The following is a 72,089-nucleotide window of genomic DNA, read 5'->3' on the forward strand; positions in this document are numbered from 1 at the left end:
AAGAGCGAGATCTCGAAACACCTAGTCTCGTGATCTAGTGAGATAAAGACTGTGCCCACTCATCTTTCTTATTCGCCTCGGAGATTACGTTTCGGAAGACTAAGGTGTCATCCTCGAGTCCTTCATCAAGACGACTCAAGACGAAGACGGATTGTGAAAGCTTTCAGTTCGTGAGCCAAAAACTGTAAGTATTCGTTTTTCGCTCTATATCGGTTGCTTGACTTATATGCTCTCGTGAATTAAATTAATTAAACATAACTAGATCTTGTTAATTATAACCATAATTTAATTACCTTATGATCAGCGTAATTAATTATTTTTCCGCATTAATATGGTTATATGGTGGAATCATCTCAAAAGAGGCGCGTCGGCGCGATCGTTCGTGTCCGATGCGCGCTCGATCCACCAACAAGTGGTATCAGAGCTAGATGTTATGATTAATTAATCGATTCTTTCTTGTAATTAATTTAAATATGGTTTGAATGAAATTATATTTGGATGTGAATTTCATGCAATTCAATATATGATATGTGGATTGTGATTCGTGGTTTGATCGTAGAATATGTGATTCTTGCTTTTCTAGATTTTTTTTGTAAACCCGAAATTCAAAGGGTATAGGTTTTATGTAATTATTATTATTATTGTTGTAATCCGATGGTGCGACGTTCTTGATCACGACGATCGGCGAGAGACGGATACAAAACGAAGAAGCATGACGGACGAAGAAAGCCTCCACGACTACGCCACAAGAAAACTTGTCACAAAATTTTGTGACAAGTTTCGGCCGTCCTCTTCGTGCCGGGCTGCGCCCTCGTGGCGGCGGCGGTCCGGTGCAGCCTCAAGTCTAATCTTGACCTAGGTCAAGATTAGAGGATTCGTCCGGGCCTCAGCCCGGAAACCCTAGTGGGCCCACGGGCCCACTCATTAAAAAAAAATTTACCGAAAAAAAAAAAAAAATTAAGTTTTTTAAATGTTTTATTTAAATAATTGTATGGGCTGAGCCCTAATGATTTTTTATTTAAAATATTACAAAATAAATGATTATGATATCGATTTTTTTTTAATGGGACATTGGAATGTGCCCTTACTTAATTAATTTTTTCGATAAAAAAATTAGAAAAATTAAATAATTTGATATTGATTTATTTTTCTAAGGGACATAAGAATGGGCCCAATTGAATCCATGGGCCAATATGATTGGGCTCATCTTGATTTACTTTATAGAATCAAATAGGAAACGATCAATCCGAATCAAACCATTCTTGCATGCTCTTGCTTGTTTATTTAATTACTATGTCATGCTTGTATGCTATAACTTAGATCATGTATCGTATGTTAATGGTTGTCATGGGCTTTCATTCATTAAAATTGTCTAATTGGATTAGGATAGTTAATTAATGAATGAGTTGAACGGATCGGAGAGCTCTGTCACCAAGCCGATAAGAGGCTAAGCTGAGAGGTATTTAAGAAGACCTAATGTCTCACCTTCTCTACTGGGAGCTTTTCCGTGATGGAATACTTCTAGGATAATCAAGACTAGATGTCATGAATTCCTAATCACTAAGCTATATCGAAACATCTATTTTTAAGGGTAGCTTAGAAACACTCGAGTTTTTAATATGACTTAGTTAACTCGAGTGGATCACCTAGATTAAAGTTAATGCTAGGAAAATTAAAATACTGAAAGTATATTGAGTCGTAGGTCTCCAACATTGACACAACACTGTGAGGATGAAAGATCCCCTCGTGACCGGCGGTTTTCTAAACATGGTGGTCAGTTCCATTCGGAAGGGCTTTTCTGATTCCAATACCAAGGTTGTGTCTCTGACGATAGGTGGGAGGGTTGATCTCTGCGTGTACTAGTTACGCTAGTGCGTATGAGCTAGATTTCTTTCACTGAAATGTTGGGTTGACTCATGCATGAACCAACCGGTGGTTGCTCATGTGGCCAAAGATTCCTATAAAATTGGTAGTTAGTGAGCATAGTTATGAAGGTGCATGTACTTGATTGCTCACTAATCTGAGATGATTCTCATTTTCACTAGGTGCACTCCGTTACGTCACCAGAGTGAAACGGACTGTGGCTATTAGTCGAATTACCTTGGAATATAAAAACTGGGTTCTTTTGTTTAGTATTTTATCCCGTGCATGTTTGCATTATAGTTTTTATTTCCTAAATTATATTGATAGTTGTTTCTTTTCATATTGCCAATAAATGTGATTTTTATGTTTTTAGTAATCATGTCGAACCCTATTATGGCCCTGTTGTCGAAAGACGTCCTGACTGGAGATAACTTCCCTAAGTGGAAGTCGAATCTCAACATTGTGCTTGTGAGTGAAAGCATTCGCTTTATCCTCACTGAAGACAGACCTCCTCTTCCTGCTCATGGTGCCTCCAAGAACTTGAGGGAGGACTATGACAAGTGGACTACTGCCAATAACAAGGCGGTGGCCTACATGCTCGCAAGCATATCTGATGCGTTGCGAACTAAGATGGAAGGGAAGGAGACCGCTGTGGAGATCCTTGACTCATTGCAACAAATGTTTGGGATGCAAAGCGAGCAAGCCCGCATTGAGCTCACCCGTAAGTGCACTAGCACTAGGATGATTGCAGGAACTCCGGTGAGGGATCATGTCATGAAGATGACTAACTACTTCACCGAAGCTGAACTCCATGGGGCACAGATGGATGAGGTTACTCAGGTGGGAATAATCCTGAATTCCCTTTCGAGTGACTTCATACAGTTTACGTCCAACTACATCATGAACAAGTTGACGTATGGACTGTCTCAACTGTTGAATGAACTACAGACTTTCGAGTCTATCACTCGACATGGGAAGAACAAAGGGTCAGCTCTCTATGCTGACAAGAGTTCTTCGCCTAAAACCAAGAAGATGTTGACTTCTGGTGCTGAGTCATCTAAGGCACGTTCGAATACTTCAAAGGGGAAAGGTCCCGCTAAGAAGGAAAGGAAGAACTTCAAGAGAAGTGGAAAAGGAAAAGAAAAGAAGCGAGAAAGCATTGGTAAATGCAACCACTGCAACACTGAAGGCCATTGGAAGAGGCATTGTCCTTTGTACTTGGCCGAGCTTGAGAAAAATAAGAAGAATGCTGGTATTGTACCTTAAAATTCATGATTAAAGATATCCTAAAAATGTTTTGAGGATAATTATTCATGAGCATACTTCTTTGCTTGTTGCAGAGCAGATCTGATGGAGCACACATGTGTAGACGAGCTTGCTGAGCAATGTCGGATTCAAGCCCGAATTGTAGAGAAGCTCATGCTCCGTTTGAAGATCTAATTTCCCGCTAGTTTTATTACTTTCATCTTTGGATTTATTTTTTAACATGGGATGTGTCATTTAATAATCCGAGGTTTTCTGGATTGTAGCCTTTATGGTTATTCCAGAAAGGATGAATCTTTCTTTCTTTATGTTTTATTACATTATTTATGAACACATGGTTGTGTCTTTAAATATTTCCTTCTATAATTGAATGCCTTGATTGCTTTTATGATATTTGAATATGCATGAATGCTTATGTCCTTATGAAAAAGATATAGAATATGAAGGTCACGTTTTTCCGTTCATATGCTATATAGAAGCACAATAAATAAATATAAATATTTTCTAAGTTATTATCTCTGTTAGAATTTAATTAGCTTTTATTGCTTCATTAAATTCTTATGTTGAATATGTTTTATTGTTTTAAGAATTATTTAGAGCTTTGAAAGCGTCTAAATAAATATTACCATTATTCGACAATGACTTGTGCGAATAATAAGTAATAAAGGAGACACAACTAAAAGTTAGTGTTGATGATGAATTAAATTAGTGGGAGCTTCCTTAATTGGAACCTAGTCACTAATATTCGTATTGATTGGGAGCATCCTTGAATGGAACCTAGCCACTCTAGATTTATTGATTGAGTGGGAGCATCCTTAATTGGAACCTAGCCAGTCTAAAATTCAATAATCGAGTAGGAGCATCCTTAGCTGGAACCTAGCTACTCTTATTCATTAACATAGTGGGAGCATCCATAAATGGAACCTAGCCACTAAATAACCAATATTATTGAGTGGGAGCATCCTTAATTGGATTCTAGTCACTATTGTTCAATAAAAGAGTGGGAGCTTTCTTTAATGAAATCTAGCCACTTGTTGTTCGATAAATAGCAACATCCTTCACAGGATTAAACCCATCATTGAAGATGGCATCCTTAACCGGAATGAATATGCTATTATTCAATAATTAAAGTGGAAGAGTAATCAATGATTACATTGCCACATAAATCAATGAATTGAAAGGAATGATAATTTTGAATTATCTTGTCGTTAAAATCAATAACCTAGTGGGAGCATCCTAGAATGGATCCTTGTCACTCTCATCAACAATTAACTTTCCTTAAATTGGAAAGACATGATCTTGAGATATCACTCTCGATCATACTAACTTGTCTGAAAGTTATTCGCCCATGTTTAATAGATCTACCTGTTAAGCTATTAGCTTAAAGGAATAGAGAGATCTATAAAAGGATTAATGAAATGGTTTAAGCTTTATAAGCTATAAGGTAAGGGATTGAGCCCTTAAGGAGAGACATTATCATCAATGATACTCTTCTTTCTGATACCACAAACCACTTCATTAGGGATCTTCAAAATTGAAGATGAACTGTCCTTTGAGGATGAAGTTCCAATAACATAAAGACATGGATCGAAGTAGTTATACTACTAAACCTTTTGAAATATGAAAGGTTGATCCTAAGTACTTAACAAACTAGTCATGATTGTACATGGATGTTTGTTATAATCGATATTTTGAGAATGATCGATAAGTATAGCTCCTAAACAAGTGTCATGAATAAAGTCATTACTATTTAAGTTCTAGACCTCATTATGACACAAGTAAATTGACTGAGCTAACTGTTTCTAAAATCAAATTTAGAAACGACATGCTCGTTCCATTATGTCTCAAACATACTTATTGATATAAGGTATGAGCTCAATGTTGAGGCTATTGACATTGTCTTTAAAAGGACTAATAATTAGACCTTAGACAATGTCGTATTTCCGAGAATAACTACATGTGTTGTAAACACTGTAATTTCTGGAAATAGTGAGATACTTAGTTATTTAAATATAGTAGATCCTTAAAGTCCTGTGTATATATTGAATATGAACACGACAAACAAGGATGAACTATAAATAACCAAGTAATGGAAATAGGTCAATAAAGTTCTTATTTAAACACGTTCAATAAATCACACTATCGTAAGTGGTGATGAGATCAAACCATGCAATGGTGCAACCTGTTTTGGCACCAAAGGGATGTACACCTTGATAGGGAGACTTGTTATCTTTAGATATAAAGTCTGGTGTATAATCTAAAGGTATGCGAAGTGTTAATTTGTTCTAAAGTAAATTTATTTACTATGAACAATTTGACTTGACCTTAAAAATGGTAAGTCAAAGATCACTTGCAAAAATGCATGAACTGGAATAATAAGAAAATGGGACATATGTCAGATCGACATAAATGATAGAGAATAGATAAAGTGGGAATCCATATGATGGGAATCTCAAACCTGGGTCAAAGTCTAAACCGTCTATAATGATGGCAAAGAATTAAATTGGCCGAAGGAAACTTATCTTCTCTGGTCAAAGTGGGAGATTGTTAGGAATATTTCCCACTTGAAGATAATGAATAAATGATTACTAAATTCGATAATAAGATTACTTTATTAGCATTATATGATTAGTGGGTTGAGTTCTAAACAATTAGAATCAATAACAACTATCTTCCATAGCCTCCGTATTAAACTGAGTCACGTGCTGGGCACCTGAGTTCGGGCGGTGTGCTAAAACATGGTCGATGACTGATATACGCCTGGAAAACTATATCTAAAGTCATATATGTGGAACACATGGGTGAAGGCTGATCACTATGTGGGAGCATTCTACACTTGTGGTAAGTGTACGACTTGGACAGGTCTTGGTTGTAGATGTGTCGTTTAAGGACCGTTACGACACACTAACCGAGGCCACTATGATGGTCACAGTGAGACTTGATCTAAATCCTGAAGTGATCATGGACACTGGGTTATGTTATTGAGCTCTTTGACTCATTCGCTAAAAGGCTATTCATGCTAATCACAGCTTATGTCTTGGGAGTTTTCTCAGAGCATGATTCGAGTGGGAAGTGATTTACAGATACGGAATCCAGCCTTCCTGAAAGAAGGTTAATGTTCACTCACCTAAGGGTTGATTCCAGAACCGATAGATTGCTAGCACTTTCGAAGTAAGTAACGTTCGAAAGAATCTTTCGTTGGGGAAGCAACAATGCTTAGGGCTGATATGTATCAAGAGAAGTATAACGGATAAATTGACTTCTCTTGACACGGGTTGAACCTGGAGGATCTTGATCACGAACTGACTATATCAGTGGACACTCGTCACGATGAGTAAATATAATTCTAGTATAAAGGAGAGTTCAGTCTTGGCTTACAAGGTGGAGTATTTGACCAAGATTAGACGAATCGATGGACAAAAGAGAAATGACTATTTCGTCTTTTTCATCGGATTTGTTAAGCTTCTATTACTAGGTCCATAGTCCCCGATTCGGCTCTGATAAAGGCGGATAAGAACTTTCTTATAATAATGATTATCATTATTAATCTCGCTTGCTGTAATTGTGATTGACAGCATTAATTCTGGAAAACGGGGTATTCGCAGAATTAAATAAATATTTATGGTAGAATTGTTTATTTATTGTTTGATCAAGTAAATAAACAATTATTAATTATTTGTTTATTGTTGGACCAAGTAAATAAATAATTAATTGGGTTTTAAGCAATTGGGCCTTGCACAAAATATGAAAGTCGGATTTAGGGTTTTGGCACTAGGGTTTGCGCAAATCCCCTTGGCCGTGTGCCTAAAACCCGATTTTTATAATATTGGTATTTACCAATATTTTCTCTTTAGTTGTTTAAATAAAGGAGAGAGAATAATATAAGATATTTTCCTATATTTTCTCCTTATTTAAAGGAGAGTATTTAGGAGAATATTTAGGAGAAAATTTAGGAGAATAATATATTCTCCTTTATTATCTCACTAAATAAATTATTCTCTATTTAAATATCCCATAGATATTGATCTGATGGATGAGAGAAAAAGTAGGATTCACTTGTTGAGATCCAAGGGCCTAGATTAAATCCTCTAGTGTGAACACAATAAAAGGAAATAAAATATTCTGGAAGATTCCATGAATATCTCCTTTTACTACTATAAATAGGGGTTCATGAGAAGGCAAAAATAAGCAATTAATTTGTGGAAAATTTCGTGGCTCTCCCTCTAGGGTGTGCGAAATTTTTAGCCTCTCCCTCCCCTCGGAAATTCGTTTCCATTCTTAGTAAAATAAGAGCGAGATCTCGAAACACCTAGTCTCGTGATCTAGTGAGATAAAGACTGTGTCCACTCATCTTTCTTATTCGCCTCGGAGATTACGTTTCGGAAGACTAAGGTGTCATCCTCGAGTCCTTCATCAAGACGACTCAAGACGAAGACGGATTGTGAAAGCTTTCAGTTCGTGAGCCAAAAACTGTAAGTATTCGTTTTTCGCTCTATATCGGTTGCTTGACTTATATGCTCTCGTGAATTAAATTAATTAAACATAACTAGATCTTGTTAATTATAACCATAATTTAATTAGCTTATGATCGGCGTAATTAATTATTTTTCCGCATTAATATGGTTATATGGTGGAATCATCTCAAAAGAGGCGCGTCGGAGCGATCGTTCGTGTCCGATGCGCGCTCGATCCACCAACAGCAGTAGCAAATTTCATGGCTTCATTCAAACTTTACGATTCTTTCATCGATGACGACGTGTGATAGGAGTTTGTTCAGTATATTATATGCTTAATATAAAAAGAGTAAGTAGATAGAAAAATTATGAAGAAAATGTTGGTGATTAGTTCACCTTAATAACCGTGCGGAAAAAATAATTACGCTACTCGAAAGCTAATTAAGGTGGTTATTAAACAAGAATCTAGATTTACTTGTGTGTACTATAAAAGTATGAGAGCGAGCAAGCAACCGATAAAAAATTAGATTAAGTTCTAGTGACACTTACTCGTTGAGCTCACAAACTGAATCTTCAAGCTTTGACAAATCCGTCTTCGGTCTTTATAAGACTACTCCTTCGTGTTGTTTCTGAAACTTCGGGATCAGCTTCAAGCCGTCGTTGATGACACCGCAGTCTTCCGAAACATAATCTCTGAGACGAATAAGAAATATGAGTGGGCACAATCTTTATCTCACTACGACCTCGAACAATGAATTCAGGTCACTCCGTGTTTATGGGATTGGAATCACGGGGTTCCGAGGGCAAGGGAGAGAGAGAAATTTTCGTCCACCACAGAGAGGGAATGGACGAAAATTCTAGAGCAATTAGGTACCTCCATTTTCGCTTCCCTTGAACCCCTATTTATAGTAGTGGAATTGAGAGGTTTTAGGAAAACCCTAGTCTCCAATTAAAGATCAATCGTTAGATCTTTATTTAAATTCCTACTTTCTCTCTTAATCCTTAGATCATAATCTAGGATATATTATTCCATAATATCTTCCTTTAAATAAGGAATCTATTTAAAAAGGAAATATCTAATTCCCTTTTAAATAGTGAGATAATATCAAATCTAATATTATCTCCTAGATATTAGGAATTTAAATATAGAGATAATAAAGGCAAATATCTTACTTCCTTTTAAATATTATTCTCTATTTATTTAAATCATGAAAAAGAAAAGTTTGGCGTTTTCCCAATATACCCACTATGGGTATTTCAAATTTCATGTGCCCATGAGCAAAGGATTTCGTTTTTGGACGTTTTCCCAATATACCCACTGTGGGTATGGACAAATTAATTGCTTCTCCATGGGCCAAGGAATTTCAAATTTTGCAATGCACATAAGGCCCAATTCAAATTCAATTAATTATTTACTTGATCTAACAACAAATAATTAATTCCATTATAAATAGTTAATTAGACAAATAAACAAATTTTCGAATGTATGCTGCTAATCATATTACAACATGTGAGATTATAAAAAAAAAAACATTATTATTAGAAAGTTCTTATTCGTCATTATCGAAGCCGAATCGGGGACTATGGACCGAATAGTTGAAGCTTGACGAATCCGATCAAAAAGACGAAATAGTCCTTTCTCTTTTTCGATCGATTCGTCTAATCTTAGTCAATACTCCACCGTGTAAGCTAAGACTGAACTCTCCTTTAATACTGGAATTATATTTACTCATCGTGGCAAGTGTCCATTGATATAGTCAGTACGTGATCAAGATCCTCCGGGTTCAACCCGTATCGAGAAGAGGTCAATTATTCTGTTATACCTTTCTCATACATATGAGCCCTAAGCATTGTTGCTTCCCCAGCGAAAGATTCTCTCGAACGTTAATTACTTCGAGAGTGCGCGCAATCTATCGATTCTGGAATCAACTCTTAGGTGAGAGAACGTTTACCTTCTTTCAGGAAGGCTGGATTTCGTATCTGTGAAACACTTCCCTTCTCCGATCAAGTCCCGAGTTCCCAAAACATCTGGTTATGCAACCTCAATTGGCCTTTAACGTGATGAATCAAAGAACTAAGTAACAAGATCTAGAAGTCCATGAACACTTCAGGATTTAGATCAAGTCTCACTGTGACCATCATAGGGATCCTGGTTGGTGCGTCGTAACGGTCCTTACACGACACATCTATAACCAAAGTCTGTCCGGATCATACACTTACCACAAGTGTAGAATGCTCTCACTAAGTGATCAACTTTCACTTGTGTTCCACATATGTGACTTCGGATACAGCTACCCAGGCTTGTATCAGTCACCGACCTTGTTTTAGTTCACCGCCCGAACTCAGGTGCCCAGCACGTGACTCAGTTTAATACAAAGACTAAGGATTGATGAACGTTTGTTGTAACTATTTGCAATAGTAGATAACGCTTTCAATTCAAATAGATTATAAATGTCAAACTTTATTTTATTAATATTTCAGCGAAAGTTACAAATAAATCTTCTCGTGGGCAAGAATTCCTAACAGAAAAAATATAACCTCTATGAGATAATCACTTAGAACTTAGTTAGAATATTGTTAAACATCTAATGCCTAAGAGGATAATAATAAATTAGGGTATTGTGCCACAAATTTTATTGATAAGTATTTCTTCGTATCCTTAGTTTTCGTAAATCGCCGTATATGCACCACGCAAGTATTAGTGCTATTTTTGTATGCTTTTAAATTTTCACAATAACTTTAGATGATGCGTTAGTCACAAGGTTCAAAATATCGATACCAATATCGATCCCGAAGTTTTGATTTTACTAATATATCGAGTATCGATGAATATCGACGTGTATCTTATAATAATTTTAATACTAACTACCGATGATATAACAATTATATATCGACTACCGACAGATAAATCGACAAAAATCCTATAACAAATAAATATTATGTATATATCATTTAATGATACATATAACAATTATATTTTAAATAGATATATCCATATATATTTATGTCTATAAATATACTTAATGAATGAATATATAATATTTATTTGAATTTTGAACCACTTGATTTTAACTTGAAGCAAGGGAATGCAAAAAAAAAAAAACAAAAACCAAAACAAAAACAAAAAAAAAAACAAAAACAAAAACAAAAACAAAAACAAAAGAAAACAAAAAAAAAACATTTTTTATGTTATTTAGCTAACAAATAGAGTTCACCTTATTGTAAAACTAAAAAATTGAAAGAAAATACTTCATATAAATATATGTTAATGTACGAATTTTCAAAAGCAACAATGGGTCTTCGTTGGCTCATAAACTCAACTTTAAATTTTTGGCACGTAAAGGGCCACAACAATCGGTATTTGAGAAATTCAAAGAAAATACTCCATATAAATCTAAGTTAATGTATGAATTTTTAAAAGCAACAATGGACCTTCGTCGGCTCAGAAACTCAAGTTTAAATTTTAGGTCTGCTTAGGGCCATAACAATCGGTATTTAAGGAATAATTTTTCTATTTTGGCTGTTATAGTCATTTTTTCATAAAAATCGGTATTTGATGAATAAAATTGATATTTAAGATGTTATAGTAATTTTTATACCGAACTTCCCATTTTTCTTTGATATCGACGTATACGTCAATATTTTGAACTTTGGTTAGAATGTATATTCTTACTGGCCTCTGATATAAAGTTTTAAATAAAACTTAGAGCAACCCAGTTTACATCAAATATACTTACATTTCTAAAACTAAAGAATGTTTATCATATATCATTCAAATATGTAGCAATATAAGCCACGCAAACCTAATTATTTGTATTTTAACCAACGTTTTGTAATTTTTTCTTAAATAGCCATAATTGTTTCGTAAATAGCCAAAAATATGATGTAATCAATGTTATCTATACATATTTACTAGAAATTCTTTACGTGGCTAGTTACCAAAAATTAACGAAACGTTGCAATTTATAAATTTCCAACATTGTATGTAATTAGATAGCCGCTGGACCCTATATCATTACATTTGGCCATTTGTAAGTCAAAAAAAAAAAAATAACTTAATCTTTTCTTTTATAATTTAGAAGGAAAAAAATAATTTTGTCAACAAATTTGCTACCTTCCTAAAGCATATATGAAATTCCACTTACAACATTGGCATCAAGAGTTGTGATTAAGATTTTTTAAATACCCCGGGTTTATAAATAAAATAGGGGTCCATTAGAAAAATAACAAATTTAAACGTTTGACATTGGTAAATAGCCAACGTTTGGTAAATTTTAGGTAAATAGCCACTTTCATATGTAAATCTTAGGTAAATAGTCGGCTTTCATATACCAAACATTAGCTATTTACTTAAGATTTACGTCTGAAAGTGGCTATTTACCAAAAATTTACCGAACGTTGGCTATTTAGCCATGTCAAACGTTTAAGTTGGCTATTTTACTGATTTTCTGATAAAATATTTTGTAGAGCGACTTAATCATCATTAAGTGTATACTCTCCAAATCATCATCTTGCATTACATCAGTCAAACAGAGTTGACAAGTTTGAAGACGTCGATGCCATCTCAACCATTCTCGATGGATTTCTACTCACCGACTTCCTCAACTCCTTGACAAAGAAAGAGCCAAAGACAATGATCGAGCTCACGGCGCGAGCCGCGAAATACATCACTCTAGAAGAGTTTGTCCAGATTTGAAGGACAAGCGACTAAGGAAACCGCCGAAGCGAGGACGATGAGTCTAACGACTAGTAAAGGAAAAAGGTGCGTTCCGACACCCTTCGGACGATCCCATACAGACTCGAAGCGTATGGTGGTGAAAAAATTTCGAGACCACTAGAACTTCACCCCGCTGAACGCCCCGCCTGAGAGGATCCTTGCGCTAGCTCGTGACAAGTTTACCGATCCCGCACCTCTAAAGAGCGACCCCAGCAAACGAGACCGGTCCAATCACTACAAATTTCACCAATATTACAGACATGTGACCTCTGGATACATCAATCTAAAGAGACAAATCGAATCCTTAATTCAAAGGAGGGAGGGAGAAATAATTCACTTCCATTCTCTCTAAAATGGGAGAGAAAATATTTACTCTCTTTCAAACTCTCTCTCAGAAACCAAGGCTAACTAAGACAAATTACATTTCCCTCTTTAAAAGTGTCCAAGAGCTTGAGAAATCAATTCTCATGCTCTTCACTTAGTAAGAGGAAAACCCCATCGACTTACTACACGATTCAAGTATCCTCTAAACCTCTTGGCGCGTTGGGCATTGTCCTAACCTTCTTCGAGCCCTTTGAAATAATGAAGATTGATTTCTCCTCTCAAGCACGATTCAAAGATTCCTTTATAGCTCTCGGATGTTTTGGGCCTTGTCCTAAACTTCCTTGAGCCCTTTGGAATCTCGAAGAGTGATTTTGGGTCCATCCAAGGCTTGATATGTGACTATTTCAAGCACATCACGTGTCCACAAATGTTAAATCCAAAATACGCTTAACAATAATGAACCTCACACTTTTGCTATACGTTGTCAATTTTTTTTTATGAAGAACCAATCAATATAATTAAAATCTAATTATTAAATATTAAAAAAAAATAGTACAACTCATATTTATATCGCATGTATCTTACAATTAGGTCGGTAACTCGATAGCTCACTAGACCTGCAGTAAATAAATTAACTAAAGAGTAAATAAGTCAATTAATTTTTTGCAAGTCTGATGGACTATTTTAATAACAAAATGAAATTTTAGCTAAAATCTTAAAAAGAAATAGGAGAATGGCTGATTGTAACAAAATTTTAAAATTATTTCTTAGCTTTTAAAAAATTCGACTAAAAATTTAACATAAAAGATTCTTTTAAACAAAGTTCGAAATGTCGTTTTCGATGCCGTTTTGATACTCATGATTTACGGAAAATCAACACGCCGACGGAAAACCTAATAGAAAAATATGAAAATGGGCAAGTGAAATACCGTTTCAAATGCCGTTTTCGATGAAAAATCGACATGCCGATGGAAAACTGAACGGAAATAATGTTGTTGAATATATTAAAAATATATACATATATACATGTGTATTTTACAATTTTAAGTTTATATACATATATATACTGTATTTTTTATTATTCTAATGTTGTAATATATTAAAAATTAATTGTTATTTGTTGACCTAAGTAAAATAGTTATTCCAAGTAACCAAATAGTCGATCACTATTTGCTCAATATTCCAACTATAACAAAATTCTTATAAATAGCAATAATCATACAATAAACTTGTAATAAAAATGTTCCAATGAATATATTGAGAAATTGTCTAATTTGCCACCAATTTCATAATAATTTCCCACTTTCCACCAAAAGGCTAATTTTTCCCAAAATGTCACCTATATGTCAACAATGTTGACATCTAATATAGAAGAGCAAACATAGATGTCAACATTGTTGACATAGATGGTGGCATTTTGGGAAAAATTAGCATTTTGATGGGAAATGGGAAAATGTTATGAAATCGGTGGCAAATTAGGCAATTTCTCATTTAAATATTAATAATGATTATAGACTTATTGTTGAAGAATACATGGACAAGAAACTGTAAAGAACAACAAATAACAATTATATCTATAGTGGACCCGAAAGGTAAATACAAGAACAGAAGAGAGAGAGAGAGAGAGAGAGAGAGAGAGAGAGAGAGAGAGAGAGAGAGAGAGAGAGAGAGAGAGAGAGAGGGGATTATATATTATTCTTATTATTATTAGAGAAATTGCCCCATTTGCCATCAATTTTATAATTTTTTCCCACTTTCCACCAAAAGACTAATTTTTCCAAAAATGCCACCATCTATGTCAACAATGTTGACATCTATTTTTGCGCTTCACTATGAGATGTCAACATTGTTGACATAAATGTCAACAATGTTGACATCTCGGTGGCATTTTGGGAAAAATTAGTCTTTTGGTGGGAAATGAGAAAAAATTATAAAATTGGTGGCAAATGGGTCAATTTCTCTTATTATTATTTTTATTGTTTAAGTTGACCATAGGATATAGAGAGATAGAATTAAAAAAATGTAAAATGTAATTAGCGGAACCACAATTGTTCTCTCTTTTCCCTTTTTCTTCTATCTTCTTCTTATTGAATGAAATAAGGAAAAACTCCATTGAAACCACCATTGAAGGTCAGAAAATCTGATGTCAAACAAACAATTTTGGGAGTGACGCCGAATTTCGTCGATTGTCGCCGACATATTCATAGTTTTCAACTACAATGTGCTGAAACGACACCGAAAGAGGCGATTGTCGCCGAAACTCGCCGGAAAATTGAGGTGTCTCCGTCCTTTTTTGGAGAGTCCGAGGATGGCGATCGTTTTTCCGCCGATCAACTTGCTGTTTTGTCGAATATCGAACGACATACGACAATGAAACGAAGATTGTTACATGCGTCGGCCGTCAGTCCACCGGCAGCGACTTCGCCGGTGAAAGTTGCCGATTTTTGCCACCATTTAGAACCTTGCTTTTCAAATGAGTTATATCATAACTCATCTTGTTTTATTTCAACTAGTTATTTGTTAGATGTCAATTATGTGCTATAGATGTTTTAATTAAAGGTATTTCTATGAACTTAAATGTTGAGCAGGGACCAACTGAAATATTATAACCAAAAAACACCAACCTAAGTTCGCATTGTTCATTTTATTCAAGCGAGTCGTGGAACTTCATGTTGGATGAGAGGCACAAAGTGTCATGGTCATCCAGGAAACGACCGGTCGGGATGCCGCTGGGGGCCTAGAATGGGCGGGAAATGTATGTCAGGCATGGCCACTGGGCAAACGTCCCGCACGAGATGGAAACCTCCTTAGGAAGTCTAAGGGCGGCTCGGACGGGATTTCAAAGGCAAAGACCCGGCCATTTCCGAGAGTCATGGCAAGGCAGACTGCAGGATGTTGTTGGTCTCTATCCGGTGTACCTTTGTGTAAAGCTCTCCACCACCCGACAGTCTCAGCAGTGACGGAGCCAGGTGGGGGATTTTTGAAAATTATTTTTTTAATCCCAAATTTTTATACTTTTTTTTATAATTTGACCCCTAAATTTTACTAATAATTATGTTTTTTACCCAAATTTGTAAGTTTTTTTTCAATAATGCCCCTCCTAAAAAATATTTCTCAAATTTGCCCCCCTTTGATTGAAATCCTAGCTCTGTCACTGAGTCTCAGTGACTGAATTGAGCTTCCCGGGTGCCAAAGAGGTAGGCACGCGGGGCGGACATACATAGTCGAAGAGGACTAGTGTGTCGTTCGATTTGGGATAGGCTCGAACCAGTATTGCCGTGGGGGCAATACTGCGCGCCTTCTATCCCACACGGTGATTATTCCATAGGGTTTCCCACGTCCTCAATGTCGACCCCAGGGGAATCGGATTGATCATCGAATGGACATTCACATGCAATAGACGGTAGGAATGTCCCTAACGTGAGGAGTCCGAGGTCCGACGTTATTCGCGGGACTTGCAGCCTAAAACGCATGGCGTGAACGACACATGCAGAGATCAAAAGGATAAGGGCTAGGTTGTGAATCAAGTTGCTCCTTCAGATATCCACTCGCATGTATTGCGAGATGAGATATCGGAGAAAGGACTTTGGCTGTGGATGCCGCCCTAAATCCCATGTACGCCTACTCGGGAAAGGCATACGATAACCCATCGTGAAGGGAACGGATGATGACTTGATCTTGGCTAAGGCATCGTACACGCACCGAGTGGAGAGTCACACAGGAGAACGATGATGCGAGATTGGCCGAGGTGGCGCAAGGGAACCTAGTAACGAGGCGAGTGTAAACGAGGCTTTACTCGGGACAACCTCGACGCTAGGATGCAGTTTTTGTCGCTACGAGCGAGACTCTTCGGACCGTAGTTTCCGTCAAGATATATGTCTATGATCACAAAGTGCACGATGGTTTTCATGAAGACCGAAGAAAGATAGGCTGACCTCAACTATGAGAGTCTTGACGCCACACGGGTGTAGTATTCCGTTGAAAATTTTGGGCCCGTGACATAAAGCGTCATATTCCAACCTCGTCACATCTTTTCATAGCAATTTCATCATTGGCCTTTAATTTTAAGTTTTAACCGACTTTAAGGTGGAATTTTTGCTTTTGTGAACAATCTGCCGTACGATCATATCAACGGATACAAAATAGCGATTCCCTTTTTAATCGCGGCATTACTTGATAAATAGACGATCCCTCGTCTTCTTGTATACTTTAGACGTATAATACAAAGTTAAATAAATAAAAATAAACAAACATGATACCTAGCAGGCACAATAACTTAATGATATGACCAAGGCTGCAAGAACAAACCAATGCCTTAGAAACAAAAAAAAATACATATTTTTGTATTTCTTTACCCCTGGCACACCATACAAAAGCTGTTTGTAGCCTCACGTCTTTGTCTACTTTCCATCGTCATCCATATATTGACCAGTTGACCTGTCACCGCAAATAAGTTACTCTCCACGACAATTGGGAAACAATTATATTTTTTTAATACTCTATTTTAGGCCTCAAGTTGAAGAGAAACACCAATGCACTCAAAAGGTCGACTTAAAATACAAAAAAATAAATAAATAAATATGTTTGTTAAAAACTTACCTATCGTATGATAACAAGGCATCGCCTATGGTTCCAGCAACCTTATTCCGTACCTTTCTTACCAAAATCTGCAAAACGACGGTTTTAATTTCATTGCACATCGTAAGAGATATCTACAATTTTATAATAATTATAAAAGAAAAAGAGAGTGAAATCTTTGCAAGTAATACTCACTTGGACTTGATCAACGGGACCAGCGTCTGGATCTCGGTTACGGTGAACAACGATTCCATTGTCGCACTTGTTTATAAAGTGCGCACTTCCACTTATATCGTACAGATGTGGGGGACTCCCTGCCCAATTTTGCAACTGTTCACAATGGGCTAAATCAGATTTTGGCGGGAAAAAGAAACGGATAATGCATGTAAAAAGAGACAAGACGAGACCTGTCGGGGATGTGCCACAAACCAAACATGGCAAGCATGATGTTGAGCAAATCTTTTAACCTTTGTCAGCATTTGGCTAACATACTCTGTTTCTGTCCTGCGAAAAAAAAAAAATGTTACAATCAATCCTATGAAAAAAAAAATTAAATAAATAAATAAACCCTGAAGGTGGCGTATGATAGAACTTACTGGTTGGGAGGGCGTTGGTGATCGAGCTCATTATAAGGATCAATTACGAGACCACGAACTCCGTGCCTCATAACTGCGGCCTTGGCAAGATCAAGAACCCACTTAATGCTTGGAAGACAATCATCCTCACACCTAATGAGAGACAAAGAAAACAATCTGACTTCACATATGTTTTCTTTTTATATTAAATATATAAAAAGAGAGATTCATGTGTGATTGTGTCTAGTCATTGGCAACTCACAAGTCATTTCTATAAATGCAAGAGCGACTAAAGAATGTAAAAAAAAAATAAAAAAAATAAAAAAACCCTGCATCATTTTTCAAGGAGCAATCACACGGATGAGATGAGACAAACAGAAGGCTAATTTCCAGCCCGGGGAAAAGGGAACAAAAACAATAAGCATTTCTATTAATGATTTCTCTTTTTTATGCAAAGTGCCAAATATTGCCTTACATGGCACGGAAGAAACAATTATATGACCAAGAAAAGCATCACCAAATCCGTAGACCATTCAAAAATAGGCATGAAGCATCTTGACATCAGTATAACTGATAGTATTTACTGAAAGAACTGCTTGAAACTCACCTTATAAGGTAAAATGTGTCATTCAACCATTCCTTTCCTTTTTCAAATTCTTCAGTACTCATCCGCCCAGCAGATTTCCCATACCTTTTTACCAACCGAAAGAACAAACAAAAACTCATTGATAGAATGTTGAAAGTTAATACAAAAATTACTCAGGCCCTTTTTGAACATGTTTTCCAAGAGTATTTGTGGCCATCCACGGGGCAGCTGTTTTGGTAATATTATAGAGTTCTTTATAACAACTCTGTGAGGTGAGTATTTACATCCCACATTTTTGTTGCTCAATCAGGACATACCGTTCGTCAAAGAAAGGCTTTCTCAAATGTTTCTCCAACAGCTTCCTTGCGTGCTCTCTGACCTGACAAGAAACAGCTAAAAGTTGTATGAAAATTCAAACAAATCACTACCTTAATTCTAATTTCCACGCCCCAAACTTAGATCTCACTGTGTGCCATTATCCAGATAAGTTATTGAAGGTTTGTTTATTATTTGAGAGAACCGGTGTCTCAACTTGTTATCGATTCAAATATCTATTGCCAAGTGGGAACAAGAGACGAGAGGCAAAACTACAAACGTAAGAGCAAACTGCAAATTTGGAGTTGTTCATAACTAGCTACCTTGTTCTCCATTGAGCAAAGAGCAAATTTCCATCCCTGACTTTCATTAAGATTGCATAAAAGAGCATCAATCCACTCACTCTTGCCTGAGTTAGGAACCCCGGTAACTATGGTTAATTCACCTGGCACAATCTGATCAAAATGATAAAGTAAGAATGAGAAGAGACTACTGAACGTTGCCAACAATGTAGTTAAGCATTCCTTGTTAGATAGAAAGAAGTAACAAATTATGAAATAATAAAAACAAAATTGATTAGTCCTGCCACTTCGTTCTCTTTTTTTTTCAATCACCGAACTAAGAATTGAGATTTTGACATCTATTGAACATGAACGAATAATTCGTCAACAGAAAAAGGATATCAACAAGTTCTGAAAGCTACAAAATCTGAGCCTCGTAGGCATATAGCAGACAAGTTCCACTCTTTTACCGAACTAGCTTGGCAAACTAAAACTTAGGTGGGTCACAAGAAAAAAATAAAAATAAAGAATGCTTGCTCACATTATAATATTTATCCAGAGTCCGCCACCCAGTTGACGCACCAAATTCATTTCCAAAGGTCCGGTGATAATATGCATCGATTTCACCAAAGTAGTCTTTGAAGTTGAACAACCCACGTATAGGATATAGTTCAGCATTATCAATTACTTCCTTCAGTACATCAGGACCCAAATACATGAGAACCTGCAATGTGTACCGAATGAGATGGTAAGGATTTGTAATGAATGATCAAGTAAAATTTCTTAGAAGAGAATGACATGCAATGCTACAATATAAACCATATCCCAGAAAAAACGCTTCATGTTTCTCAAATTCATCAAGATTGTTTAGCGAATTTCATTTATTTGTTAGTCCTCGGAGTCAATAAATAATATATGCATGGAGTTCAATATATTAATATTAAATATCCATACAAGCCACTCCGAAACGGAAAGAAAGGAAAACAAAGCCAGAAAAGATTTTCAACAATAAGCCAACTTGTCTACGCACTAGTTTAAAGTTTGAACAACATATGAAAGAAGTAAAGAACGTCACGACGAAGCTTCTTGTCTTCACTCCCTCGGCGAAGACGAGCATCGAGGGCTTCACCGCCACGGTCACGCCCTTCGGCACCTCGATCTTCACTCTATACATTGGTGGCGGTCCTGATGAAGGACTTGGTGGGGCACTTGGCGGGGCCGCCCGTGATGACCTGGATCACCTTGGGGCCGCAGCCGATGGAGCAGAGGTAGTTGACGTAGTCGGCTCTGGAGATGTCGTGGACGAGGCTGACGTGGCCGGCCCCCACGGTGGTCATCCACGGGGCCACGTTGGTCACGGACATGCCGTTCGGGCCGTCGTTCCCGGCAGAGGAGGAGACGAAGACGCCTCTTGAAGCCGCGCCGTAGGCTCCGATTGCGATGGGGTCGAGGTAGAACGGGGATGAGATCGAGATCACGTCGACGCCGTCGTTCACAGCGGCATCAAAAGCCGCAAGGATGTCGGAGTCTAAGCACCCGAAGTTCTGTCCACACGGTGTCGTACACGTGTTGGATACACGCCGCCAAGTCGGACTCGGAAGCGATGAGCTCGGTGGAGTACCAATTGTGGTGAGTCGGGAAAACAGAGGGCTTTGAATCGGCGTCGACTCGGAATATGAGAGTCCTCGGCGACCCGTTTTCGGTGGAAAGCGTTGTCGTTTTGGTGGCTAAGGGGAAGAAGGAAAGGAAGATAGAAAGGGATAGATATGAATTCATGGCTTTGGATGTGAAGTGAGAGAAACAAGGCCAGAAAAGACGAAAAAGAAAAAGAAAAAAATACTAAGATTTAATCAGAGCATTCTGAAGAGTTCCAAAATAAGATCATTGAGCTCAGTGCAAAGAGAAGATAACCATGGTGTACTATGATTAACCATTACATTCCTCTCCCTCCAAGGTGCATTTGTTTCTCTGAAACCAAATCCCCCGAACAATAAAAAAAACTGTTCCAAAATATCTTTTAAATTCTCCCAACCCCCCGGGGATTTGGTACCGAACAAAGAGTGTGTCGCTGTTGAGCTGCAAGTGCAACTGTGCTATTTTTAGGCTCGAAGTGCCGGAGCAAAGGGGGTCGAGGCGACTTCTAGAGAGTGCATCGGGCTTGTTACGAATTGAGAACAAGAATCCCCTTGTATCAACACGCCGAGAACTCCTAAATTATCTCTCAAATATGCCCGATAGCGAAAACGGGTAGAAAAACGGTGACAGGCAGCCAAGAATCCTAAGCATGATTTGTTTTGTTAGATCACGAAAGTGGATGAGTTTCAGACTCATCACACAGAGTGCGTTGCAAGCTGGTTCTAAAAGAAAATATCAATGAACTAAAAAATCAGTACATCCGAAAAGAGAAGAAAGCGAAACAATCGATGCGACACAAGAAATAAAAAAATAAAAAAAACATTTAAACAAGATAACTGCTACAAAATATAAAGCCAAAAGGATGCATCTTAAAAAAAAGTATCTAAAAGATAAATCAAAACATATATATATTCATAAGAGATTAACCAACCTCATTTGCATCTTTGAAATGATCGACCTCATTTTTGTTTGGCCATTGAACTCGCCAGCATCTGCAATCAGAATATATTATGGACAATGACATCGAAAACCCAGCTAATCTTAAATAAAATCATCCAAACAAAAAAAAATGATAAAAAAAACACCTCTCTCTTCCAACGCGGCGTGCAAGCTCTTCCGCCAAAGCTTGACCTGGGCCATCTCCATCCGTGGCAATTATAATGCGCGATGCCTGTCACCATAAGTATATTCATAAATGAATCTATCTCATATGGTGATGTGTCAAAAAAAAAACAAAAAAACAAAAAAACAAAAAAGTAGAAATTCACAAACCTTTTTTAAGTAATCTTTGCAGTTCCACAGATACTGATACTTGGTGTCCTAGCTTTACAGAACAGACCAAAAACAAAGAGCATCAAGAACCATATTTTCTAAATTGGAGTGGAACCTGGAAAATGGTTTTATATGGATAGATGTTACAAATGACGAATTGATTTCTTATATATGGTACTCTATTTTTCTCAAGTCTGCCTTCTACGGAAATCGATAACTCGGAAACTTTTAATTATTATTATTTTTTTTTTTTTTGTTTATTCACTACCTGTCTTTTCATTTGATATATTAACACCAACCTTAGAATGTTGTAACATCAGCTAAATTCAACTCCTTGTGAATCTTTTCAGATTAAACTCATCATCTCAAGTTTTGGATCAACCCAATCCATGAACACAAATAATACACGGGAGAAAGGTGAGTTTTCTAGTCTCGGAGAGATTGACAAATCATAAAAAACACAAACCTGATCCTCAGATGGGAGGTTCTTATTTGACACACTAGCAGGCGCACCATTAGGGACACTAATGCAATTACTAAAACCAGCTTCTTCCATTGCAAGCTTATCCATTTCACCCTCGACCTATAAGTTACAAGTGATTTAAAGCATCAGGAAAAAAAAAATTGCATATATACAATTGGTCAATAGATAGGATGACTTACAATGATGATGTCAGAGGCTTCCTTTACATCATCAAGCCCATAAAATATATTTTCGGTATCTGCTTCCTGAAAGAGAATTTAAAATTAAAAGAAAACAACAAGAACCAAATAGAAAAACGTAAAGCCTCAAAAACAAGACATGCCATGCGAAAAAAAAAAATTATATAACTGTGATGTCCGGGTTAGACCCAAGTGAAAAAGATACATATGAATCCAATACAATAAAGTGTAATAAGGTCAAAGAGCTCTGACATAAATGACTTGCAGCCTCCTATATTGGATAACTTTATTTGTCAAAATACCTGCCAAAACTTCTTGTTGATGTCACGATACTTGCAGCTTATAAGCTTTCCGTTCCTCCAGTATGTAAATGCAATCACAATCTGCAAATAAATTACAGAAGTGCGTTGTATAAGGTAGAGAAACACTTACATACCATACTACAATAACGTATTGACATTTAGGAAAACAGAATCATTTGAGCTTTGCACAATGGACAAGGGAACAATTCTTTTGGGATCAAACAACGCTTTGAACTTCAGGAAAGTTTACAATATACTGTTGGAAAAGGGTTTTCTCTTTATGCAAACCAGATGTAATTCTTACAGTATAAGGTCTGTTTCCGTACAGGTTTAATTACAGCACCAAAAGTCACAAGCATTTTATTGTATTTTTAACAATGCAGATCATGTAGAAAACTCGTTAAATACCTTGTTTATAGGGATCTGTTTTAATTAGGTTAGAATTAAAACAGGAAGTAGTTCCTAGTATTGAGGGATTTTATTTTTATTCTTTGTGTATATATAGGCTGTTAGCCGTATGAAATAAAACATAATTCTCATTCCTTCTAAACCTACATGGTATCAGAGCTGCAGGCTCTCTTAACCTAATTAGATGGAAAACACACCAGCCCCCAAAAATTCCTCATCCGAAATAACTCAAGCAACCAATATGGAGACATCTCAGTCATCCATCCATTCATCTATGCTCATCACCGGGCATAGGCTGAATGGAAGGAATTTTCTGGAATGGTCTCAATCAGTAAAGCTTGGTATTGATGGAAGAGGAAGACTGGGCTACCTAACCGGCAAAGTCAAGAACCTGAAGGAAAGCGATGAAGGCTACCAGATTTGGAGATCGGAGAATTCACTGGTGATGGCGTGGCTACTCAACTCCATGGAAGCATCAATTGCAAAACCTCACATGTTTATGAAGACGGCTAAAGAAATCTGGGAATCAGTGAGGGAAACCTACTCTGATCTGGGAAACTCCTCGCAGATTTTCGAATTGAAGACGAAGCTATGGCAGGCCAAGCAAGGGAGCAGGGATGTGACGGTCTACTATAACGAGATGGTGTCCTTATGGCAAGAACTGGACCAGTGCTACGAAGACACATGGGAGAGTACCGCTGACTATGCGCGGCAACAAAAACGCGAAGAAAACGATCGTGTTTACATGTTTCTTAATGGTGTTAACAGGAATCTCGACGAAGCAAAGGGGAGGATCCTAGGAAGGCGCCCACTGCCTTCAATGAGAGAAGTCTTCTCCGAAATTAGACAGGAAGAAAACCGGAGGAAGATCATGATAAACTCTGAGGAGCCTTCCTCGGCTGAACCCTCTGCACTCTTCACACGGGGCAGTGGACAAGAAGAGAGGAAGAAGCCGTGGTGCGATCATTGCAAGAAGCTATGGCACACAAGGGAAACCTGCTGGAAGATACACGGAAAACCACCAGGAGCAAAGAAGAAGAACGAGAAGGCTTTCCACACCACGACTGACTCTTCACAAAAGGAACAAGTCGACTCGGGACAGCCAAATTTCACAAGGGATCAGATTGAACAACTCCTGAAACTACTGCAGTCCTCACAAAATTCTTCCAGCCCTGATAACCCTTCATGTTCCTTCGTCCAAAGTGGTAACATAGTATCCATACCCTTCTCTTATCTATGTTCAAAAGATAAAAATACCTGGATCATTGACTCAGGAGCAAGTGATCACATGACAGGAAATTCCACCCTATTCTCTACCTATAAACCTTCTGCCGGAAATAAAAAAGTAAAAATTGCCAATGGTTCATTCTCGGCAATTGCAGGGAATGGAAACATAATTCCCTCACCTTCTCTACCATTGAATAAAGTGCTACATGTCCCTAACCTTTCATGCAACCTCTTCTCTATTAGCAAAATAACCAAAGATCTAAATTGTCGTGCTATTTTTGATTCTCACTGTATATTTCAGGATCTGGAATCGGGGAGGATGATTGGCAGTGCTAGAGAAAGTGATGGACTCTATATCCTAGATGAGGGAACGGACTCACATAACGATCAAGAGAAGACTTGCCTACAAATTGTCTCATGTCCAAGTAATAAAGAAATTTATTTGATGCATTTTCGTCTAGGACATCCTAGCTTTTACTATTTGAAAATGTTATTTCCTGATTTATTCATGAATAAAGATATTTCTTCTTTTCACTGTGACATTTGTGCTTTAGCAAAACATCATAAAAACTCCTACCCACCTAGAGCTTATAAACCAACTAAACCTTTCTCTCTTATCCATAGTGATATATGGGGTGCGTCTAGAGTCCCGACTTGTTCAGGAAAAAGATGGTTTTTGACTCTTATTGATGATCACACACGGGTTACATGGGTATTTTTGCTAAAAGAAAAATCTGAGGTAGAAACTGTGTTTAAAAGTTTTTATAATATGATTCAAACACAATTTAATACTCAAATACAAATGCTTAGGAGTGATAATGGGCGTGAATATTTCACACACACATTACATAAATTTTTTGAAGAAAAAGGGATCATTAATCAAAGTTCATGTGTTGACACACCACCACAAAATGGCGTAGCAAAAAGGAAAAATAGACACATCCTTGAAGTCACTCGGGCTCTAATGTTTTCAACCAAAATTCCGCATTATCTATGGGGGGACAGTGTTTTACATGCAACTTATTTAATTAATCGCATGCCCTCAAAGATATTATCCTTTAAAACACCCATTAGCATTCTCCAAAATGAATTTCCAAAATCAAGGGTGTTTCATTCTATGCCGTTAAAAATTTTTGGGTGTACTGTGTTTATTCGAAATCCTAATAGGAATGCGAGTAAACTTGATCCTAAAGGAAAGAAAATGTGTTTTGTGGGAATAGCTCCGACTCAAAGAGGTTACAAATGTTTTGATCCGGTCACACAAAAAACAACAATTACAATGGATACCACCTTTTTTGAGCATAAACCTTTTTTTACAACTCATCTTCAGGGGGAGAATAAGTTTGAAGATTCGATATTTACAGATTCGATATTTACAGATTCTTCCCTTGATAGAGTACAAGGTCATGACTTAGAAAATGAGGAAATAATTGTTGAAAATGGGATCGGACATATAAATGAGGAAATAACTGATGTTCAAATTGAAAGTGATATTGAGTCCACGATTTTAAGGAAAGAAAATCAACCAAGTATCACCGAATCTGGAAGTAAATCAGGAAACAATACTAAGGACATATACAATAATCGGGCAAGTAATCTCTTTGAAAAGGTGTATGTGAGATCGGTCCCAACTCAAGACATAGAAGCCGTTACTTCTCCAGCAAGTCAACAATCTGAACCGGGACCAGAACCTGAAACCAGTAAGTATATTTCAGACTCTGATCTTCCTATTGCTCTTAGAAAAGAAAAACGCACATGTACCAACTATCCTTTATATCCTACCTCGTCATATGTGTCATACTCAAAACTCTCTTCTGCTTTTTCCACATTTACCACAAATATATCTGAGATTCATATCCCTAGTAGTATTCAGGAGGCGTTAACTCGACCCGAGTGGAAAAAGGCTGTTTTTGAGGAGATAAGTGCTTTGGAGAAGAATCAGACGTGGTCGGTGGAAGAGCTTCCAAAGGGAAAACCCATAGTTGGTTGTAAATGGGTATTCACACCGAAGATGAAAGCCGATGGAACCCTTGAACGACTAAAAGCGCGACTAGTAGCTAAGGGGTTCACTCAAACCTATGGGATAGACTATACAGAAACTTTTTCTCCGGTCGCTAAGCTAAACACTGTGAGAATTCTGTTGTCTATTGCAGCTAATCTCGACTGGCCTCTGAGACAATTTGACGTGAAGAATGCATTCCTTAATGGAAAGCTTGAGGAAGAAGTCTACATGAGTCCACCGCCAGGATTTGAGAATGAGTTTGAGTCCAAGGTTTGCAAGCTAGAGAAGGCATTATATGGACTGAAACAATCACCTCGCGCCTGGTTTGATCGCTTCACTCAGTTTGTGAAAGGGCAGGGTTACATTCAAGCTCAATCGGATCATACTATGTTCACAAAGTTCTCAAGTGATATGAAGATCTCGGTGTTAATTGTTTATGTCGATGACATCATTCTTACAGGAGACGACTATGGAGGACTAGAACAACTAAAAGTGAAGCTGGCTAAGGAGTTTGAAATAAAAGATCTAGGTGAAATGAGATACTTTCTCGGCATGGAAGTTGCTAGATCAAGAAAGGGAATTGTTGTTTCTCAACGAAAATACATTCTAGATCTCTTAAAAGACACCGGGATGAGTGGATGTAGACCTGCCGACTCCAATAGATCCAAACCAAAAGCTCGGGAATATTGTTGACGGCGTTCCAGTTAATGTTCAGCAGTATCAAAGGTTGGTAGGAAGACTGATTTACTTAGCACACACGAGGCCCGATATTGCCTTCGCTGTGAGCCTAGTAAGTCAATTTATGCATAGTCCATGTGAGGAGCACTTGGATGCTACACACAGGATCCTACGATATCTGAAGAGCTGTCCAGGAAAGGGACTGTTATTCAAGAAAGGAGAAAACAGAGCTGTGGAAGCATTTACTGACGCAGATTGGGCAGGTCCAGGTGATCGGAAGTCTACATCGGGTTACTGTACATTTGTATGGGGGAACCTAGTCACGTGGAGAAGTAAAAAGCAAAGCGTCGTGTCAAGAAGCAGTGCTGAAGCAGAGTTCAGATCCATGGCTAACGGGATATGTGAATTGTTATGGATACGAAGAGTACTTGAAGATTTGAAGAAAGAGGCTGAGCTTCCTCTAAAGCTGTTTTGCGACAACAAAGCTGCCATCAGCATTGCTCAAAACCCGGTGCAGCATGATCGAACCAAGCATATAGAGATCGATCGTCATTTTATAAAAGAGAAGATGGAGGCAGGGATTATTTGTACGCCGTACATAACTACCAAAGAGCAGACAGCGGATATTCTGACTAAGGGGTTATTTCGGCCAGTTTTTGAATTTTTTGTAACCAAGTTGGGCATGTATGATATGTATGCACCAACTTGAGGGGGAGTGTAGAAAACTCGTTAAATACCTTGTTTATAGGGATCTGTTTTAATTAGGTTAGAATTAAAATAGGAAGTAGTTCCTAGTATTGAGGGATTTTATTTTTATTCTTTGTGTATATATAGGCTGTTAGCCGTATGAAATAAAACATAATTCTCATTCCTTCTAAACCTACAGATCATTTTTATTGGGGGTTGCTTTGCATTGTCCTTTACCTGATCGCCATACTTTTTCTGCATAATCTTATTCCTCTGCACCGTTCCCTTGGTTATCATTCTCTCTGAAAAATAAGCGACCAGCTGAAAAATCAACGAAAATAAGGTTAAAATGTATATTTTTCAACCAAGGACTAAATTCAATCAATAAGTATTATGTACAAAAAAAAAAAACGAGCATTGTTAGCAGAGTAAAAGAAAAAGAAAAAAACATGGAGATATTCTTTTTCTGAACGGGATACTACCCCAGTTCCCCCGATTGCGGAGTCTAGAGGAATCAGACCGGGGACTGACCAGGTCCCAAGAATCGTCCTTACCCACTAGTAAATGATATTATATAATGTAACCAGCCTGTACGTTATATTGATCAACTATTAAATGAAGTGACAGAAAAATAAGACTAAAAGAAATGAACAACCTCATCACAAAGTGGTTCCAAATGCAAACTATCCACTGATATTTCTCGTTTTCGTCTTAGTCTGCTGATTTTGTTTGCTGTGCCATGAGATGACTTTTTCACAGCGAAAGCCTGAACAAACCAACAACAGAGAGCCAGTGAAACAAATATATAAGAAGAGGAAATATTAACTGGTAAATATGTATCCAAATTAAAAAAACTTACTCTTGTGCTGCCTTTCCAACCACATTTTCCACGAAAGCACGTCCACACGGCACCACTCCTATGCACCGAACATCCCCAATATGAAAGATTCGGAATTTCTTACAAGAAAAGAAAGCTGTAAAAAGAGTTGAAGCATACCAATCTGGCTCGATCAAAAGTGACAAACTCTTCTCCTCTGTGTCACCACCTTTGCACTAAGTTTTGAAAAGAATATTAAAAAGGGAAAAATGACACACAAATACAAGGTCAGATGTCTTGGAAGAAAAGAAAATTGCACATATATACACCCATGAATACGTGATGATCGATTTGCTATAGCACCACTCAAGTTCAAGTGTAATCTATGAGCCAGTACAACCTATTACACCAGCAAAAAAATATGAAAGAATAAAGAGTAAAGCAAGAAAAAGAAGCGTGCGAGCACAATGTGTCATAGCTTGAAATCAAAGGCCTGCCAATAAAATATAAGGTTAAAAACACTACCCTACTTTGCAAGTTCAGAAACACTCTGCAAGTAAGCATTCCCTACTTTTAAGGTTCACTATTGCCTAATCATCGACGACTTGCCATGGCAAACCAAAAATAAAAGGAAAAGACTTAATCTTGAAACAAGAAAAACAGACGAGTACCAATGCTATTTTCAAGGAGAAAAAAGATTGAGATAGAATGAACAAAACAATAAGATTACCATGGGACAAATCAAGCCGTGGAATTGTCCAGTCATTGATATGTCAGTCTCAATCCCAAGCTCACACAGTTTCATGTTTAATATTCGCATACGGTTCGCATTATTTTCTTCATGATCCTCCAAAAAGACTAAACGACAATACACTGAGTTATAAACCCTGTTTTCTCAAACGAATAGCGAACCAAGAAAAACAAGAAATAAAGCTACCATTTTTAACCTCATGAAGGTCAAACCTGGGGTTCGAAGGTCAAACCTGGTCTGGTGTTAGCGGCTTGAGATGCGTTAGAGCATCCATTAGCCTTCAGAAGGCAAGAAGGCTGGGTTCTGTAGATGGGTTTGCAAGGAAAAGCAATGAAGAGAACTTTGGAAGAGTTGGATAGTCTTTTCAGCGAAGAAAGGCTTGATGTGTTTGACAAAAAAACAGACTCGAGCAAGTGCTTTGAGCCCATGAGACCACCTCTCGACGACATTACAGAGAGCTTGTGTAGTATAGGTCGCATATCTCCGAAAACACAGCCAGGTTTCCCGTTTATAAAGTACCTTGTACGCGTATATTGACGCCTCTCTTTCTCTAATGGGTTTGTCTTCTGAAACTGAAATGAGTGTCGGGGAAGAATGAAGATAGAGCAGAAAATGAAAGGGCTTTTGGGGCTTTTCTTTTTCATTAGCTATTATGGCCACTTTCCCTCTCTTCCCCTTATTTTATTTGGGCATTCTAACTTACTAGTCAATTTTAAATTTGATTTTAAAGAATTAACTGTCGTATAGTTTATTTTAATAAATTAACCATTTATCACTATTTACCAAAATTAACGTATGAAAATATTAGGGACAAACATGCAAAATACTATCTGATTAATGAGATCACGTCATTAAATATAACTAAACTTTAAAAATATTAAAATTTATTTTAGTAAATTAACCATTTATCACTATTTACCAAATTAACGTATGAAAATACTAGGGACAAACATGCAAAATATTATCTGATTAATGAGACCACATCATTAAATATGACTAAACTTTAAAAATATTTAAAACGTTGACTAGATTTAAACTCAACATTTCAAGTGGCCAAGTCCATGAGATTTTTCATTTTATTTTAGGGTAAATGGTGACGATTGTGGTGAAATGGAACTTTGCAACAAGCTCTCTTTACTTTAAGAAATTTTGTAGCGAACATTTATAAATTATACCTTCTTAATGCCAAAAAAATGAATCAACACTTAGAACCGGTCGTGTTTCAATCTAGGGATGTACATTATGATCGCACGATGGTCGAACGGTGAAGCAACTCCCAGAATCGCAGCCTTTGCCATGCCGAAAATAGGTTTTCACTAGAGGGGCACGCAAGGTTTTTCTCCGACGCTCAACATTAGTCCAAGTGCTAGGTGAGATGGAAGACCTTTTTTTCACTTTAGAATTTTAGAGAGAGAAAGTGTGAGGTAAGACAATTTTGGCATGATCTTATCTTGGAACGACTTTGGGTCGGTCCTCTCATTTGCCGTCTTTCGGACTTGTCTTTGGACACGCTCTTTAGCGTTGTCTTTACTCTTCTTGGATCGGGCTTTGTGAGCCTCCATTTTCTTATTTTTGGATTGGGCATTCACTTTTATAGATAAAGAAAATGACCTCATACCTAATTAATATCTCAAATGAGTAAATGTATACACTGATATCCATATTGATCATAAATAGTACATATTTCTCAATTTGGATTAAAATATATACCTCACCTTTCATATATGTTTTTATTTAATCTTTCTCACCTCAATTTTGGCTCTCGATTTCATACGTGAATTTCATTTTGTCACTAGTCTATATTTTTTAAAGGAGTCTATTATCGCTCGAAAATCGAGTAACCACTAAATAGCAGTCGACGGTTCAACCCAGGGCTGGACTCTGAGGTTGCACGTGAGTTGGTGTCGTCAACCGCCTGAAATAACCACCTCTAAAAGATTATCCGGAATCTTGTTCTGTGTGCAGTTTGTGAGAGGAAACAAACATGAACTAGAGGGACCCGGAAAAGTTTCCTTCTTCGAGCTCTTTGACGCTCAACATTAGTATTAGTGTAATGTGAACGTGTGTGGAGCGAACGTCCTCTTATTTTGGAAGCATTTAGAGTAGTTTGAGAGAGTTTGGGCTTTCTCAGGTAAAGAATGAGTTACATTATGAAGGTTTCCCGTCGTGGCTCTTCGTGCAGTAGTGGTGCGATCTACTGTACCAATTGATTTAGAAATTGGCGTGCTGTACCAGCTGAGCTCAAGGACAAAGTGTGGGATCAAATCAAGGTAAACACTGAATCTTTTTTCATATTCCAAGTAATCAGCAGCGCCACGGCCAAGCTTTGGTCCGATGCCGATTCCCAGGCGGTCTGAGCCTTGGATAAGCTCAGATTCAAAACGAGCTTCTTCTGTCCACCGTCGATGACTGACCTAGCGTTGATCTTCGAAACCAAGTCCACGGTCCTCTCGAAGCATGTCAAGGCCAGCTCGAACTGGCGGAGATCGTGCCAGATCATACCAGTCTTGTGGTAGAACTGCGCGGACTTGATCTCCGGCGAAGGAACTCCGTCGACTACCCCGGCGACGTAGAGGATATCCGTTGTGGTGGAGCCTATCGTGGTCTTCGTCGAAGACTGAGTTCTCGGAATTCGTAGATGAAGAAGATGGAGCGTGAAGAAGATGAAGAAAGCGTGGTTTTCTTTTTATTATTATTTTAATTCTTAATTTTTTTTATTAAATGTAATTTAATTTATTATAAGATTACAATTTTGTCCCTCTTTAAAAGTCAAGTGATAAGTATATGACCCACTTCACGACTGTTTTGACGATAAATGTACCAAACAGACTAAAAGTCAAATTGTGTCTATAATGAATGAGCAAAATGCACTTTTTTTGTTCAAATTGCAGCTTGTTAACGGTGACATAATTAATGAGTCAAAAATGTCATTTATTCATAAAGAAAATAGAAAACAAAGAACCATAAAAACAAAAACATATTAAATATCTGTCTAGCATTTACAAAAACCCCTTTAACCTCCTGTCAAAGCATAAGAATGGTTTTTCTAGCCAATTTTCAAAGCGAAGCATTCCTGATGAAACTTGAGTTGCCTCTTCTATCTTTCAACACTATTTTCCCCTACGACCATTTTCTTGACTTCATTGGGTTATTTTATCTTCCCTGGACTCAACCCTGCTTGCTCATACACTTTTGTCAGCTTCCTTCACAACTGTGTTCCCGAGTTGGAACATTTCACATTTCTGCACTACCAGTAATTAATTGAGTTATTTTGTCAACAGAATTAGATGACTCAAAATCCAGGTAACAAAACAATTTTAATGCTCATTGGTTTTGCATAATGAAGGGGAACCCAAAACTCTTTTCCTCGATCACTACTTCTAGCAAACGAAAAACAAGAAACCACAAGAATGAATTACAACATACGATTTTTTTTTTCCTTTCTTGCTTGTGCTATGTTTACGGCAAAGGAAAATATATTTTTTTTGCAACATATAGCCAAAGTTCAAGCTGTGAGAATGAAGCTGAGCTCAGTATATTTCATCATCGGGGACATCGGGTGTCAAAAACTTTCTCGGATCTTTACGGATTTCCTCATAGCTGAGCCTCGGTTTCACGCGTTCCGGAACAGGCACGAGAGGAATGATGCTGTCTCTGTCGATGACACCATCGATCAGTCCGTATTCGACGGCTTCGATGGGAGACATGTAACGATCTCTGTCGATGTCCTTCTGGACTTGCTCAAAGCTCCGGCCAGTGCAGTTGGCGAAGATGGTGGTTACGTTGTTCTTGTTGTGCATGACTTCCCGGGCTTGAATCTCCACATCCAACACTTGCCCGCTCGCACCTCCCATGGGCTGGTGGATCATGATCCGAGTGTTGGGCATCGCAAAGCGCTTCCCTTTCGTGCCCCCCGCGAGTATGACCGACGCCGTCGACGCCGAGATTCCCATCGCCACTGTCGACACATCGGCCCTCACGAGTCGTAGCACGTCATAGATCGCCATCGTGGCACTGAAAGGAAAAATCACAATTCAGTAACTACTGTCATACACCTATCCTGCATATTTTCGATTACAGTATCCAGCTGCGCCAAACAAGAAACTTCGATAAATTTTTAAAGAAATTCACATTTGAATTGTGTCCTGTTTCAAACAACCTACTTTATACTGCTCGGTTTAAAACAACAGCCTGGTCGGAAAGTCACAATTCATAGCAACAATGAGAGTACTATTGTCAAACAATATATGCCGCATATTTTTCCAGTAAGAGCAAAAAAGAGTTGAACTTTTTTACAAAAGCTTTACATTTACAAAGACCCGAGGATAAGGCTGAGTATCTGCCTTCGTGAGACAGTTTTCTTATCTATGAATATCATGGTAACACTCACTATAGAATAGATGCACAGACTGTAATATGAAACACTAGCTTAGTTGGGTTAATGTTCCTAGGTGTATTTAATTGCTGTCCCTGTTGATATGTGGCTTGTTTCAGAGAACCTAGAAGCTTGCTCTGAAAGAGAGACCATTTAAACCCAAACACAGTGTACCTGAGAGAGCCACCAGAGGAGTTGATGAAGAGCTTGATGTCTTTGGTGGAGTCTTGGGCGTCCAACAAGAGAAGCTGGCTGATGATGGCGTCGGCCACGAAATCGTCAATGCTGCTTCCGAGGAACACGATCCTCTCCCGAAGAAGAAGCCCCATCGCGTCCCCCTCCGCCCCTCTCGACGCGCCTCCCGGCGTCTGGGGGGCGGACGACGCCACCAGCACCGACGGGCCCACCGGAGCTACGGCGCTCACGGCGGCGGCGGCGATTGCCCGCCGCCGACGGGACGAGGAGTCTGTTGGGAGGATTGCAAAGGTGGGTTTGGGATGAGAGGGGTTTTGCGTCCGGAAGGCTTTCAGGGTCGGGACTGGGGATGATAGAGAGAGCACGTCCATGGCCGACGAGCGAGAGAGAGAAGCGGAAAAAAAGGGGGATTTGGGTAAGACGAATCGATGAGAGCGTGAGTGAGTGTGTTTAGAAGAAGTGACTCGAGAGACCTCGCAGTGGGTTATGGAAGCTAACAACTTGTTTTTGCACAACGGTACTTGTATTTGTGGTGTCGTTTGAACATTGGTCCTCGTATTTGTAGGATTATTTGTACATTGGCATTTTTTTTTCAAATAATATAATTCTTACGTTACATCTTTCATCAACATGAAGATTTATTTTTCTACAATTGGTCCATCGCCCTCTCTCTTTTTTTTTTTTTTTTTTTTTTGAGAAAAGGTGTCACTTGGACTTTGATTAAGGCATGTCTGCAAGAGTGATCTCCCACATGTCGGGAGGAACACTGTAAGACCAGTAGACATAAGAGTCATAGTGAAGGGCCATTTTAGCCAGATTGTGAGCAATTTGATTACACTCTCGTGGGGTGTGAGAGATACTAAAAAAAGATAAATCATGTGATAAGAGCCGGATGTCGTCGAGGACGAGACCGAGTTCGTTTGCCGGAGAGTTGTTGTGACGGAGGAGTTTCACTAAGGATTCGCAGTCTGTTTGGACCGCCACGCTGTTGATGCCGAAATCGCGGCAGGTCTTGAGTCCGCGTCGAATGGCGAGCCCTTCCGCAATGATTGGGCTTAGGGGGCGCTGACATTGATCAATGAAGGAGAGGATGACCTTACCATTGCAGTCTCTGAGAAGACCCCCAAAGCCGCACCGAAGACCGTCCGCGGTGAGAGCGGCGTCTGTGTTCAGGGCTGTAACAGCCGTTGGTGGCGGGGACCATCGAGGGCTGTGTCCTGGGGGCTTTAGGGCTGGAGGCGGGCGCTTGTTGCAGCTGCGAAATTCCTCTAAAAAATTCATTGCCCAGTTGGCGATCTCCGTCGGGGGACGCGTCTTGTCATTGAAAACCTCATCGTTTCTGGAGTTCCAGACGTTCCAGGTGACCGCGATGAAGCTTTCAAAGTCAGCAGGCTTCAAATCGTGTTTGATCCCGGTTAGGAACCCGACCATGTCTTCGTTGTGGTTGTTTTTGACTAATCGCCACCAGGGAGTTGCTTTCCATATTTTTTTGCTAGCTGGGCAGGTCCAGAGGGCATGGAGGATCGACTCCGGATTCTTCTTGCATCTGTCACAGAGAGGGTCCACCTCCATGCCTCGCCGAGTGAGATTGTCAGCTACCGGGAGCCAATTACGGCTGACTCTCCACACGAAAAACCTGAGCTTTGATGGGATGTTTAGTTTCCAGATGGATTCCCACCACAGCTCGGTTGTACGGGGATTTGAAGGGCCAGCTTGATCCATAGCAGTGGCTTGGTTGTCTGCCTCGACTCGATAGCCACTCTTGACTGTGAACTCGCCGTCAACGGTGTGGTGCCAACAGAGAGTGTCAGTGGTGCGCGAGATGGTCCACGGGATTCTCAGCACTTCGATCGCCTCGTCCTCGTCGAGATAGGAGTGAATGAGCTCCTTATTCCAATCTCCGTGAGGAAGCATCAAGTCCTTGACTTTGGTGCCTTCTGGAATACGGGTTGGATTGCGAATCTGGAAATCGGGGGGACGGGGGAGCCATCGGTCTTTGCGGACGTCCAGGGAGGTTCTAGTCCCAATTCTCCAGCGAGAGCCGCGGGTGATGATTTCCCGACCCCATAGAATCCCTCGCCAAAGGCTGGACGCTGTCCTCGGGCAGGTGGCGTGTAAGAAGTTGTTGGCTGAAAGGTAGCTCTCGGTGAGGACCCTTGAAGCGAGTGAGGAAGGCCGTCGAAGGATGCGCCATCCGACTTTGGCAAGAAGCGATTTGTTGAACCACTCGAGGTTGCGGAATCCGAGTCCACCGGCTGATTTTCGGATGCATAGCTTGTCCCATGTGCCCCAATGCAATTTCCATTTTTCGTCGGTGCTTCCCCACCAAAAATTGGCCGCGAGCTTGTGGATATCGGAAATGAGGCGCTTTGGGAGTTTGAAACAGCTCATGAGGTAGCTAGGTATGGCTTGTATAACCGCCTTGATGAGAATCTCTTTCCCGGCTGCGGAGAAGAAAGATCATTTCCACCCCTTTAATTTCTTCCAAACCTTTTCTCTAATGAAACCGAAGATCTCGGATTTGTTGCGTCCTACAGACATAGGGAGCCCGAGGTATTTGTCGTGACCGGAAGTGAGTTTGAGTCCGAGTGCTTGGGCTGCCATTTCTCCATCGTTAGCTTTAATTTTCTTTCCGAAGCAAACTTCCGATTTGTCGAAGTTGATGATTTGGCCCGACGCTTGAGCATAGGTTTCTAGGCATTTCTTTACTTCTCTTCCTTCGTTTGGTTTGAAAAAAATGAGGCTGTCGTCTGCGAAGAAGAGGTGTGAAATCGAGAGGCCGGGATTTCCGAATCGGAGACCACTTATCGAACCAACATTCTCCGCATTTCGAAGGAGCGCCGAGAGCCCTTCCAAGCAAAAGAGGAAAAGTAGAGGAGATAGCGGGTCTCCTTGTCGAAGTCCTCTTCCGGGAATGATGTGGCCTTTGACTTCGCCATTAAGCAAAACGGAGAATTTCACTGATGTGACGCATCTCATAATCAGTTCAACCCATGAGGCAGCATAGCCAAGATGGAGCATGATAGCTTCGAGGTAACGCCATTCTACTATATCGAAGGCTTTTGACATATCCAATTTGAGAGCACCACAAGAGCCATTGCCGAATCTTCCACACTTCATGGTGTGAATGCCTTCAAAGCCAATGATGACGTTATCGGTGATTTGTCGGCCTCCGATGAAAGCGCTTTGGTTTTCCGAGATCGTCCCTTCCATGGTGGTCTTTAGGCGGTTGACGATGCATTTGGAGATGGCTTTGTAGACGACATTGCATAGACTTATAGGGCGGAAGTCTTGCACCCGTCTCGGATCTTTGATCTTGGGAATGAGCGCGAGAACGGTGTCGTTGAGGGAGCCGAGGCCTTGCTTATTGTTAAGGACGCCGAGACAAGTCTTGGTCACGCTTAGACCGACGATTTCCCAGTATTTTCGGAGCCGGGAGCTTTGTGAGGATCAATACCAAGAAATCCAGCTCGAACTTCCTCTTCGGAGAACGGGACAGTGAGCGTGTCGTTGGTGGCATCTGTGATAGTTGGGTGGACACATTGAATCACCTCGGCAATATTTCTCGCCGTGGGGTTAGAGGACGAGAAAATATTGTCAAAGTAATCAGAGATTGTACCTTCGATCACTGTCGGGGAGGAGGACCAGACCTGATTGGCATTGAGAATACCCGTGATCAAGTTTTTCTTCTTTCGGCTGGTCGCTTTTCGGTGGAAGAATTTGGTATTTCTTTCTCCGTTCTTGAGCCAAGTGATTCTGCTCCTTTGTCGCCAATATTGTTCTTCGGTGTCAAGGAGGGAATTCAGCTTTTTCTCCTCAATCTGGATCGCTTCGGAGTCGAAAACTGTCTCGGAGGAGTTCAGCTGCTCCAAGATTTTTTTCTGACAATCGATTCCCCGATTTAGGTCTCTGAGTTTGTGTTTGCTCCAGGTGGCAAGGGCCTTGGAGCAATGAGCGAGCGATCTGGGGAGGTTTTGACCCCAATGTGTCGAGATTATACGCCTACAATCGTCATCGACGCACCAGGCCTCGTCAAAGTGGAATCTGCGTCGCGTCCGGGGTTGGAAGGAGTCTCCCTTTGTGGAGAGGAGCAGGGGCCGATGGTCTGACTCCCAGAATTCGAGATGTTTGACCGACGCTAGAGGAAACAGAGATGACCATTCGGCATTGGCGACGCACCTGTCCAGCCTTTCCCAGGTAACTTGACCGTTTGATTTGCGACGCCAGGTGAAGGGGTCCCCCCGGTAGCATATATCATCCAGAGAACAGTCGTCAAGAGTTCGACGGAAAGCTTCTAATTGGCCGGGGGGTTTTGGGTTGCCTCCCTTTTTCTCGAAGTTGTAGAGAATTTCATTGAAATCTCCACCTCCGAGCCACGGTCCATCGGATAGGTTGTACACTCTTCTCAAGAGTTCCCAAGAGAATTTCCGTTGCGCGGCGTCTGGATTGCCGTATAAACCCATGAACCGCCAGGTGTTGTCTTCTTCATCAGTGATGGAGGCTTCAATGTGATAGCGAGAGAAGGATCCAATACAAACTTCAATATTGCTCTTCCAGTAAAGAGCGAGACCTCCACTAAGGCCCATCCTATCGATCCCGAAACATGAACTGAACCCGAGAACAAACCTGAGATTTTCAACGCACTGTTTAGTGCATTTAGTCTCAGATAGGAACATCAAGTCTGGCTTATGTTTTTTGGCATGGGAACGGAGGGCCTTGATCGTCCAAGGGTTGCCAAGTCCCTGGACGTTCCAGATGACGCCTATCATTGCGTCCGGCCGCCCTCCGACTGGGGCGCCGATCGAGAGTCAATGATGGTTTTGGGTATATCCTCGGATGGAGGAAAGTCCGAAACCGGGGGCGTGGCTGTCTGGGTGGGTATGGTTTCATCATCAGCCGGAATTTCCGAGGGTTTTGGTGGTGAAAGAGGAGAGGTGTAGGGGGAGGGTGTTGTTTGTTGTGGTGGTTGAGGTGTGTGTTGGTTGGGCGTGGGAGGGATCTTTTTTCGTTTAGCCGATCTGTGTTGGGAAAATTTTTTTTGGGACATATCACTAAACGTGCGTTTTAGTGCATCAGAGAAGGAAGAAATGGAGGATGGGCCCATCGCCCTCTCTCAATAGATCGATCACCTTACACAAGATAGCTAATCCCTTGAGTCCACATTAGCCATAACACGATTACGACCCAGTTAAACATGATTAATATTATATAGGTAAAATTATTAATTTATAATTACAAACATAAAATTGATATTAGAAAGTATGATGAAATAAAATAACGTATATTCATATCAATATCAATTCACATATAGTCAATAGTATATCAATTGACTTCACGCGAGCAATAATAATATATCGAATTAGCTGTTTTCAATTACAAATTTAAGTAGTATGTCTAGTGGTGTTATCATAAATCACAATTTACAATCTCAATAACAATAGTCTAGTAATAATGTATCGTATTTAATTTTATTTGATTTCAATTCAATTCAATTTATATCGAACAATCACAATAACAATAGTCTCGTAATAATGTGTCGTATTCAATTTTGTTTGATTTCAATTCAATTCAATTCATATCGAACAATCAAAATTTACAATTCACAATCGCAATAACAATAGTCTTATAATAACGTATTGTATTCAATTTAATTTGATTTGAATTCATATCGAACAATCACAATAACAATAGTCTCATAATAAGTAATAACGTATTGTATTCAATTTTATTTAATTTCAATTCATAACGAACAATCACAATTCACATTTACAATCACAATAACAATAGTCTCATAATAACGTATCATATTTAATTTTACACTTTGATTTCAATCCAATTCATATTGAACATTCACAATGACAATTACTATAATATCATAATAACGTATTATATCCAATTTTATTTGATTTCAATTTTAATTCAATTCATATCGAACAATCACAATTACTATAGTCTCATAATAACGTACCATATTCAATTTTGTTTAGTTTCAATTTTAATTCAATTCATATCGAACAATCACAATTCACAATCTCAATTACTATAGTCTCGTAGTAACGTATCATATTCAATTATATTTGATTTCAATATTAATTCAATACATATCGAACAATCACAATTCACAATTAGGAGTATAATTGATATTTAATTTTGTAGTTTACATGATAAAAATGGATCATTTTTTCTTCTTCATTAAGCAATAGCCAATGGCTTCATTTTTGATATAGTCTCGTAGTAACGTATAATATTCAGTTTTATTTGATTTCAATTTTAATTCAATTCATGTCGAACAATCACAATTCATAATAACTATAATCTCTATGTATCGTATTAAATTTTATTTGATTTCAATTCAATCAATTCATATCGAACAATCACAATAACAATAGTCCATAATAGCGTATATAGTATTCAATTTTATTTGTATCACATTCAATTTTAGTTGATTTCAATTATAGTAAAATGACTTATTACCTTCATTTATTTTTTAATTCAATATCTAATTTTTATCCAAAATAAAGACACAAATTTTAAGGTTTTCAAATTTTTCTAAAAAACTTCATTAATTCACTTTACCTAAGCAATGTTATTTTTTGGTATCCCTCCATTTGTTGGAATTGATCTAGGGTTTAAGAAAAAGTTTAACGCTTCGGTAAGCGGTGGAATTTTAAAAATTTTCTTTTGACAAGTAAAACGATTTTACTAACCTAGACAAAGAGCAATCACATGTAAATAAAAACTATTATGAGCATAAATAATTTACTAACCATTTTAGAAGCTTGAACGTTGATGAGCTTTTGGAAAGTTGCGACGTTCGTCTCCCCTCGCAGCACGTCTCTCTTCTTTCCTCGCCAACTCGAGCAACCACGAAAGTTTCTATCACATGAATCACTCGAGAAAAAAAGAATTAGTGAGTGGGTACTTTTAAACGCGACGACTCGAGAACAAGTCTCAAAGTCGAAGAGCTAAAACCACTAGGTCAAATGAGGACCTAGGTGCCAAAACAAAACGAAAAATAACTAGAGAGAGAGAGAGGAGAAATCGGCCACAAGTTCTAGAGAGAGAGTCGTTCAATCTCTAACTTATGTGGAATGAATAAAATGAGAGGAATGATGACTCTATTTATAGGAGAGGTTTTACCTTCAATAAGGTAGTTTTCTCTTCTATAGAATATCACATATTCATGAGTAAATATTTCCCTTTTCTCTGTCCAAGTCACACGGCCAACTATGCCTTCATGACACCTTGGATTTGTTTCCTCTTTTATTTTCCTTCTCCCACTTGTCTTGGCCGAAATTGCACCTTCCTCTTTGAGGAAATTTGTTTCCTCTTTTTCTTTTGGCAAGTATCTTCATACATGCACAAAATATTCTCTCTTTTCCTTTGGGTAGTGGGCGCCCAACATCTTCTAGAAAGGCCTTCTAGAAGCTTTTCCGTTTGTTCATGACAACATGAAAAAGGCCCATTAAGAATTTTCAATAAAATTCTTATGAAATGAAATTAATCCACAAGGCCCAATAAAACTAATATTGGCCGAGTGATGCATGTCATCAAATGACCATGTCAAAAAATTTATTGACATTCATTTCATCCTATGTCTCAAAAGACAAAAATACCATTTTGACAATTTTCACAAAACTTGTCTCGTTCTTGTTTTGACTTAGCTTCTAGTTTAACTATTCCTACTCGATGTGATTTGTGACAGTGACCTCATGGATCCAAATGAACAAAGCTTGAGCTAAACACTTGGACTTAAAAGTTCACAAACCTTTTCCAAGTTTAGCTTAATGTCAACTGACTCCACTAAAGAGTTGACACTGAAAATCTCTCGGTTCAAATGAATTTATTTTCTACTCAAGAATTCAACCAAATTATGATGAGCGGATCCACTGAATATTATCTATGTTTACCCTTCATGAATATCATCAGCTAGTCGGGATTTACGAAATTACCATTTTACCCTTCTAGCTGTTATTTCCTCAACTCATTTGTCGCTTGTGAATAAGTTAGAAACAATGTATTGACGAGGAGCTAACAAGTTACATTGTTTCATCCAAAAGAGTCAAGACTCAATTTGGACACTGGCCAGTTCATTTATTCACATTCCAAGGAACAAAGCATGAGGTGATATATATTGCATTTCAGCAATCTTGTACATGAATTCCATATCTATGAGAACTTCACAAAGTTACTCATGACATCTTCACAACTTAATACTTCACCAATAGGTCCTGTTCGGAATCACATAGTGAGTCCGAACTCTGACTTTCTCAAATGAGAATACGTAAGCTGTGAAATGGCATGTCTCATTTCAGGATTAAGGTAAGCACGATGCAATTCATACGTAGTGACTTCGAGACATAAGAGGTTAAATGGGTTGTTCTTATTTTATCTCTAGAAGTGCACTGGTCAATTCAGTACCTTCGGAAGATACCTAGAAAAACTATATAGTCTCCAACTCTCAATGCCTCATAACCAGACATCATAGATTCTCCTAACAATCGTACTGAGGTCAATAGTCCTTTGACCCTTAGATTGCGAATATATCGTTTTAAGCAAACTACGAAGAGTTTGTTCATGCAAATCTACATTTGTCTCTTTGTAAGTTGTTAGGTTTTTTTATGGACTAAAGACTAATGTTTTATCATAAAGCTTCAAACAGACAAGGAGGAATGAATGAACGTTTCAACTTTTTATTAATGAATAAGCAGTTACAAGCATGAGTCTTCGTGAGACTTTATTACATCAAATGTACAAAATAAAGACTACAACTCTTCTTGTGGGCACCATTGACAACACCATTTTCTCCATGAAATTTCAATATAATATTTTGTTTTGCTTTTACCCTTCATCACTTTCCCCCCATAATACTATTTTACTTTTATTTTGTTAAGACTATTTTTTTTTTCTTTTATGACTACTATTGTTTTGATAATTTAATCGCAATTAATTGAGTCCGAATATTTAAACATGATTAAAAAAAACAAATAATTAGCAAAATAGCCAATTCAAACGTTGAGAATTGCTAATTATTTTGTGCTTTCAGATCATTTTGAATATTTTGGGCGTCGCTCAAATTTAAGTGTGATGCTTTATAGGTGACTTCGAAACCTTTTTTTGTAGTAGTGACGGTTCTGTTTTGCGGTGCCCGTTTAAAATCCGAGCACCAATATTTGTTTCGACATCATGTGATTATGTTGCGAGCTCTTGACACGGACTGGGACTCGCTCAACGATTCTTGGTGCGGTTGATCTGGTTTTCGGGACGAGGTCTTCATTCTACAGAAAGGTTCGTGGATTATCATAAATCATTTTTTTTCCATAACCCCGCTTCTTCTATTTATTCTAAAAAATTATGGTTTGTTTTAAGTTGACTTCGAGGTCCTATTCCCAACATGGCTTTTCGTGAACTATAATGAGTTTTCACTCGGTACCAACCTCGTTAGAAGCTTGAGCATTGAGAAGCCTTTGGAAAGGTTGAATCGCTCGTTTCCCCATTTAGCTTGTCTCCTTAGCATCTTCTTGAATCCGAGTAACCACGATAGTTTCTACCACTAGAGTCTTCAAGTTTAGAAAGGATTTAGTGTGTTGGCACTATTAAGCACAATGACTCCAGAACTAGTCTTAGAGACAAAGAGTTAATACAAAAGCTAGGTCTAATGAGGACCTAGGCGCCAAAACAAAAGAGCAAGAAGAAGAGAGAGAGAGAGGGGGTCGGCCAAGTCTAGAGAGAGAAGCTCTCAATCTAAAAAACTTGTATATTCAACATCGTGAATGAGGTGTGGTATTTATAGGAGAATGGATTGCCTTGAAGAGGTAGTTTCCTCTTTCCTATTGAATATCACATATACATGAGCACAATCTTTGTTTCTCATTCCTATCATAATACCAAGGTTGGAAATTTGTTTCCCTTCTTCCTTAGCTTGGCCGTCCACTATCATAGCATGATGCTATAAATTTGTTTCCTCTTTTTCCTTTTGACAAGTATATTCATACATCAATGCACAAGATAATTTTCTCTTTTCTTTGATGATGGCCATGGTTTTGAGCATCTAGAACAAGCTTCTAGATGTTTCTTTATTTGTTCATGACAATACAAGAAAAGCCCATGTAGAATTTTCACATAAAATTCCATAAAATGAAATTCAATCCTCAAGGCCCAATTCTCAATGTTGGCCATGTGGATCAATCACATTGTCATCATATGACAATGTCCAAAATCTTATTTTGACATTTATACCATCTTATGTCCTTATGAACAAAATTACCCTTTAGACAATTTTTGTAAAATTCGTCTATTTCAACACTTGAACTTGTTTTGACTTAGCTACTAGTTTAACAAATCCTACTCTAATGACTTGTGGTAATGATCTCATGGATCCAAATGAACAAAGCTTGAGCTATAATGCTTGGACACAAAAGTTCACAAACCTTTTCCAAGTTCTAGCTTAATGTCAACTGACTCCACTAAAGAGTTGACACTGAAAATCTCTCGGTTCAAATGATTATATTTTCTACTAAAAAAATTCTACTTAATTGTGATGAGTTGACATTAAGCTAGAACTTGGAAAAGGTTTGTGAACTTTTGAGTCCAAGTATGCTACCTCAAGCTTTGTTCATTTGGATCCATGAGGTCACTACCACAAGTCATTAGAGTAGGATTAGTTAAATAAGAAAACTAAGTCAAAATAAGTTCAAATGTTAAACTAGACAAATTTTACGAAAATTGTATAAAAGGTAATTTTGTTCTTTTGGACACAGGATGGTATGAATGTCAATAAATAAGTTTTTTGACATTGTCATCATATGTCACATAGCCACATTAATGTATTGGGCCTTGAGGATTGAATTTCATTTCATGGAGTTTTATGTGAAAATTCTAAATGGGCTTTTCTTATGTTGTCTTGAAAAAATAAAGAAACATCTAGAAGCATGTTCTAGAAGCTCTAAATTTCGTCCATACCAAGAGAAAAAAGAGATTATTTTGTGCATTGATGTATGAAGATACTTGCCAAAAGAAGAAGAGGAAACGAATTTCCTCTATGAGCAAAGCATACGGGCGGCAATGAGAGAAGCAAACAAATGAGGAAACAAATCCAAGAGCCTTGATAGCTAGGTTGGACGTGCAAGGTAGAGTAAGAGGAACTAAGGATTTGCTCATGAATATGTAATATTCAATAGAAAAGAGAAAACTATATTTTCAAGGAAAACCTCGTCCTATAAATACCCCACCTCATTCACAATTCACAACACACAATTTTGAGATTGAGAGCTTCTCTCTCTAAGTTGTAGCCGCCCCCTTTCTCTCTCTAGAATCTCTTCTTGTTCTTTTGTTTTGGCACCTAGGTCTTCATTAGACCTAGCGTTTTGTTTTAGCTCTTTGGCTCATAGACTAGTTCTTGAGTCATAGTGTTTAAAAGTGCCCACACACTAAATCCTAACCACACTCAAAGACTCTAGTGGTAGAAACTTTCGTGGTTACTCCCAAGTTCAAGAAGACTAGTGCGAGAGGCGAGTTGCGTGGAGAGACGAACGTTTCAACCTTCCTAAGGCTTCTCAACGTTCAATCTCCATTCAAGGTTAGTACCGAGTAAAAACTAAATGTAGTTTTAAAATTTTAAATTATATGTTCATGCGCTTTGTCTAGGTAGTAAAAACGTTTTACGAGTTTTAAAGAAATTTTTTATATTCCGCCGCTTGCTAGAAGCGATAAATCTTTTCTTAATCCTAGATCTATTCCAACACATGCAAATTTATATTTGACTCTTCATTTGTTGTTAGGTTTGTTTAAGGACTAAAGATTATCATAAAACTTCGAACAAACAAGGAAGAATGAATGAATGAAAGTTTCAACTCTTTATTAATTATTCAATAGTTACATGCAAGAGTCTTCGTGATCTCATATAAGTAACAACTAGTACTCTTCTTGTGGGAACCAATGCCAACAATTTGGAGGTCTGAGATCACACTATGAGCAAGACGATCTTCTTTCCTCTTACAGTCACAAAAACAGTTCTTCAGATGGCTCCAGACCTTCTGATTCACGGAAGTATCGATATGTCCTAAATTACAAAAGTGACTCGGTCAAGCTACTTGGGAAACCTCAAGGCATGCGGTATGTTTCTTTGTCAAATAACACATTTTGGCCACTATCTCCCCCACGTCGATACCATGTTCGATGTTGATCATTACATGAAAATTGCGAACTCGTTATTTACGGTATGTACTTGATGATTTCCTTTTGTTATTCCGTTTTTCTTTCTTTTGAGAAATGTTTAGATATACATACTTTTCGTTATATAACAAGATATTTTGCATAATTTTTGAAAACTTTCAATGATATGGTAATTGGATATGAGAAGAATATCACTTTGGAGCGGAAGGCAAGGCAAGCCTTTGAGGAATCTTCTTTTCGGTGGAAGACTTTAAGTGAGGACATCAAAACCCTTCAATCCCAACTGAAGTTCACCAAGGAAATAGGGGACCTCAAAGTCTCTTAATTGAAGAACGAAGTTGAAGATTTCGATCGTTTGCGAGCTGGAAACTTAGACTTGAAGATGAAGAATGCAAAATTTTTCGATAAGCGTGAATTTGCACTTGCAAAAGTTATTGAATCTTTTCAAGAGAACAAACTGCTTCGAGCCGAACTCAAAATCGAGAAGGCTGGGGCCCAAATTCTTTGAGCGTGCAGCCAAAGTTAAGGAGGAATTGGACGAAGTAATGTCCTTGATAGAGCCAGCTACTGTGAAGAAAGTTCAAGAACAGAGAAAATGGGTGGTGCTGAAGTATCGGGCTTTTGTTGAGAAAGCTAAACGAAAGTTTGAAGCTCGTGATAAAGCTCTTCTAAAGGAGAAGCAATGTCAAGCCAACGTTAGATTCCTTTCTTAAATGGTACGGGGTGAAGTTCAAGATGTCGAGGTCGAGCTATGGGAATGTCAAGTGATGAAAGTTTAGATTCAAGCTTACTTCTATGTGGCTCAAGTCTCAATCCTCAACTTTGACGAACTCATGTATACTCCCTACCCGGAACTCAATTATGATTGATGAGTTTGGTTCGAATCAAGGGATTGCTGAGGAGATCGCATCGGAACATGGAGCCAAAGCCCCTCAAACTTCACAGGTACCGAAAGATCAAATCTCTTGGGACTTGGAAAGCTTAGTAGTTGAAGTGGCGAAGAAAGAGCCAGAGTAAGTCAACCTAGAATGAGCCAGTCAGGAGCAAGTCATCCAAATGGAAGTCAACCAGAAGCAAGTCAACCTTGTCAGCCCAGAGCAAGCCGACCCAAGATTATCCAAGTGACAGAAAAATTTAATGTGCCCCTTGCGATCTCTAAGTGCCTGATAGGTGGTCCTTGCAATCTTGCAGACTCATTGATTTGTGATTGCATCCTTGCAGCTACTCGGCAAAGTTCTTGTTGGATACGTCAATTTTTGCCTGCATTGCATCGAACATGGCTTGAAAGTCAGTTGGGGCTATTTATCTGGTTGGTGACTCACCCATCTTCGATTTATGTGGATGACGAGAAGTTTGACTTCCCGTTTGATGAAGGATTTAGTTGTAGCTTCCCATGTACGGCGTGAAATTGTTGACGTGAATATCTCTGAGATCAACAATCATGAATATTATACGAATAATATTTTATTTAGCTTTGAAGTCGGCCAAACCCTCCTAATCGGGAATGAAAACTTTAAAATTCTAAATATGAACAAGTATTTATGAAAATTTTGTAAAAGGTGAAAATTGGATTTAGCTCAATATTGTTCGTAAAGTACATTCCCCTTTTTGGACTTGATCTTACCTATTTATATTGTAGATGTCAACGTTAATCTCATTTAATGAGATTAACACGTTAATATTTCCTTAACAATACACAATTAATAAAAAATCATATTCAATACTAAAGGAAAATATATTTGAGCGGCATAATCTTCATTCTCATTCATAACAGATACAAATAGACTACTAAAAATATGATAATCTCTAATTATCTCTAAATAATAGGAATACATATCTAACTAACTAAGTACTAATTAATACATAATAAAATATACTAATTATTATTTACAATACTCGACACTCCCCTTCAAGTTGGAGCATAGATATCAATCATGCCCAACTTGACTAACATATCTTCAAAATCTTGATTGTAAAGTCCATTTGTTAGTACATCTGCAAGTTGTTTGGTAGTAGAGACATTCACAAATATTTCTCCACTCTCGAGCTTTTCCTTGATGAAGTGTCTTTCAATCTCCATGTGTTTGGTTTTGTCATGTTAAACATGATTATGCGCTATACTAATTGTTAATTTATCATCGCAAAATAGTTTCATAGGATTGCTGATTTCCATATTCAACTCCCGCAAAATGCTTGGCAACCAGACAGCTTCGCAAATTCCATGAACCATTGCGTGAAATTCTTCCTCTGCGCTACTTCGCGCCAACACTGATTTCTTCTTGCTTCTCCACGTTACTAAATTCCCCCATACAAATGTGTAGTAGGCTGAAATAGAGCGTCTGCATTAGTACATCCAGCTCAGTCAGCGTCAGTGAAGATTTCAACTTGTCAGGTGTGATGTTTTTAGAAGAAAACTCATTTTCCTGGTCTTCCTTTGAGATAGTGCAAGATCCGATACACAGCCTTAAGATGATCTTCAGAGGTGCTGTGCATAAACTGACTAACCAGGCTAACAATAAAGGTAGTATCGGGTTGAGTGTAAGCCAAATATATGAGCTTGCCAACAAGGTTTTGATACCTGGTTTTATCTATTGGTACATCAACCTCGGTTCTTTGCAGTTTTTAATTTGCATAAATTGGCGTTGCTAATGGCTTGCAGCCGAGAAGTCATGTTTCCTTGAGCAGGTCTAGAACGTAATTTTGTTGTGAGAGTACAATTCCTTTCTCATATTTGGCCACCTCAACTCCGAGAAAATACTTGAAATTTCCTAAGTCTTTTATTTCAAAGTGTTGAGCCAAAAATTTCTTCAACTGAGCGATCTCTTCTTTGTCACTAACAGTCATAATTATGTTGTCTACATAGACTATAAGAATACAATTTTTCCTCCATCAGTGTGCTTGTAGAACATCGTATGGTCATATTGAGATTGTGAGTAGTTCTAACCCTTAACAGCCCTCGTGAATTTATCAAACCACACTCCTAGGGAATTGTTTTAAGCCATATATTGACTTCTTTAGTCTTCATATTTTCCCCATCATAGACCCATGATCAAAACCTTGTGGGACTTCCATAAACACTTCTTCCTCTAGCTCTCTATTTAGGAATGCATTTTTCACATAAAATTGCAGTAGCGGCCAATCTGAATTGATGGCCAGAGAGAGTAGACCATGACATTGTTAAGTTAAGCTACTGGAGTAAAAGTCTCCTCGTAGTCTAAGCCATATGTCTGAGTGAACCCATGATCCACAAGTCTGGCCTTGTACTTGATAGTGAAGATCCACATGCTGCCCACCAAGTGTTTTCCTGTTGGAAGATTTGTTAATTCCCAAGTTTCATTTTGTTGAAGAGATCTCAGTTCCTCAAATGCAGCATCCCTCCACTTTGGAGTACCTAAAGCTTCATGTATAGACTTAGGAATTTCCTCTTCTGTAATGCTTGTAACAAATGCTCTGAAACTAGGAGATAAATGAGTGTAGGACACATGGTGAGAGGTATGGTGTTTAATGCATTCTTGGGTTCCTTTCCTAATGGCGATCGGTTCATCTAGTTCACTTATAGAATGCTCGGCGAATGTGGTTTCTATATGGCCTGTTTCTTCCACATGATCTAGTAGAAAGGGAATAGAAGGTATAGAAGAATTACTTGGAACAATACTTTGGTTTAGACGTTGGCTTTGCCGTAGGTAGTGACTTATCAATCTCTTTTTCCTTCCATTTCTGAGAATAAATAATTTTAGCAGATGTTTAGATGTGTACGTCTAGTATCCAAATATTGCAGGTGTGTGATCATCAATAATAGTGATAAACCATCTAGTTTCAGAAATATTTTTTACTCTAGACGGTCTCCACATCTAACTATGGATTTGAGCAAAAGGTTTTGATGAGTTGTATTTCACTGCAGGGTACACATTTATTTTATGTTTTGCAAATTGACAAATCTCACATTGAAATGAATCAACATTTTTATTTATGAATTATGTGAGAAACAAATGTCTTAGATAACCAAAACTAGGATGTCCTAGTCTAAAAATGCCAAACCATTATTTCATCCTCTAAAGCTAAGAAACTTGCACAATCTGTTTGTAGAACCTGTTTATTCTCAGAAACTTCAGATTCTAGAAGGTAAATTCCACCACTTTCTTTAGCACTGCCAATCGTCCTCCCAGAGTTTTGGTCTTGAATAACACAATAATCGATTTACAAGAATTTGATTTGACAATTAGCATTTGAGATAAGTTTGTTGACGGATACGAGATTTTTGGCTAATTTAGGGACATGGAGAAAACTTTTTAATGTGATAAATAAAGAGATGACAATAGAACCTTTCCTGCAATTGGGGTTAAAGAACCATTTGCAAATTTGATTTTGTTGTTACCAGGACATGGGTTTTGGGACTTTTTTTGTTGACATATGATGTGACTTCCATAAGCGATACATTTGCTCTAGATTTTTCTTTGCTAAGAATGACTGATCTGGTGAGGGAGAGTCCTTGATTATTCATTCGATGAAACCTGGTATCTTTTTTTTTCCTCAATTGTTTGCCGGTTGCCAATCTGCAGGTTTCCTATATAGCTTTCAATACATGGCTTTAATGTGACCTGGACGATGATAGTACTCGCACGTAGGTCGATCGGAGCAGCATGGTTGATTAGTGGAGATTTATGATCTGGAGGACATCAAAGTTGACGTTTCGACGACTGGGGAAATGCATTCATGGCCAAGCATGATAGCTCTGTGGTTTTCTTCTCAGCGAACTTTAGCAAAAATTTATCTGATTCCCGTTAATCGATCTGTGCCAAAAATTTGACCTATAACTTCATCAATTTCTTTATTGAGGCCAAATAGAAAGTCGAAGACCCTATCTTTATCGACTGCATGAGTATACATCGAACTATCAGCGGTACATGACCATTTCAAATAATAGTATAAATCTACATCTTGCCATAGAGTTTTAAGAGTAGTGTAATACTGAGTTACCGACTTTTCTCCTTGCTTGGCCTGCCTGAGTTGAGTTTTGATCTCGAACAGTTGGCTTGCATTTTCCAAGTCCGAGTACGTTTCTTGTACAGGATTCCAGACTGCTGTTGCTGATGTTAGAAACAGGTACCTTTATCCGATCCCCGACTCCATAGAGTTAAATAACCAGGAGATTACCTCTTCATCAATGAAGGGATAAACCTTAAATTCCAAGCACAAATATAGGAAATCAGTTCTCCAAACTTGTCCCTCTCTTATCTCGCTACTATGTTCGTAGAAGCTATAACCGTGAATGGACCAGAGTTGTTCAGAAGTATCCAAATACCTAAAAGAGCTAGCTATATCTGAACAATTATGTTGGAGTTGAGTCATATCGCTTCGCATTTGTTATGGTTTGGCCCTTTTATGGCAAATATTGGAGCACAGATTCCTTTTTTTCTATAGTTTTAGAGAAAACGAATTAATATATGATTTATTTGAAGCTGTTACTGGTACAAGAATGATGCATAATTTTTTTCGTATGAAACGATGCATAATTTTATATGCATAATTTGAAAACAGGTCTACGCTCATTTGTCAGACGAGTAAATTAAACAACGAAAATGAGCTAGCAAGCATGTTAGGCATATCCTGGGTGCACACTTTAATTCACTATATTAGTCTTCGTGAGAATATTCAGTGTTTGATGGAATACGAGAGAATTTGGCATCTTGGTTCGTCTATAGTAAAGAGATGAAGTGAAGGAGAATAGAGAAACAATTTTCAATTTAAATAGTGATTACTTGGGCTCTTAGAACCCGCTTCAAACCCGGAAAATGTAAGAGAAAGTGATAATTTGAAGGAAAATGAAAATGATAGGGAGAATGCAAGAGAAAATCAAATTCTTCTTGTTTGAAAGTGGTGAAAATCAAGTTTCTCTATTCTTTTTCTCAAAATCAAACAAAGATAAAAAAAACACAACGAATTCTCATTTTTTCCCCTCATATTTTTGAGTTCGAAATGGACCCTTAAGAATAAAAACTTAGGGGGCCATGAAGGCTACATCAAAACACGGGGCCGGAAGAGTAGCAAGGGGATGTAAGGCCAAAGAGCCGTAGGACCACAAAGGGCCAAGGAACCTAAGTGGTGATGTGTTTCAGAGCCGAAGTGTAGCGGGGTTCAAGAGCCCGTGACTAAAGGGCCGAGAAGGTAGACGGACCAAGAGTCAGTTGAGGGGCCGTTCGCGCAAGGATGTCCCAAACTTTGCACGGGGCCAGCCGTTTGGGTAGCGGTGTCCAGACTTAGCATGCCTTAATTTGGCCGAGGTAGGAATGGGGTCTTTAGTGCGACCTTGTTGATCTAAGGCAAAAAGAATTTGGCTATGTCTTTCCCTCTTGTGGTGAGTGTTGTTTGATGATGTGGCCCACTAAGGACATTTCTTTTGAGCTGGAGCAGCCAAATATCATTAGCACATAGAACTATTTTGAACGTAGTTGTATATACAACATACCGTAATGGGCATGTCTCAACTTCAATTGCATAATATTGCTCCCTTAATCTTGACTCTTCTTCTCCGTTTATACACATCTTAAATCTCTTATGTTCTTGAAAATATCTTAGCTAGCTTCCCAAAAGAATCGCTCTTTAAATCTCAGACTCACATAAACGAGACCTTAACATCCAACTGATGTAAATTTTCCTTAACTTGAAAAACTCGCACGACACAAGCATATGTGTCGTCAAGTAGTAGAGTGCAAAGAGCACATATATCGATCCCACAAGGAGTGTGGGCGATTTTCAATGTTAACTCACTAGCTTTTCTTTTTCAATTTATGAAAATGTAAAAATGGAGGTTTTTGATGATTTTGAGAAAGAAAATAATTTAGATGCACAAGTAAATAAAAGAAATTAACGGTTTGATTAAAAAAATAATAATAAAAGCAAGGGGCGCCATTTTGTTAGTTCATCGATTCGGTTCGTCTTGGTAACGATCCTAAACTTGGATTGAAATAGAAAGACTTAGTCTCAAACCCCCCTAAAACATCCACTAATCTCTCTTCAGTCTTGAAGGACCTAGCTATTTGATCAACTTACAAATCTCGGTTTGATTTCTATTAAAACAATCAATTGCATTGAGCCCGGGATTTTAATCGACTACATCTACCCCCTAGTCTTTCTATAGCTCTAGGTAGGTGAATAATGAGATGGGTATAGCTCGCTTGTTTATTACCTCTCGGTTTCTGAACTAGCATATGATTAACTAATTAGGAATCTGATCTAACTAGAGATGAAACACAACCCAAAACTCATAGAGTTTCACTATATAACCCAACTATGAAGCACAATTCTAATTAAGATGTTAACCAACCGAAATCAAATCACTAACTCCATCTCACCTTTTTAACTATTTAGCTACTCATAATCTTAACAAAGCAAAAGAGAAATAAGAAAAAAAAACAGAGAAGACATTAAATGCTAAACTTAACAACTAACATTAAATTGCATTAACTCAAACAAGAAACTTCAATATTCAAGTCAACAAACAATAAGCTCAACAACTAACAATATTCAATGCTTATAACAACCATGAAACTAAAACAAATGCAAAAGCAATAAAGAAATGAAAATGAGTTCAACTAGACACAAATAAACCAGAAAAAGGGAAAATAGTAAATTATTGGAGAGATGATAATGATGGAGAGGGTGTCACTTCATTCCTTCTTCTTCTTCACTCTAAAGCTCAAGAACTTTCAAAGGCTTCTCCCAAAACCTAGGTATTCAAAAATGTCTAGAAAATCAAGTGTATCTCTCCAATTGACCTAACCAAGAGTATATGACCTCCAAATGTGTAATTTCAGAGCATTATGGGTTCTTGAATTGGACCTAAGGGTTGATATCAGCTCAAAAAATGAGGTTTTAAAAATTGTCTCCGCGTGCGTACTTGATGCGTCAGACAGTGGTCGTGTTGCGTCTGCTCCACGCGTCACGTATGCACGAACGCGTTCGTTGCGTAAACTTCTGTTCAAATTTTGGTCAACGCGTACTAGACGCGTCACGCCGGTGTTCAGTAAGGGCACGGGTCGCATGGAATGGTCAACGCGTCGTGTTGACTTTCTATTGACTTTTTTCAAATTTGACTCTTGATTTCCGAGGGTCATATTTGCTTCGTTTAGCTCCGATTTAGCTCGTTTTCGCACCACAACCTTCTCTCACTCTGTTATGCCTGAAAATATTCTAAAAACTACCAAACAATATCAATAAGCCTAAGAACAAGCTTTGATTCTCGCTTAAAAAACGAAGATAAGTGTAAATGAATCTCACTTATCACAAGCAACCATCGATCACATGTTCAAGGTTAGTGCTAGTCAGTGCCACGTGGAATTCACGTCCAAAATCGACATACCATCACGTGGCTGGTCAGCATAAACGACTTCTTCTTTGAGCTCTTTGGGGAAAAATTGGGTTCAGCTCCATCTTTGTACTACAGTACAAAGCACTTCCTGATCTAATTTTCTTGACAACCTTGTATTGCTTGTTTTTTTACTAGGTAAATTTATTTTGATTAAATTTTCAAAATTTATTGTTGATGGTTCTGTGCGTTGTCCGGTTCTTTGTGAATTCAGTTTATTTAAATTTTATTTCCTAGCAGTTGATATGAACAAACATACATGAATCTTCCCTGCAGCAAAATCATGAAAAATTATTGAGAAAGATTACCATTTTATTTTGGGAAAATAACACATTTATACCCTGTGTTTTAGTGAAATTTCGAGTTTAACCATCGATTTTCAAAAATGTCGAGTTCATACCCTCTGTTTAACTAAAATGACGAAATTATACCCTCTGTTTAACTAAAATGTCGAAATTATACCCTGAAATAGAGAACAGTGTCACGAATATTCTTTTTATTGACTTTTCATTGACGTTGACTATAATATTTATATATAAACACCAATTATCTTTATTCATTCGCGCCATATATGTAATTTATTTAAAAACTAAAAAATAAACAACAATCTCTTAATCGTGAAGAACACAGAAAGATGCAAAGGGGTAAACATCGAAAGTTGATAGTCATCAAAATCGCATATTCGAACAGAGAATCCATGATTTAGAGTTACAATTCGAATACGAAATGAAGTCATTTCTTAGGAGGTATGAGTTTTATTATTTAATTTCAATTTAAGGCTATTTTTATTTCAAAATTGAGAATTTGGAAGTTAGGGCACTGATTTGGATTTGATTTGGTTTTTCTTATATAATAGTTAATATCAATGAAAGAGAGATTTGTGATGCTGTTATTCATTTCAGGATATAATTTCGTCATTTTAGTTAAACAGAGGGTATAATTTCGTCATTTTAGTTAAACAGAGGTATGAACTCGACATTTTTGAAAACCGAGGGTTAAACTCGACATTTTACTAAAACACAGGGTATAAATGTGTTATTTTCCCTCTTTTTTTTTTTTTTTTTTTTTTCTGAACTATAGATAATTTTTATTTTTAAATTATTATCTTTTTTAAACTATTTTAAAATTATTTTTAGTCGATTAATTTTATATTAAAGACCTAATGCAGGAGAAAAAGAAGGAGATAATCTTTTTAGTTGAACAAGTCTTCAGGTAAGTAATTCACTTTACATTGTTTTCTCTATCGAAATATATATTTTCCAAGCAAATATTAATCGGGGTTTATCTACTAGTAAATGATTAGCTGACTTCGTAAAATAACGGTTATCTTTCTTCCGTGAATCTCGAATTTATTCAACCCCCACTTCCCCCACTAACTTTCGCTCTATACTCTCTCTATATATATACCTTGGCATCTATATTCAATCTGCTCTGTCACAACTCACTCAATAAAGATACAGCTCTCCCTATCTCACTCTTGAGCTCCAAAAATGGCTGCTCATCAGGCTCTTAGATTCTGTTCAAACCAGTGGTCATCATCTTCAACCCCATTACTCCAACAACAACAACAACGACAACAAGCAAAGCACCATCAGCCAGACACACTCAGTTTCCATCAGAGAAAAAGACCAAGATCATCAATATCATCATCATCTTCTTCTTCCTCTTCTCCGCCATTCTTATCAAGCACATACACAAACCCTAGGAATGCTCTCATCAACGCCAACAATGACATCAATCCATTCATGCCTATTCAACCCATCATCAACAACAATATCAATCCCTTCTTCTCAAACCAAATTACAACTAATAATAGTACTTTTTCCAATCATCACCTCTTTCCCACAGACATCTACGGCACGAGCGTGTTTTACGACCCTCCGTTGTCCCCACAAACCCTAATTCCACTAGACCAAGAAGAAGGGTACTACGACAGCCCAAACTCTCTAGATTTCATATACCCGCGGAACGCGCTCCCCGATGATCATCCGATCCTCGACTTCTCGTCCCCCGAGGACCAAATGCTCCTAGCCCCGCTCCTCGCCGATCCTCTTTTCACTACATCTTGCGTCCCCGATAATCATCTTGTACTTGAGCAAGAGATAGTAGTGGAAACCACGAACCCGAACAATGATCATCATCATCATCAAAATCAACGGCCAAAGAATGGGAGTACCACGGTGGTGTCGCCGCAGAGCATTGCGGCCCGGGAGAGACGGAGGAAGATCACGGAGAGGACGTCGGAGCTGGGGAAGCTGATCCCGGGCGGTAATAAGATGAGCACCGCCGAGATGTTTCAAGCTGCTTATAAGTACGTCAAGTTTTTGCAGGCTCAAGTCTCGCTGCTTCAGCTCTTAGCATCCTCCAGAAAGGTCATTTTTATTACTTTTTCTCATTTACTTTCATCTGAACTAAATATATGATATTCGCAACTGCTTGCTTGATGAAGCCTAGTTTCTGATCTATTTGTGGTTTAGATACATATTCATGGATAGGACATTATATTAAAATCGACCACCATCGATTATGGCATTGTAATTATAGCGCTTTATTTTATGGTAATTGAGTATGATCAGTTTGTAATTTTATCTAGTTTGTTATATCCTATATGCCTTTTTTTCCACGTTTTTTTTGTCGATTACCGACCAAGTCAGAACACACTAGTTACTATATATTTCATACTGATTTATGTATTATCATTGGTCTGATTTTCCGTTGTTTTTTGTTTGTTTGTTTGTATATGGTAAAGCAGGATATGAAGGAAGAACAGGTTTATGTCAAAGAAATGCAAGTTTTAGCGTCCCCAATAATCCAGGAAAAGTTGTACTCGGAGGAAAAGTGCATGGTTCCAAAAGAATTTCTAGATCGAATCCTGGCGAAAAATCAATTGGCATTAGTGAATTCGGTTTAGCATTGACATTTTTGTTTGATGAAGCCCTTGGTAATTCGATATTTCTGCAGAAATATTATGTAGGGTTGGCGTTGATGATGTTGTTGATAGTTAAAAAATCAGTTTCCTGATGTTTGTTGTACATTTTTGTTTGTCGTTAGAATTAAACGTGTGCTACTTTCTTGTAAGATTTTCAAGAGTTAAATAATGTACATTAGTCAGTTTATGTTTAGTTTCTTTGTCTAAATATAAAAACTACTGAGATTGAGATTAATGTGTTAATAAGTTCTGGCATCTGGTGTATTTTCACCGCTTAGTTTAAGACTTGTGTGGCAGAAGCTAAAATATGCGTACATTTTGATAGAACCACGACAAAATCAAATTGTAGCTGTCAGCAGTGCTTAATTAAGAAAAACGAAGCTAACCCTCCTCTCAGAAACATTCCTCTCTGACATCACCGGGCCCACCAATATTCTCTAGGCCTTCTTGTGACCTCTCAAGATTGGCCATATAAGACCCATTTTGCTCTCATTGAATAAAAAGTAACAAAAAACTAATGACTTTTAAATACCCTAGCTTCAATTTTCTCCCCCTCAACGTGAAAATTGGAAACAATCAGTCTCAAAGTCATCGAAGCTTTCCCAAGTGTCAGAAAGTGGCCTGGTTTAATTTAGCTAAATAATTTTATTAAAGTTGTTCAACACAAGCGGCAAAAAGTTATTCAAGACCTGGATCACTTAAAGTCATGCATATGTGCTCCGGCGCGAATATAACTGAAAATATCTTGTTTCCAGTTATGAGTTTAATGAGAGACACTCTCGGATATTTGGTTTACGAGAATTACAAATTCGCGAGAGATTTTGTGGTAACCTAATAAAGCTCTTTTATGTTAAGTAAATTCACGCCGCCTTAAACCTTGAACTAGTATATCTGCCTTGGAGATCTTCATTGACAACCAGTTCTTGGTTCTTGCAACTGCTGTACCTTTTATTTGTGCACATGTTGTTGCATAGTCATCAAACCTAAACCTTGTACATTTGAATATTGAGATAGTGAATCGTTTTTCACCACCGGATGTATCAGTCCTCATGAGTAAGTGCTATATCATCGAACATGGTTACCAAATCTCTTGTGTCCTTTATTTTTTTATAGTTTGATTGTTGATTAAATTAATCCTGCCAAAACAATCAGTTTGTCAACAAGTTATTTCACTCACTAGTTGAACAACTATCTTAAAAAACGCTGAGTAATTTCATTAGGTGTTGTCGATCGTTCTCGAAAAACCCGAAACATTAAATCTCGCGCGACTTGCGCGAAATCCCGAACTCTAAAGGCCTGACGGGCCGTGTCACTCAAAAAACCCACCGAGATCCACAGACGGCAAAGGCCCATCCAAACAACTTGAAAAGTCAAAGCCTAACCTCCCACATGGAGCAGGAATTTGCCATCGCGCGATCCTAAAAAAAGCGCGCGTGGCGCGCAAAGTACCTAGCACGCCGCGCCCGCCAGTGCGCGCCCTGAAATCGCATCGTGCACCCAAAACCCACGGCCTGCTCCCCGAGGTGCGTCCAGAGGCTCTCCTAGGCCTCCCCATTCATTCCTCTCCAAGATTACTCGCTCTTAGAGTTTCGAAACGCTCTCGGAGACTTCCTGAGCACAATTTCCTCTGATCGAGCGCTTAATCTATAGCACAAGCCGCACCTAGGGTTTTCTACTGAAAATCCCATACGCGTCCCATGCACAAGCTGCGTCCGAGATTTTCCACTGTAAATCCCTATGCGTCCGAGATTTTCCACTGTAAATCCCTACGCATCCAACGCATAAAGCTGCGTCCGGAATTCTCCACTGAGAATCTCCTACGTCTCCTAAGAGAAAAAACACAAATTTTCTCTTGGATAACTCGATCCTAGAGTCCTGAGACATCGTCGAGGACTCCTCGCGCTCTGTCTCCAATGTCGAGCACACCCTCCAGGTTCCGCGCCTCACACAACATATACATATGGCTTGAACTATGTTCTGACTGTTGTCAATGGTGCCCACAAGAAGAGTTGTAGTCTTTACTTTTGTACATTTGATGTAATAAAGTCTCACGAAGACTCTTGCTTGTAATAGCTTATTTATTGATAAAAGTTGAAACGTTCATTCATTCTTCCTTGTCTGAAGCTTTATGATAAAACCTTAGTCTTTAGTCCATAAACAAACCCAACAACATATGAAGAGATAAATGTAGATTTGCATGAAAAAACTCTTCATGGTTTGCTTAAAACAATATATTCGCAATCTAAGGATCAAATGACTATTGATCTCAGTACGATTGTTAAGAGAATCTATGATGTCTTGTTTTGAGACATTAAGAGTTGGAGACTCTATAGTTCTTCTAGGTATCTTCCGAAGGTACTGAATTGACCAGTGCACTTCTAGAGACAAGATAAGAACAAACCATTTAACATCTTATGTCTCGAGGTCACTAGGTATGAATTGCATCATGCTTACCTCAATCCTGAAATGAGACATGCCATTTCATAGCTTACGTATTCTCATTTGAGAAAGTTAGAGTTCAGACTCACTATGTGATTCTGAACAGGACCTATTGGTAAGGTACTAAGTTATGAAGATGTCATGAGTAACTTTGTGAAGATCTCATAGATATGAAATTCATTTACAAGATTGCTGAAATGCAATGTATATCACCTCATGCTTTGTTCCTTGGAATGTGAATAAATGAACTGGCCATGTCCAAATTGAGTCATGACTCTTTTGGATGAATCAATGTGACTTTTTAGCTCCTCATCAAGCGACAAAAGACTTGAGGAAATAAGAGCTATAAGGGTAAAATGGTAATTTTGTAAATCCCGACTAGCTGATGATATTCATGAAGGGTAAACATAGATAATATTCAGTGGATCCACTCATCACAATTTAGTTGAATTCTTGAGTAGAAAATAAATTCATTTGAACCGAGAGATTCTCAGTGTCAACTCTTTAGTGGAGTCAGTTGACATTAAGCTAATCTTGGAAACGTTTTGTGAACTTTTGAGTTCAAGTATTTTAGCTCAAGCTTTGTTCATTTGGATCCATGAGGTGACTGTCACAAATCATATCGAGTACGAATAGTTAAAGTAGAAGCTAAGTCAACGCAAGAACGAGGCAAGTTTTACGAAAATTGTCAAAATGGTATTTTTGTCTTTTTTTGGACATAGGATGAAATGAATGTCAATAAATTTTTTGAAATTGTCATATGATGACATATTATCACTCGGCCATAACAAGTTTATTGGGCCTTGTGGATTAATTTCATTTCATGGAACTTTACTTGAAAGTTCTTAATGTGGGCCTTTCTTATGTTGTCATGAACAAATGAAGAAAAATCTAGAAACACCTTCTAGAAGATGTCTTGGCTATCCAAATAAGAGGAAAAGGGAGACCAATTTTGAGCATTAATGTATCAAGATACTTGCCAAAAGAAAAAGAGGAAACAAATTTCCTCTATGTGGAAATGAAGTGGGCGGCATACACAAGTCAAGGAGATGCAAAATAAAATAGGAAACAAATCTAAGGACTTGCTTGGCAAGTCTTGGCGGTGTGACTCTAAGGGAAGAAGAGCAATATTTGCTCATGGATATGTGATATTCTATAGAAGAGGAAACTACCTTATTGAAGGTAAACCCTCTCCTATAAATAGAGCCATCATTCCCTTCATTTTATTCATTCAAAAGTTTTAGAGATTGAGAGCTTCTCTCTCTAACTTGGCCGCCATCTCATCTCTCTCTCTCTAAGTTTATTTTTTGTTTTTGCTTTGGCACCTAGGTCCACATTTGACCTAGTATTTTAGCTCTTCCTCTCTAAGTTTATTTAAAAGTGTCTACACACTAATTCCTTTCTTTCTCGAGTGATTCTAGTGATAGAAACTTTCGTGGTTGCTCGAGTTCCCGAGGAAAGAAGAGAGACGTGCTGCAAGGGGAGATGAACGTTTCAACCATCCTAAGGCTTCTCAACGTTCAAGCTTCTCAAAGGTTAGTAAACATATAATGCTCACTTATAGTTTTATTTATAGTACTTGCTCTTTGTCTAGGTTAGTAAAAATGTTTTACTTGTTTTAAAGAAAATTTTTAAATTCCGCCGCGTGCTCGAAGCGTTAAATCTCTCTTAACCCTAGATCAATTCCAACACTGACTTGATTCCGCAACGCAGGTACTTAGACAACTCACAAGAAGCACAATCATACCCCCCATTCACCCGATTCTCTCCTCATAGAACACCTCTGGCTGGAGAAACCTCAACTTGAGACTTTCTAGTTCACACCCTTGGCTCGGGTGCGGCCACTTGGTCCGTCCTTGTTGTCAATGGTGCCCACAAGAAGAGTTGTAATCTTGATTTTGTACATTTGATGTAATAAAGTATCATGAAGACTCTTGCTTGTAATTGCCTATTCATTCATTAATAAAGTTGAAACGTTCATTCATTCTTTCTTTGTTTGAAGCTTTATGATAAAACCTTAGTCTTTTAGTCCATAAACAAACTAAACAACTTACGAAGAGACAAATGTAGATTTGCATGAACAAACTCTTCGTAGTTTGCTTAAAACGATATATTCGCAATCTAAGGGTCAAAGGACTATTGACCTCAGTATGATTGTTAGAAGAATCTATGATGTCTGGTTATGAGGCATTGAGAGTTGGAGACTCTATATTTCTTCTAGGTATCTTCCGAAGGTACTGAATTGACCAGTGCACTTCTAGAGACAAGATAAGAACAAACCATTTAACCTCTTATGTCTCGAAGTCACTACGTATGAATTGCATCATGCTTACCTTAATCCTGAAATGAAACATGCCATTTCACAGCTTAGTATTCTCATTTGAGAAAGTCAGAGTTCGGACTCACTATGTGATTCCGAACAGGGCCTATTGGTGAAGTACTAAGTTGTGAGAATGTCATGAGTAACTTTGTGAAGTTCTCATAGATATGGAATTCATGTACAAGATTGCTGAAATGCAATGTATGTCACCTCATGCTTTGTTCCTTGGAGTGTGAATAAATGAACTGGCCAGTGTCCAAATTGAGTCCTGACTCATTTGGATGAAACAATGTGACTTGTTAGCTCCTCGTCATATACATTGTTTCTAACTTATTCACAAGCGACAAAGGAGTTGAGGAAATAAGAGCTAGAAGGGTAAAATGGTAATTTAGTAAATCCCGACTAGCTGATGACATTCATGAAGGGTAGCATAGATAATATTCAGTGGATCCGCTCATCATAATTAGGTTGAATTCTTGAGTAGAAAATAAATTCATTTGAACCGAGAGATTTTCAGTGTCAGCTCTTTAGTGGAGTCAGTTGGCATTAAGCTAAACTTGGAAAAGGTTTGTGAACTTTTGAGTCCAAGTGTTTAGCTCAAGCTTTGTTCATTTGGGTCCATGAGGTCACTGTCACGAATCACATCGATAGGAATAGTTAAACTGGAAGCTAAGTCAAAACAAGAACGAAAATTGTCGAAATGGTATTTTTGTCTTTTGAGACATAGGATGAAATGAATGTCAATAAATTTTTTGACATGGTCATTTGATTAATTGGGCCTTGTGGATTAATTTCATTTCATAAGAATTTTATTGAAAATTCTTAATGGGCCTTTTTCATGTTGTCATGAACAAGTGGAAAAGCTTCTAGAAGGCCTTTCTAGAACTGTTTCAGGCGCCTACCACCCAAGAGACAAGAGAGAATATTTTGTGCATAAATGTATCAAGATACTTGCCAGAAGAAAAAGAGGAAACAAATTTCCCCTAAGGGAAATGAGGTAGGCGCCCAACACAAGAAAGAAGCAAGGCAAGGAACAAAAAAGGAAACAAATCCAAGGCTTAATGAAGCCCACCTTGGCCGAGTGCATCATAGAGGAAAAGAGGAAATTGGCTCATGAATATGTGATATTCTATAGAAGAGGAAACTACCTTATTGAAGGTAAGACCTCTCCTATAAATAGGAGCCTCATTCTTCTCATTTTTCTCATTCCACATAAGTTAGAGATTGAGAGCTTCTCTCTCTAGAACTTGTGGTTGCCGCCCCTCTTCTCTCTCTCTCTAGTTTATTTTCGATTTTTCTTGTTTTGGCACCTAGGTCCTCACTCGACCTAGTGTTTAGCTCTGCGACTTCAAGACTCGTTCTTAAGTCGTAGTGTTTAAAAGTGTCCACTCACTAATTCCTTTATTTCGAGTGATTTAGTGATAGAAACTTTCGTGGTTGCTCGAGGTGCCGAGGAAAGAAAGAGAGACGTGCTGCGAGGGGAGACGAGCGTTGCAACTTTCTAAGAGCTTCTCAAAGATCAAGCTTCAAGAAAGGTTAGTAAACTTCTTAGCTTATAATAGTTTTTAATTACGTGTACTTGCTCTTTTGTCTAGGTTAGTAAAAAACCGTTTTTACTTGTAAAAGAAAATTTTTAAAATTCCGCCGCTTACCAAAGCGTTAATTATTTTCTTAAACTCTAGATCGATTCCAACAGTCCTTGGGTCGAACCGCCCGAAAATTCAAATCCGAGACCTTTAACGTATTTAAGGTCTTTATGGCTTTAGTGGAAAAGCAAACTGGCAAAGTGATCAAAACCCTTCGATCCGATCGAGGTGGTGATGCCTGGAGAGTTCGATGACTTTCTTAAAGAAGAAGGTATCGCTTCTTAGCTTACCGCACCTGGCACACCTCAACAAAACAGAGTCTCAGAGAGAAGAAACCGAACTCTTATGGAGATGGTTAGATAAATGATGAGTTACTCATCACTCCATCTTTCCTTTTGGGGATATGCCCTCGAAACAGCCGCTTACATTCTGAACCAAGTTCCATCTAAAACGGTTCCTGGTACTCCTTATGAATGATGGTCTGACCGTAAAGTAAATCTTGGCCGCATAAAAATTTGGGGTTGCCTTGCACACGTGCTGAGGCAAAAGACTAGCAAGTTGGCTAGTAGGTCAGAATTGTGCCTGTTTGTTGGATATCCAAAGAAAACCAAAGGTTTCAAATTCTATAGTCTCGAGGACAATAATACTTTCGTTAGCACAAATGCTCGTTTCCTTGAGGAGGACTTTATGAAAGATGTAAAACCTAGAAGCAAAATTGTGCTTGAAGAAAAGTTGGGTGATGAAGCTTCTACCTCATCTGTAAGAACTATTCTTACCCCAACTAAAACACAACCTAACTCATCAAAACCTCGTCAAGTAGTACTTCGACGTAGTGGGAGGGCTACTCAAAAGCCTGACAGGTACATGTCTTATGGAGACACTCTCGTAGCCGTCTCTGACATGGATGACCCTATTTCTTATAGCCAAGAGATGGCTTGTTATGAATCAAACCTTTGGCTTGACGCCATGAAAGTTGAAATGCACTCGATGTATATCAACAAAGTCTGGAAACTTGTAGACCTTCCTGAAGGGATTAAACCCGTAGGGTGTAAGTGGATATACAAGAAAAAAATGGGTCTGGATGGGAACGTCGAGACGTTCAAAGCACGACTTGTGGCTAAGGGTTATACCCAAAAGGAAGGGATTGACTATGAAGAAACCTTCTCGCCAGTCGCGATGCTTAAATCCATCCGCATACTTCTATCCATAGTTGCAGCTCTCGATTATGAGATTTGGCAAATGGATGTCAAGACTGCCTTCCTGAATGGCAATGTTGACAAGCGTATTTATATGGCTCAACCAGATGGTTTCGAGGAAGAAGGCCAAGAGACCAAGGTTTATGAGTTGCTTAAGTCCATTTATGGATTAAAGCAGGCATCTAGGTCATGGAATATTAGATTCGATGAAACTGTGAAGAGCTTCGGCTTTAAGTAGTCAATGGATGAGCCGTGTGTTTACAAGTTAATACATAAAGGTAAAGTTGTGTTTCTGGTTCTATATGTTGATGATATATTACTCATAAGTAATGATGTGGGTAAATTATCTGAGGTTAAGGTCTGGCTGGCAAAGCAATTCGATATGAAAGATCTAGGAGAAACTGCGTACAAACTGGGGATCCAAATCTTTCGAGATAGGAAAAACCAGACTTTGTCACTCTCTCAAGCATCTTATATTGATAAGGTGATGGATCGCTTCTCGCAAGACTCCAAGAAGGGCCAAACACCCTTAAGGCATGGAGTCTCACTCTCTAAGGACCAGTCTCCCAAGACTGCACAAAAGATTGAAGACATGAGGAAAATTCCTTACGCCTCAGCCGTACGAAGCCTCATGTATGCTATGCTTTGCACTAGACCTGATATCTGCTTCGCAGTTGGCGTAGTTAGCTATTTTCAATCCAACCCTGGATCTGAGCACTGGATTGCTGTTAAGCATGTTCTTAAGTATCTTCGAAGAACTAGGAACTTGATGCTTACATATTCAGGTACTGACCTGACTATGACGGGATATATCCACTCCGATTTTCAAGCGAATAAGGTGTTGTCGGTCGTTTTCGGAAAACCCGAGACGCCAAGAAGACACGCCATTCAAAGGGCCGATGGTCAGGCCGGAGGTCCTAAAGAGCGGCGAGCCTTCTCTCACGAGTCGACTGACAAGTCCTCGTGCCAAATCCTCATGCCCCTCGAGTCGAGCCCCGAGTCGTTCCTCGAGTCGAGCCTTGGGTTGTTCCTCGAGTCGAGCCTTGAGTCGGTCTCCTCGAGTCGAGCTTCACTCCTCGAGTCAAGCCTCGAGTCGCTCCTCGAATCGAGTCACTCTCGCCAAGTGGAAACCTTCATATTTCATGTGGCAAGAATGGTATTCGAAGACCCCTAAGGGCCCACAAGAGCCCGGCAAGACGGGCCATTCGCCGCGCGCACGGCGCGCTGTGCCGGCCGGCCGTGCAGCAAGCAGCGCGCCGCGCCAAGACGCGCCCGCGCCGCGCGCTCCATGCGCTGCGCGTCTTGCGCCGCATCCACTGACCCGCGCACCGCGCCAGATGACCCGCGCGCCGCGCCCCCTGCGCCGTGCGCCGCGCGCCGCGCGTTGTGCGCCGCTCTTTGTGCGCCGCGCGCGCCGTGCGCCTCCACTTGATGGCGCGCGCGTTCCTAGTCCCACATGGACGAAAAAGGAGCCTCCTAAGGCCCCCAAACACCTATAAATACCCCCTCCCATTGAGGGGAAAGCCATCCAATAAATCCTTTCCTCTCCTATCGACACGCTCGATTTCTTACTCACAACTACTTCTCTGGATGCCATATTTGGCCTGAAGTAGTCTCTCTCCTCTATCTCTCGTTCTCAGAGGTTCCGAAGCACTCACGGGGACTTTCCGGACGTCGCTCCCTCTGACCGAACGTTCTCCGGTGCTCAAGCATGCCCCTAGGGTTCTCCGCCACTAGACACACGCGCGACCTACGCGTCCGGCGTTTCCAACTAGGAATCGCCTACGCGTCCGGAATCTCCGCCACAACAAGGAACTCTTGACTTAGAGTCTTCCACGTCTCCAAAAGAGAGAAAACACACATTCTCTCTCGCGCTCACGATCTCCGAAGTCCTGAGACGCCATCGAGGACTCCTCGCGCCCCGTCTCCTTCGTCGAGCACGCTTCTCCACCAAGGCTCCGCGCCTCATACAGCGTTCTACACGCTTGAACTACGTTCTGACCTGATCCCACACACGGGTACGTAGACAGCCGACAACCAAGGCACGGTCACTCCTCCTCCTCACCCCCTACCTCTCCCGAGAGGCGGGTTGATCGGAGAAAACCCTAGCTCGAGACTATCGAGTTCACACTCCTGGCCCGGGTGCGATCACTTGGTCCGGCCTTGGATCGAACCGCCCGAGGTTTTAAATAGTTGTTCATTTTCGTGCGACAACATAAGGATTCCAGGAAATCCACTTCGGGATTTGTGTTCATCCTTAATGGTGGAGCTATTGTGTGGAGGAGTATTAAGCAATCTTGCATTGCTGACTCCACGATGGATGCAGAATATGTGGCTGCTTATGAAGCATCCAAAGAGGCTGTAAGGCTTAGAAAATTCTTTAAGTATTTGGAAGTTGTTCCAAACGTCAACGAGCCCACGACCCTTTATTATGATAATAGTGGGGCTGTCGCTAACTCAAAGGAACCTCGAAGCCATAAGCGCTCTAAACATATTGAGAGGAAATACCATTTGATTCGAGAGATCGTGCAGCGCGGAGACGTGGAAGTGAAGACGATCTCAACGGTGGAAAACCTGGCAGATCCATTCACCAAGGCCCTAGCGAACAAGGTCTTCGACCTACATCGAGATGGATTAGGCTTGAAGGACTACACACATCTTCTTTAAGTCAAGTGGGAGTTTGTTGTCAATGGTGCCCACAAGAAGAGTTGTAGTCTTTACTTTTGTACATTTGATGTAATAAAGTCTCACGCAGACTGTTGCTTGTAATTGCTTATTTATTAATAAAAGTTGAAACGTTCATTCGTTCTTCCTTGTCTGAAGGTTTATGATAAAACCTTAATCTTTAGTCCATAAACAAATCCAACAACATATGAAGAGACAAATGTAGATTTGCATGAACAAACTCTTCATGATTTGCTTAAAACAATATATTCGCAATCTAAGGATCAAAGGACTATTGATCTCAGTACGACTGTTAGGAGAATCTATGATATCTGGTTATGGGACATTATGAGTTGGAAACTCTATAGTTCTTCTACGTATCTTCCGAAGGTACTGAATTGACCAGTGCACTTCTAGAGACAAGATAAGAACAAACCATTTAACCTCTTATGTCTCGAGGTCACTACTTATAAATTGCATCATGCTTACCTCAATCCTGAAATGAGACATACCATTTCATAACTTACGTATTCTCATTTGAGAAAGTTAGAGTTTGGACTCACTATGTGATTCTGAACAGGACCTATTGGTGAAGTACTAAGTTATGAATATGTCATGAGTAACTTTGTGAAGATCTCATAGATATGGAATTCATTTACAAGATTGCTGAAATGCTATGTATATCACATCATGCTTTGTTCCTTGGAATGTGAATAAATGAACTGGCCAGTGTGCAAGTTGAGTCATGGCTCTTTTGGATGAATCAATGTGACTTGTTAGCTCCTCGTCAATACATTGTTTCTAACTTATTCACAAGCGACAAAGGAGTTGAGGAAATAAGAGCTAGAAGGGTAAAATTGTAATTTTCTAAATCTCGACTAGCTGATAATATTCATGAAGGGTAAACATAGATAATATTCAGTGGATCCACTCATCATAACTTAGTTGAATTCTTGAGTAGAAAATAAATTCATTTGAACCGAGAGATTCTCAGTGTCAACTCTTTAGTGGAGTCAGTTGACATTAAGCTAAACTTGGAAAAGGTTTGTGAACTTTTGAGTCCAAGTATTTTAGCTTAAGCTTTGTTCATTTGGATCCATGAGGTGACTGTCACAAATCATATCGAGTACGAATAGTTAAACTAGAAGCTAAGTCAACGCAAGAACGAGACAAGTTTTACGAAAATTGTCAAAATGATATTTTTGTCTTTTTTTGGACATAGGATGAAATGAATGTCAATAAATTTTTTGAAATTGTCATATGATGACATATTATCACTCGACCATAACAAGTTTATTGGGCCTTGTGGATTAATTTCATTTCATAGAATTTTACTTGAAAATTCTTAATGGGCCTTTCTTATGTTGTCATGAACAAATGAAGAAAAATCTAGAAACACCTTCTAGAAGGTGTCTTGGCCGTCCAAATAAGAGGAAAAGGGAGACCAATTTTGTGCATTAATGTATCAAGATACTTGCCAAAAGAAAAAAGGAAACAAATTTCCTCTAAGGGGAAATGAAGTGGGCGGCATACACAAGTTAAGGAGAAGCAAAATAAAAGAGGAAACAAATCCAAGGACTTGCTTGGAAAGTCTTGGCCGTGTGACATTAAGGGAAGGAGAGCAATATTTGCTCATGGATATGTGATATTCTATAGAAGAGGAAACTACCTTATTGAAGGTAAACCCTCTCCTATAAATAAAGCCATCATTCCCTTCATTTTATTCATTCCAAAGTTTTAGAGATTGAGAGCTTCTCTCTCTAACTTGGCCGCCCATCTCATCTCTCTCTCTCTCTAAGTTTATTTTTTGTGTTTGCTTTGGCACCTAGGTCCACATTTGACCTAGTATTTTAGCTCTTCGACTTTGAGACTTGTTCTCGAGTCGTCGTGTTTAAAAGTGCCTACACACTAATTCCTTTATTTCTCGAGTGATTCTAGTGATAGAAACTTTCGTGGTTGCTCGAGTTCCCGAGGAAAGAAGAGAGACGTGCTGCGAGGGGAGACGAACGTTTCAACCATCCTAAGGCTTCTCAACGTTCAAGCTTCTCAAAGGTTAGTAAACATATAATGCTCACTTATAGTTTTATTTATATGTACTTGCTCTTTGTCTAGGTTAGTAAAAACGTTTTACTTATTTAAAGAAAATTTTTAAATTCCGCCGCTTGCTCGAAGCGTTAAATCTTTTCTTAACCCTAGATCAATTCCAACACTGACTTGATTCCGCAACGCAGGTACGTAGACAACTCACAAGAAGCACAATCATACCCCTCATTCACCCGATTCTCTCCTCATAGAACACCTCTGGCTGGAGAAACCTCAACTTGAGACTTTCTAGTTCACACCCTTGGCTCGTGTGCGGCCACTTGGTCCGTCCTTGGGTTGAACCGCCCGAAAATTTAAATCGTTGTTCATTTTCATGCGATAATATTTTGGCGCTAGAAGGAGGGGAGTTCCCGACTTGTATAGCCTGAGATTCCTTCTAATCACCTTCTTCTTTTCTTCTGAAAACTCCACTTTCTCAGACTCGAGAAAAGATGAGTAATGAACCACCCACGCGTTCTGAAGGCGTTAACAACCCCGATAACGCTACTGGGATCAAAAAGTATTTCTTGCCCTACTGAACGCATGGTGACGAAGAGTCGCTCTCCGAAGGAAGCTAGACCCACTCACCGAGACGACCGCATCAAAGAGTTGGAGGAGGAAATCCGTCGACTAAAGGCAACAAATGCAAGGTACCACAGCCGACTGGCTGAAAAACGACCAATGCATAACTCGATAATCCTCAACGGGGAACCCGAAAACCTCAATGAGGAAAGTCGCGACCGTGACCCTGATTACGAGGGCCTTGAGGATTCGGAGGATATCGAGATTTCTCTCACCAAGGACGGGGCATTCCCCATCATGAATGAAGTTGGTCCTTCAGACCCCTCGCCTAAGACGAGGGACGCACCTACAGCCTCCCAAGAAGGGAACTCCAGATGTTCGGTCTATGACCGACTTGGTCAAAGGGAGAATGTTGCGAAAAGCCAAGGCACGTGAAGAGCACGACGTTCAGACGAAGCTTTACCGCCCAACGCAATGAGCATGGTGGAAGACCTAAGAGAGTGACTAAACTCTCGGCAAAACATCCCTCCGACGGCCCCATCTAACGGGAATCGCCGCACGGATCAAGGGTCTAATGAGAGGTGACAGGTGACTCCTCCCGAACATGGAGTTACTCCGACTACCGGTCTTGATATGGTCACCATGATACACTATCTTCGAAACGAAGTGCGAGATCTCCGAGAATACGGAGTAGGAATAAGCGCCTGCGGGTCGTCGAGGAGAATTCCTCACCTTTCACAAACTACAACAAATTAACATATTAGGTGCGACATGTCGCACCTAAGCGCATATTAGGTGCGACATGTCGCACCAGATAATCCTCCAAGCGACTAAAAATTTCGCTGATGATTAGTGCTATCCGGTGCGACTTTGTCGCATCCAATATGATACTGTCGCACCTGATACTATTGGGTGCGATATTTGTCGCACCTAATACCATTAGATGTGACATTTATCGCACCTAATGGGTTTAAAAATTTAAAACGGTCAGAAATTCCCCCCGAATATTTTTGGTTCTGGAATTTCACATTAGGTGCGACATTGTCGCACCCAATATGACTATTAGGTGCGACAATGTCGCACCTAATAGTTTAGGGTATTTTAAATACCGAGCATCTTCTTCCTCTCGCCCAAACCGTGGGCCTCTCTCTTTATCTAACACTCTCTCTCTCCGACGCTCGTTCTTCTTCCTCCGCCGTGACCTCCCCCGCCGACGTGACCTCCCCGCCACTGTGACCCCTTCGTCGTCCTCCTCCAAGGTACGTCTCTCTCTCTCTCTCTCTATCTATCTATCTATCTCTCTCTCTCTCTTATTCTCTGTCTCTCCGACTTGCAGGTCGTCCCCCGCCCCGCCCATGACCACCTCGGCTCAGCCCGGTCGTCCCCCGCCGCCCGTGACCTCCCCGCGCCGCCCGTGACCTCCCCGCCGCCCGTGCGCCTCTCTGCCGACGTGACCTCCCCGGCACCGTGACGTACGTCTCTCTCTCTTTCTCTTATCTATCTCTCTCTCCCTCTCTCTCTCTCTCTCGTATTTCTGTCTTTCTCTGACCTGCAGGTCGTCCCCCGCCGCCCGTGACCACCTCGGCTCAGCCCGGTCGTCCCCCGCCGCCCGTGACCATCCCTCGACTCAGCTCAGTCCTCCCCCCGTACCCGCTGCCACCCTAACAGCCCTCGGCCCGCCCTCGGCGCACCCGCTGCCGCCGCCGCCCAAATAGCCCCCGGCCCTCTCTTGGCTCAGCCCCGGCCTCGCGTTTAGCTCGTCGCCTCGTCGTCGCCTCGGAAAAGGTTAGATTAGAAATGGATTGAAATTATGTGTTTGAAATGGATAAATGTTTAGTTAATTA

At 39.1% G+C, this 72,089-nt stretch overlaps 3 protein-coding genes across 3 annotated transcripts; all 3 read right to left on the reverse strand.

Annotated features, from left to right (window-relative positions):
* Positions 1-16,794: 16,794 nt before the first annotated feature.
* LOC149384854 (toprim domain-containing protein) lies at positions 16,795-30,046 on the reverse strand. Its single transcript, XM_089626878.1, has 21 exons — positions 29,631-30,046; positions 29,378-29,505; positions 28,828-28,883; positions 28,690-28,747; positions 28,486-28,596; positions 28,068-28,151; positions 22,829-22,909; positions 22,527-22,592; positions 22,330-22,446; positions 21,864-21,911; positions 21,677-21,762; positions 21,523-21,583; positions 19,498-19,680; positions 18,999-19,130; positions 18,678-18,739; positions 18,382-18,465; positions 17,796-17,927; positions 17,607-17,703; positions 17,395-17,529; positions 17,221-17,288; positions 16,795-17,058 (listed from the first exon to the last, which is right to left on the reverse strand). The coding sequence occupies exons 1-21, from the start codon at positions 30,040-30,042 to the stop codon at positions 17,022-17,024; spliced, it is 2,238 nt and encodes a 745-aa protein (XP_089483004.1). The 5' UTR covers positions 30,043-30,046; the 3' UTR covers positions 16,795-17,021.
* A 2,654-nt stretch (positions 30,047-32,700) lies between these two features.
* CLPP4 (CLP protease P4) lies at positions 32,701-34,440 on the reverse strand. The gene is made up of 2 exons (XM_089627368.1): positions 33,948-34,440; positions 32,701-33,412 (listed from the first exon to the last, which is right to left on the reverse strand). Exons 1-2 carry the CDS (start codon positions 34,337-34,339, stop codon positions 32,929-32,931), a joined length of 876 nt encoding a protein of 291 aa, XP_089483494.1. The 5' UTR covers positions 34,340-34,440; the 3' UTR covers positions 32,701-32,928.
* A 2,929-nt stretch (positions 34,441-37,369) lies between these two features.
* Positions 37,370-38,554, reverse strand: LOC149384856 (uncharacterized). The gene has a single exon (XM_089626185.1). The coding sequence runs from the start codon at positions 38,552-38,554 to the stop codon at positions 37,370-37,372; it is 1,185 nt and encodes a 394-aa protein (XP_089482311.1).
* Positions 38,555-72,089: the final 33,535 nt, after the last annotated feature.

The sequence above is a fragment of the Urtica dioica genome, chromosome 9 (assembly GCF_054948205.1).
Source record: "Urtica dioica subsp. dioica isolate 48M chromosome 9, U.dioica_male_clone48M_v1_H2, whole genome shotgun sequence".
Classification (NCBI taxonomy): Eukaryota; Viridiplantae; Streptophyta; class Magnoliopsida; order Rosales; family Urticaceae; genus Urtica; species Urtica dioica.

What these genes read in the sequence shown, in the direction of transcription:
- LOC149384854 (XM_089626878.1), bottom strand. Translation starts at nt 30,042, where the DNA reads ATGAAAAAGAAAAGCCCCAAAAGCCCTTTCATTTTCTGCTCTATCTTC. An exon ending in CTTTTGATCGAGCCAGATTG is followed by an intron (nt 28,748 to 28,827) that starts GTATGCTTCAAC and finishes TTCGGTGCATAG; the next exon opens with GAGTGGTGCCGTGTGGACGT. An exon ending in GTCCCGTTGATCAAGTCCAA is followed by an intron (nt 17,289 to 17,394) that starts GTGAGTATTACT and finishes GTCGTTTTGCAG; the next exon opens with ATTTTGGTAAGAAAGGTACG.
- LOC149384856 (XM_089626185.1), bottom strand. Translation starts at nt 38,554, where the DNA reads ATGGGCCTTAGTGGAGGTCTCGCTCTTTACTGGAAGAGCAATATTGAA.
- CLPP4 (XM_089627368.1), bottom strand. Translation starts at nt 34,339, where the DNA reads ATGGACGTGCTCTCTCTATCATCCCCAGTCCCGACCCTGAAAGCCTTC. An exon ending in TCCTCTGGTGGCTCTCTCAG is followed by an intron (nt 33,413 to 33,947) that starts GTACACTGTGTT and finishes TTTTCCTTTCAG; the next exon opens with TGCCACGATGGCGATCTATG.